This window comes from Etheostoma cragini, chromosome 2 (assembly GCF_013103735.1).
Source record: "Etheostoma cragini isolate CJK2018 chromosome 2, CSU_Ecrag_1.0, whole genome shotgun sequence".
Taxonomy (NCBI): Eukaryota; Metazoa; Chordata; class Actinopteri; order Perciformes; family Percidae; genus Etheostoma; species Etheostoma cragini.
In genome coordinates this window covers 13670862-13741879 of record NC_048408.1, presented here as the reverse complement: position 1 = coordinate 13741879, position 71018 = coordinate 13670862, and the positions used below count along the sequence as shown (strand labels likewise).

The 71018-nt window shown below is 38.3% G+C and overlaps 5 protein-coding genes and 1 long non-coding RNA gene across 14 annotated transcripts in view; 3 read left to right on the top strand and 3 right to left on the bottom strand.

Moving 5' to 3' along the window:
• LOC117955546 (N-acyl-aromatic-L-amino acid amidohydrolase (carboxylate-forming) B-like) overlaps positions 1-4618 on the top strand; it is a 13242-nt gene extending 8624 nt beyond the window's left edge. For all 5 annotated transcript variants that reach the window (XM_034890131.1, XM_034890117.1, XM_034890144.1 and 2 more), the window contains 5 exons: positions 144-336; positions 528-621; positions 710-817; positions 2740-2852; positions 3533-4618. In XM_034890131.1, the coding sequence (XP_034746022.1) occupies positions 144-336; positions 528-621; positions 710-817; positions 2740-2852; positions 3533-3730 (706 nt within the window). In that variant the 3' untranslated portion in view covers positions 3731-4618. The remainder of the gene's footprint in view (positions 1-143; positions 337-527; positions 622-709; positions 818-2739; positions 2853-3532) is intronic.
• An 835-nt stretch (positions 4619-5453) lies between these two features.
• On the bottom strand, positions 5454-10187 carry cldnd1b (claudin domain containing 1b). Of its 2 annotated transcripts, none has more exons than XM_034890336.1 (5): positions 10052-10187; positions 9162-9728; positions 8458-8558; positions 7745-7882; positions 5454-6403 (listed from the first exon to the last, which is right to left on the bottom strand). In XM_034890336.1, exons 2-5 carry the CDS (start codon positions 9452-9454, stop codon positions 6183-6185), a joined length of 753 nt encoding a protein of 250 aa, XP_034746227.1. In that variant the 5' UTR covers positions 9455-9728; positions 10052-10187; the 3' UTR covers positions 5454-6182. The 2 variants fall into 2 exon arrangements, with proteins under 2 accessions (XP_034746227.1, XP_034746235.1); XM_034890344.1 differs by having other exon boundaries at positions 8458-8556; positions 9169-9728.
• Positions 10188-10609: 422 nt separating this feature from the next.
• Positions 10610-20431, bottom strand: glb1 (galactosidase, beta 1). Its single transcript, XM_034889793.1, has 18 exons — positions 20206-20431; positions 19248-19417; positions 18298-18448; positions 17654-17714; positions 15529-15623; positions 15231-15411; positions 14939-14997; positions 14728-14849; positions 14437-14477; positions 14220-14332; positions 13969-14043; positions 13773-13862; positions 13545-13658; positions 13015-13146; positions 12512-12745; positions 11750-12087; positions 11538-11546; positions 10610-11369 (listed from the first exon to the last, which is right to left on the bottom strand). The coding sequence occupies exons 1-16, from the start codon at positions 20257-20259 to the stop codon at positions 11824-11826; spliced, it is 1956 nt and encodes a 651-aa protein (XP_034745684.1). The 5' UTR covers positions 20260-20431; the 3' UTR covers positions 10610-11369; positions 11538-11546; positions 11750-11823.
• A 6696-nt stretch (positions 20432-27127) lies between these two features.
• ccdc86 (coiled-coil domain containing 86) lies at positions 27128-29551 on the top strand. Its single transcript, XM_034890266.1, has 4 exons — positions 27128-27757; positions 28836-28965; positions 29056-29130; positions 29363-29551. Exons 1-4 carry the CDS (start codon positions 27255-27257, stop codon positions 29516-29518), a joined length of 864 nt encoding a protein of 287 aa, XP_034746157.1. The 5' UTR covers positions 27128-27254; the 3' UTR covers positions 29519-29551.
• Positions 29552-33022: 3471 nt separating this feature from the next.
• Positions 33023-35802, top strand: LOC117955863. Its single transcript, XR_004659148.1, has 3 exons — positions 33023-33487; positions 33662-33716; positions 35269-35802. It is a non-coding gene; the product is annotated as an uncharacterized LOC117955863 (long non-coding RNA).
• Positions 35803-42518: 6716 nt separating this feature from the next.
• Positions 42519-65804, bottom strand: rnf24 (ring finger protein 24). 4 transcript variants are annotated; one of them, XM_034890499.1, is made up of 7 exons: positions 55961-56196; positions 53180-53329; positions 51338-51458; positions 50294-50339; positions 49022-49064; positions 48544-48585; positions 45509-45588 (listed from the first exon to the last, which is right to left on the bottom strand). In XM_034890499.1, the coding sequence occupies exons 1-6, from the start codon at positions 56110-56112 to the stop codon at positions 48555-48557; spliced, it is 543 nt and encodes a 180-aa protein (XP_034746390.1). In that variant the 5' UTR covers positions 56113-56196; the 3' UTR covers positions 45509-45588; positions 48544-48554. The 4 variants fall into 4 exon arrangements, with proteins under 4 accessions (XP_034746399.1, XP_034746375.1, XP_034746390.1 ...); XM_034890508.1 differs by lacking the exons at positions 50294-50339; positions 51338-51458; positions 55961-56196 and adding exons at positions 42519-43587; positions 65244-65804; XM_034890484.1 differs by lacking the exons at positions 50294-50339; positions 51338-51458 and adding an exon at positions 42519-43587.
• Between the last annotated feature and the right edge of the window lie 5214 nt (positions 65805-71018).

The following is a 71018-nucleotide window of genomic DNA, read 5'->3' as shown; positions in this document are numbered from 1 at the left end:
CAGACATCTGTGGTCCCCAGATGATGAATCCTAATGATGAACTTTCTTCTATTTATCTAATGTTTGCAAGCTAGAAAACAGCTAGACAAGAGTATGCACTTATGTACAGTATGAGAAAACTAATCACATCATATGGCTTCCAGTGCCCCCATAACAGACTCTACACCCTATGAGCTGAGGCGAGCCAAAGAGCTGAACGCTCAGCTTGGGCCCAAAGGAACCCCGGAGGCTGTGGATCTGCTCTGTGACCTCCACAACACCACTGCCAACATGGGCATGTGCCTCCTCTTTGACTCCTTTGACTGGATCTCCATGCACATTTACAACTACATACAGGTAAGAACTTCATAAAGTCATCCAGACAGGTGTTTTTAGGGATTACAATTTGACTTAACTAGGGCAGTGCATGTTCAAACATGCTTGTTTTGAACAAACCGATTGCTTTGCCTGTGTTATTGCTGTCAAATCTGAAACGGCTGAATTGAAGCACTAAATAGTTGTAAATAGTCGACCTGTCTGGTTTTCAGAGCAAGATGACCTCTACACCTGTGAGAGCAATCCAGATGGATATTCCCATTTCAGAGACTTATTCCCTGGAGTCAGTGGGAAAACATGGCATCGGTAAATGTGTATATCTTTCTGTCTGCATCTAAATAATTGAACAGATTAAAGTGTAGGATGCTAAAAATGTTTCTCTTGTTCTCTGCAGCTATAGAGGTTGGTCCTCAACCCCACGGCGTGACCAGAGCTGATATCTTTAACATGATGAAGGAGGCAGTGGATCTCACAATAGAATGGCTTCAGAAATTGAATTCTGGTAAGAAACACGTTCTGGTATTTTGTGAGGACACAGTCATTCCTAAAAAGCATGTAAAGGCGTGCCCTAATACCAAGCCATGGGTCACTTCTTGTTCAACCCCTTTCCTCTTTGGGGGGCAAAGGTCATTCGTGAACTTCCTCCAGCTGGTTTAGTGTTGGGCAATTTTCTCTGCTTCTCTGGTATTTTGTGAGGACACAGTCATTCCTAAAAAGCATGTTAATGTGTGCTCTAAAAACAAGCCTTGGATCACTAAATCCCAGAAAAATGTAATAAAGGAGAAAAAAGGAGGCAAGGATAGAGGTAATTATCCTTTGATAATTAAGAGGGCCAGATTACAATACAAAAATAAGATAAGAACTTAAGCAGCAACAATTTGAAGACAGCCTGGTTCGGTATGGTAAATGTATCAAATGGTGTGATGAGCCTCTCCATCTTAATGCCACAAGACTAAGGATATGGTCATTGATTTTAGGAAATCATCTCTCCCATCATCTTAAACCTTCATCAAAGGAACTGGCATTGAGTTTGGACAACATTATAAGTATCTAGAAACAGCCATTGATAAAAACTGATGTGGCCTGTAAGACTGCATAAACCACCCCCTTCAATTTGAGTTTCAAACACCCCCCTCAGGCGGTATATTCAGATTACAGTTCAAGAGCAATAGGAGTAAAAACTATTTTGTTCCCTGTGCAATAAGTACATTTTCGATTTTTTAGGCTGCTCCTGTAGTATCGTGTAAAAGTGTGTTCTGTATATTGTATGTACAGGAAACAGTTTATTTTTTGTTGTCTTTTTGTTAATTTGCACGTGTTCTTTATCTTGCGCTCCAGACTGCCGATCTATCTTGGCTAAGAAAGTGACATAACTAAACTAGTAGTTTAAGGGTTAGAGCACCTAAATTATACACCAAAAAAAAACATGTTTTTCCGCTTACAAGAATATTGTTAATGAACAGCAATAAATTCAATGCCAGAATATCTCACTGGGCAAAGTCAAATTGTGCTCTTGCGGGAACTCTGGATTTCCAGAGTACCTCATTATGATATATGAGTGAATGCAGAAGTTCATCCTGTCTTTTTATGTGTCTGTGTGAGTTAGACTTGTGCATTGGTGTTAGATACTGAGAGGCAAAGCACTGGTTGTGAAATACAACAGGCTGCACATTCACACGCTGTTATTGGCTGGGGGTTACACACCCATGTGGGGCCCGAAGGCCCTTTGCTGACACCCATAATGGTCCTGCACTCACAAAAAAGAGAACAAAAGAGAACATACAAGCAGAGGGCTGGGTCTCTGCAAATATAGACACGTGATAAGTGATACTTGAGAGGGATTCCTTTTGTATTAGTCATTACCTTATTTTTTTAGGAACATCCTACATATAGTATATACATGTTCACAACTTGAAAACAAGCGTATACTGTTCTGGCTCCTAGATCAGGGAACAGTCTCCCTCTGTGGGTCAGATCAGCAAACTCTGTTGAGTGTTTTAAAGCTTTGTATTTGCAAAGAAATGTTTTCATTGCATCCCTGTCTTGATTTGTTCATATACTTCAACATTATTTGCGTATCTTTGATTTAAATATTTAGTCTTTGAACTTTGTAACCCTGGTTAGAAAAAAGTTTTCTATTAATTTATTTAATTACTATCACTAGTGGTATCTAGCCATGTCAATAGTTTGGGTTTTATTTGCCCAGGTTTTGACATTTCTGTTTCTAGGCCAAGGCAATGGAGGGAGGTAACACAGTTCTAGGAAGCAGAAGTCTCGAAACCTGGCCAAACCACAACTAGGATGGCTTTTGGGGATAATTGATACATTGTAAAAAAAATGCATAATTTGACTGAAATAACTCATTCAACACAAGCCTCCTTGAATATATCAGTATTTCTACTTATTGCTGTACTTTGCCAACAGGAAGTACTTTTGAAGGAGGTGAAGTGGAAGCATACACTTTGGTGAAGAGTGTAGACTACCCAAGGGATCGTACAACCAATGACATTACTGCTGCCATTCACCCCCAACTGCAGGTACATTACAAGGACAAGATGCATTCCAAGATAAGCCTTCACTTAAAACAACTATAATCTTAATTTTATAATAACAATGCATCAAATGTCAATGTGAAAGGGGTCACGTGTAGTGATGGATGCAGCTCCCCTTTGCTTTATGGAGTTTTAAAACAAATTTTGGCTCATTAATTGACCCATAACTTTACTGTTTTAGTTCACTCTCCTTGTTTTGTCAATGTAGTTTTGTTCATAGAAGTTGGCGATTTTCAGCAAAAAAGTTCTTGAACCTATAGTACATTACTTTAAGACATTTAGCAGCTAAAGCCGTCAAATGAATGCTAATGTTTCTCCATATCAGCTGGAAGTGTAAATACTCAACTCTTTTCTGACAAGTTTATTTACCATATCAACTTAATAAGGTGATGATTTGTCAATGTTCTTTGTACTAACAACTAGTTTCTGGTGCCGCCCAGTGGCCACAAAACCAATTATTGCAAGTGAAAAAAGCCTGTTTCCCCAAATGTCAAACTAGTTCTTTAAACAATGCTACATAAAGTAGTCCCATTTGCACAGTGCATTAACTAATAAAGCCTTGATTTTGTTGAACTATGTACTGTAACAGTTAATACCATATTTGCATTCAAAAGCTGCCCTAAAGCATGATGACTAACCTGTTAGCATTCTCTGTCTTTCTCCAGGATAATGACTTCAAGCTTCTCAAACCAGGAGACCCCATCTTCCTGTCATTTTCTGGGGAGACGGTGAAGCATAAGGGGGAGGAACTCTATCCTTTATTTGTAAATGAATGTGCCTACTATGAGAAGAAGATTGCTTTTCATTTAGCTAAGAAAGTCACCTTGACCTTCCCGTCTGTAAGTGTGAAGAAAGAGGGCTGAGAGTACAGCAGAGACAGAATGAGACCAAGATGTAGACTTAAAATTGTAATCACACAAGAAAATGAATGTTTACACTACATATGTGCTGTATATAATTATATTTTTAATAATCGAAATGCACAAACAAATTTAATGATGATTTAATATTCTACAGGTGCTACACACTATTGATTACCTCTTTATCCTGTTTAGCAATCCACTACAGCAACTCTGCCACAGTGCTACCTCCATGAAGCCTAAACAAGAGACTCATGTGTAATACCAGAGTTGTTATTGTACTTGATTTAATGATATTGCACAGGTACTGAAATTATAATCTTCCATTCCCTGTAAATGAATTAGACTACTTGGACACTGATCTTGTTTGTACTGTGACAATGATGCAAAAACCATGTTTGACTACATGGAAACTTGGATCACTTTGAACTATTCTATAGTGACTTTTGAATTCTATCATGATGAAGTTTAGGAGCTTTAACATTTATGATGTTCACCAACATAGTTTAGCATGATAACATTTGCTAATTATCACTAAACACAAGGAACAGCTGATGCTGATGGACATTAGTTTTGTTAGCATTTGGTCATAAACTAAATTATTGCATTGCTATGCCCAGATCCATGTCGCTAATGTGGCTGAAAATTAGGGCTGTATAATATGTGTTGTTATTTTAATCGCTATTGCGATTTCAACTTGCAAATTACACCCTTGCAACAATCACGAAAGGCTGCAACATATTGCAAAAGACACTTTTTCTAACTTTTAGTTAGTTGAGAGAGTATCAGTAGAAAACTCCACCAAAGTGTAACTATCAACATATTCTTTTTTTCAAATGGTGCCTTTTATTTCCAATTCAGTGTTCAATTTGTTTAATAACATTGTTAATTCAAAAAGCGCCTGTATCTGTAATTTGCTGCATTTTAGCATAATACTGAAAGCAGCATAGTATAACCGAGTACACTTTAATATCTGTTTATTAATCTTGAAAAGTATCATGATAGTCAACCACATGTTGCTTTTTGTATATTTTCCTCATATCCTGCAGCCCTATTTAAAAAAGCAATAGCCATCAAAAAGCATCTCTGTAATTATTTTATATAATTACACTGTAAGGAATAATGTTGTTTTACTAATTGTATTACAAAGGATCACACAAAAACCATACGTCAGCAAATGTCAAATTTATAGATACAGAAACAGGTACAGTGGGCTTCAAATGTATACCTAAACACAGTTCCAAAAGCCAGAGTGGATACACATTGTTACAGAAAAGAAAATCACAATTTCTATTCTGGTGCTGTGAAAATAGTTGTTTTGAACTAACAAAAAGTAACAAATTCATTAACTTTCCAGACTTAATGTCACAGTAAGTGTAAGGACATAGATTCATGAAGATTTTCACTTGCAAATAAAGATTTTGCAAAGACAACTGTCACTCTCTTTGACTCCGGAGTATTACCAACAAACATTTAAAAGCCTTAATTTGTTTCAACACTTGTATTTGGCTGTCATACCAGTCAGTTATGTAACCGATGAAACTGAGCTCTAAAGTACAGAGCCTACCGCCACAATTAGAAAACATTTAAAAAGGAGCTTAACAAATGTAAAATGGCAGTAGGATAATGGGGGCTGAAACATTAGAATTTAATTGTAACAAAGACATCACAGGTTTGCTTGAGTGGTCGTCAAATCAATTTTTTTTTTACCTTCAAATGAACCGTGTTAATAAATATTAGGTCTGTAAATACGAGGGACAGGGAGATTAGTGGTTACATTTAGTCAACACATACCACAGACTGAAATCAACAATTACCACAGATGACAGAAATGTCACCTTAAAAAGGCATGCACAGGAAAGGCTCAATAGTTAAGATTATGCAAAAATAAACCATGACATTTTTTTTTTCTATAATAATAAGCCTATAATAATTAGGCTATTGTAATATTTTCCATGCACTACTTTAGAAAGCTACCCTGACTTACATGACTGCATGTCTGAAACCTTTGTGCAAGTTTATAATCTATAACTGATTTAAGGGCAATGTGGTGAGCAGCTATGGAATCAATGGCAACAGAAAAGAAGGCATTTATTTATGGCACACACACACAAAACAGTTAACACAACAAATGATCCACAATATGTGGGTATTAAAATACATTAAAGAACATGCTTTGGGTAAGATACACGTTAGAGACGCTATAAAATAAATGGTTACCCAAAATAACCCAAAGGTTTTAAACCCCTGATTATGAGCACTAATGATGATTAGCTGGTAAATGGTTTGTGGTTTCATGTCATTGTTTTTTTTTTGTATTTAAAGATTGTTACAGAAGAAGTGGAAAGTTATAACAAATACAGTCCTTAACCAGAAACCTTTTTTTTTTTTTTTGAATTTTTAGATTAGAAAATCCTCAGGCTGTTTTAAGGGAAGTGGTTGTATAAGTCTCTCTCTAGGCTACCCTGTAAGCAGTCATGCGGGTATAGTTTTTGCGGTGACTCCTGGCCGCCCAAAGGAACAAAGCAGCTGCCATCATCTGCAGAGGAAAGGAGATGAGGGCGAGATAGAGGGACCAGCCCAACGAGCCCTCCACCCCTTGTGGTGGTGGCAAATACCGTTGGAGCAAATCCACACCGGCCAGGAAACAGCAGACCGTGCCCAGAGTGCAAAGACCTGATGAGTAAGAGATGTAAAAGATGAACACTACAAAACAGAAACATGTAAGCATCTCATTGTGTTCATAGAGGTGAGAAGGGCAGTAGGAAGAAAAGAAAACAGAATTTATATGTGTCCGCTGAAACTAAACTACAACACCGCCGCAGAATAGTGGCAAAGCCAATACAATCTAAACTGCAGCAGCTGGATCCTGGCTCCAAAGAAACTCCACTAGTATTCAATACACTGAGACAATCCCAATCACGGAAAGTACAATTATATTTTAATATTTGCCACAATTATGATTTTGTTTATACGGCGCAATATGGCAGAGCCATAAATAAAGAAATAAAGGCCACCCCTGCTACCGTCAGAAGAAATTGTTCTTACAGTTTTAGTACATCTAACGTTACCTTTAGGTGAAATGGCACATACTACGCACATGCATTTAATGAGTGAGGCAATGGTTTAGACCCTTACCCAATAACTAAAATGAGAACACAGGACTTAGGATCTGTCTGATTAAGCTCAGATGATGATTGATGACATATGTTTGCTTTATTGCAATCAATCAAAGCAAAAGAAAAGATTTAAAGAGGTTTATGCATCTGAGAAAGTAAAACGGTTAAAGTAGTCACAATCAGGTGGGGATGTACGAGCAAGAACTCACCTAACAAGAAGAAGACCACAGGTCGCACCACCAGAACGATGTAAGCTATTAAGTTTGAGAATCACCAGCTGGACGCGTGTTAGGCACAAAAGGTGCTGGCGGCATATGGCATGCCATACAAATACCCACGACAATTGTTTGTCTTGAAGGTCACACACCAGCGTCATCATTGTCAGTGAGTCAGGACACTCCATTGTATATTTTTTCACATTTGTTCCACCAAACGGCACATCCCAGCTACCGTGCCTTGACTACGTTAGTGTGCGTGCTACTGGCATCGATTCACACATGTCAAATTATGCAACACTTTACGATGTAGTGTGTGATACCATACAAAATACAAAATAATCTGCATTGAGTTGCATTTAGTATTATGTTGGAGAATTATAGGTAGGACATGTATTTTAATGTGAGTAGATTTTTTCAATTACTGTTGAAAGAAGAGCACAGCAGCAGCTCTGTCCTTGTCTGCTCGTCTAAAACAGACTGTGGTAAGTTCACCATGTCAAAAGGATATTATACATTTGTTTGCTGGACTAACAGGAGTCACTTGCTACAGTACTCTCCACCACCACTGACAACCCCCAAACTTAAAAATCCCAATGTCCCTTTTGAAAATCACAGATGGTGCGCCAATTTGTTCCATAATCCACGGCAGGAATTGGGGAACATGCATGCATTTCTCTCACCTGCGAGTAGATGGAGCACCCCCACACCCAAGGTGGGGGTGAAGCTGCGGCACAGGCAGGCACAGACCCCAACAAGGCCACCAAGGAACACCAAAGCCAGAGACACCAAGGGTAGGAGAAACTGGCTCCTCCACAAGTCTGAAAACAGAGAACATTAACAAAAAAACTACATACATAAACATTATCTTATGTTCAAAGATGTCAGGTGCCCGTTAGGACAGTAATCAGAGAGAAAAAGTGCAAATCATCAAAAAGGTAATTGGGACATTGTGATCACATACAAATTACTTATTTATCTTTAGCTAGTAACATCAGGGATTTGCCAAGTTTCTGTTCTTGCGTACAAGCTATAACGCTTGTAAACGCTAAACGCTCTAAACGCTGGTAAAACTCCGCTAGACGTCTCACTAAATGGTTTGAAATTGGCAACGTCTTCCTCTTTAGTATTTAGGTTAGCTTTGCATCATTGCAACCATAACACACTGGCTTGTCATCAACCTCAGCTCCAACCTGTCATCAAAAATCATCACAACCTGTATTGCTAAACTCTAGGCTTCAAAACGGCAGTCCACAAACTAACTCTATGGCTAAACACCACGTCACAATAGTGGTCTGGTGAAATTATGTTAAAATGGAAGGAATGGCAGTATAAACAAAAATCTTAAACACAACCTTATGTAATCTCCAAACACAGGGAGAACAGGGAGACTCACATGTTCTCAGCAGATCCTCTTCGTTGTCACGGTATTTGTACTTTGGACTAAACTGCTGAGCAAGAGTGAAGCTCACACACTGCGTCTCCATCCTCGGATCTAATGTAAGAAGAGAGCAAAAATTCAACAGAGCGGTCATCATTCACCCATACACAGGCCGCTATGTAGGGTTGGGCAGCATGAGGACATACAGTACACCAAGAGACAATAGAAATGTGTAATTCCTCATCATTAATACTGAGCTACATATCCCCTTTATTATCAGGGGTTGTATTGCTGCAAATTGATGAGCTGTGTTTAAGTTTAAGGGTTAATGACAATATTGGACAAAGAGGTAGGTATGAAACGATTACAGGTTTTTTTTAACCATCACCCGCAAGTAGCTTTCAAAGTGAGACAAAACTTTTTTCCTGTACTGTTTTAAATCATCTGCTTAATCTGATGCTCTGGATATAACTTGTTCATTGCTTCCACCTTTGATTAATTAAAACATTCTAATCTAATCATTTTAATCACATTTGCCTATAATTTAGCCAGACATATTTCTCTTAAAAGTTGACTACAATTTAAAGTAAATCAATGCAAGCATACGTATTAGCCTGCCTCTAGAACATGAGCCTATAATGGGAGATCTACAGAACCTATTAGTGTGTGATTGAGGAAGAGTTTTGAAAGCTGTAGCGATGTAATATTCGGAAGAAGGGGCCATACCTGGCTCTTTGAACCAGTGGGACTGGCTGGGCACCAGTATACACCTCCACCACAGTCCCAGGGTGCCGTTCAGGCGGAACATGGTTTCACTGTAAGTCTTCTCATCAAACTCTCCTTTGATGAACTCCTCTCTGAGCTCGGAGGCGTTGCCCCCCTCCCTTTTGACTGGTGGACAGCTGTACTGGTACCAGTGCTGCGTTCCCACAGCAACAGAGAGATAGACTGTCGCCAGCAGGCTCAGCACCGAGCCGATGACCAAAGCTGTGGCATAGCGATTGTCCACCATGGTCTAGATGAAGAAAGCTTGATTTGAGCCTGTGTTTACCAGAAGGAACTGTTCTCTGATGCTAATTTAAAAAAAAAAAGTGAGAATGCAGTTTGGCATACACTGTGTGACGTCTAAAAATTATATTTCTGCTTGGTGTTTAGGCACCACGGCATGTCTGTTAACTATTGTCAGGTAGTATGCCTGTGTCAGAGTATCTCAACATGATACTCTATAGATTCATATTATTGTGCTGCATCTTGAGCAATGTCCCAAACACAGAGGCGTTCACAACCTGCCGAAGAAGCAAAGACACACAGGTTAATGTTTAGCTAGCTAATGTTTGGAGGGTCAAGTGCCGTATTATATCCTGTTTACCTAGCTAGTTGCTTAACCGAACTGTTATCTAATCTACAAATGGCAACAGTAAGGTGTTGTTAGCTTGTTAAGGACGTTGCAGCTAATTAATTGTTTCATACAGCTAATAACAAATGTACAACTAGGTTAGCATCTTACTAACTTTTGCTAGCTTGCTAAGGTACTTATCTAGTTACCGCCGGCTGCTTACGTATCGAGACATTCAACTTAACGTTAAAGATTTAATTGGTCGTTGTTTACCTCATCGATGGACAAAACCAGTCAATATTAACGCTAGCGTTGTTGTTTTTTTGCTCGTTGGATTTTAAGCAGGCCTCCACCCTCTTCTTCTACGTTGATGGGTTTTCTTCTTCATTTTGATTTTTGACGGTGGTTAGGCGCACTAGCGCCACCATGTGCTTTGGAGTGTGGACAAGATGCCATATACTCTTGAACATTGTTGAAAAGAAATTTTGAAAGAAGAAAGACAATCTGCCGGTACTACTTAAGTAGATCATTACTGTGTTTGTGATATAATTTTACAACAGTAAATTGTCCTGTTCAGCTCCTATCTTGATCAGTAATAGGGGTCCTTATCCAAACGCCTTTGTTTATATTTTGTTTTTCGAAAAAAAGTGTGGTCACACAAGGAAGGGGAACATTGGAGTAATATCAAGGTTCAGAATATAATGGGGAATCATTTTAAAGTTAATATAAGCTACATATAAGCAGTCCCACATTGTACATGTAGTTGGATGATAATACATTTAGTATTTCCCAGATGTGTTTTTCACAAATAAAACAAAACACAGGCTGCTGTGATGTTTTGGCAGTGCTTTAATTGGCAGTATTGCCTTTGTGAAGAGACAAAAAAGGCTTTGAATAAAAATCGTATGCAGAATCCCTAGGTAAATATGCCCACAGTTGATATGATGGTTACATACAATATTTGGCTAAAAACACCATTCTTCACTTTTTTATAAAAAGACACATTCAATCAGTGTTGTGTCCCAAATTAACCATCATTCACAGTTTTTAAAATCAAGCATACATCGAGCTCACACAAGTGCTGATTTGAGTTTCTACATCAGCAAATTGAGTAGTGCAAATTGATTGACGTTGTGCAGCATTATTCTCACAATGATGTTGTGCAGCATTATTATCACAACAAATCATCTTTAGTAAAGAGTCTTCTGTGCCATGGGTGGATGACCAAATGGGCCACCAGGCCCAGGAACCCCTAAGCCAGAGCTGCTGTGTGAAGTCACTGTTATGAACTTTGCATTTCCTGTTGTATAGCCGACGGGCACAGTCATTAATGTTAATAACCGAGCCCAAAAAAGTCCTACTGAAAAACTAAAGGAACAGCCTAACACTTACTTTAAAGATGTCATAAGAAATAAGCCATCATAATATATTTTAAGTGAATGTTTATTCCCTTCAGTGTATCTATAGGACTTCATAGGTACTCCAAAAAGCAAGTGCAAAACAACAGCATTAAAAGTTCTGTCTTCTGGTCATAGATTTTATTTTTATTTTGTGCCTTTGGTTTTAAAATGGGGTGAATGTCTTAGTTAATTGGTTAGTTAGTTAGTTAGTTAGTTTTTTGGGGTGGCATTAGCTCAGTCCATAGGGAGTTGGGTTGGGAACCGGAGGGTCACTGGTTCAAGTCCCTGTGTGGACCAAAAAGTAGGGAGTGTGGATTGGTGGCTGGAGAGATGCCACTTCACCTCCTGGGCACTGCCAGGTGCTGTTGAGCAAGGCACCGTACCGCTCAGGGCGCTGGTTTGGCTGGCAGCCCCACTCACTCTCCATTAGTGCATGTATAGATCCTGAGCATGTGTGTGTGTGTAGTTCAGGACTGTGTGTGATTACTAACAAAGTGTGGACACAAAGTGTAAATTGTAATTTCCCCATTGGGGATCAATAAACAGATTTACATTAAAATTAAATTAATGTGCATTAATCGTGTGTATGTGCGCTGTAAATGCTGTTGAGGTACAGGTAAATTTAGTCATTGGCTTTTACTTGTGTCAGTTTACAGGGTCCCACTGTCTCATATCCTGCCTATGCTGGTGCTGTTTGTCGTTTGACTGGACTGTTGCATTCAGGATGGGCGTGGCAGTAAACTCAACACTACATGGCCCTGAGCTGCAGGGAGCCTCTTCCAGCTCCAGAACAGTCACATTGTTGGGTGCGGCTGTGCTGAGGATGTTGGCAGGAACAAAAAGAGTCACCTGCGGGCCTCGGGTTGGCCAGTAACGTCCTAAATTGAAGCCATTAATCCAAACTTGACCCTGAAAAGAAGAAAAAAAAGAACTGATTCATTATTAGTCTCCTTTATTTGCATTGTCTTGAAATACGTCTTTCATAAAATACAAAACCACAACCAACGCTTTAAAACCTTCTCAGATGAGATGCTCTGATTGTGGCCATGGTAGGGAATCTTGAAATGATCCAACAGCATGTATATTATTAGCTCTTTTGTTTTCACCACATTTAGAGTAGGGCTGCAGCTAAATATTATTTCTAATTATTCTTATTTGTTATTATCTAAAAATGGGAATGTAAATCGGGCTGATATTTTCAATTATGATCCATTGTGTTTTTACATCTAGTTAAACTCAAAACATGTGTATATACCTGTAATTTATTTTTTTGTGGTCTAAAATATTGAAAATGGATTTAGTTCTAAGTAAATGTCTTGTATGGGCAACATACCTTCCTCCATTTGGGCAGTTGGATGTAGGTGTCCTGGGGGAGGGCTGGGATGCCACCAGGAATGATGAAGCTTCCCTTGTAGAAGGCTGGAAGGGAGAGAGCAGCAGGCCGAGGTGGGGCTGATGGTTTCGTTTCACCGAGAATGCCCTGGCTTACCGCCTCGTCGATACTGAGGCTGTACATGGTCCAGCCGGTTAGCATATCTTTCCCCAGAGTCAAGTTGGACACTAGGCCCTGTGCAGCAAAGAAACCAGACAGAAAGAGCAGAGAATTTACACTGACATCCCGGCTTGTTGGAAATTGTAAAGTTTTATTTCACAATTTCTATTTAATTGAAATATATTTCTTTGAAATATTATTTGGTTGCAGTTAAATCTAATCTGTAAACTCAACTGTTTTTAGGCTTGTGGAACCTGACATTTGAAACCTAGTTAAGCCTTGGGACACCTGTAGCCTATGTCAAAGCACACAGTAACTTTAAAAGGAAGCTGGAAAAAAATAACCTTTAGGTCGTTGATGTCTTTTCCGTAGTTTATTCGGCCCATATTCTCCACCAGTATGTCCACCTGACTGCCGGCTTTCCCAGTCACTTTGACAGATATGGCTTGGTTCCTTTCAAAAATCCCCACAGCCACCTAGAGGAGAAATCAGCAATGTTGTATCAGAAATAAATCAGTTTGCTAACTTTGTTACCAGAAATATTTTTTATCTAAAAAACAACATTATACTAGTGTGGATACACTTCCAGAGTGGCAGTGCAGAGTAGCCATTCAAACTATCTTAAAATAAAAAAAAATATGAACAAATCTACAAAAAAAAAACGTAAGTTCTCTAATCTCACATGTTGTCTAAACACAGGCGGCTGTACAAGAATTGCTGCTAATCTAAAATTGGTACAATACTGACGGTGTTGAAGACATATTTAGTACCAATAAAAGTTTTTTTTGATTGCCAGCGTTATGTTCAGCTATCTGGGGATAAAGGCAACAAAGTGCATTGTGTGTAATATTTGATAAGAAACAATCAGACTCACCCCGTCCACTGACACATAGGCTCTGTCATGGACCCCGTTCAGAGGAGATGACAGAGGAGTTGGTGTGCTGCAGTTGACAGGCAGTGTAGTCCTGTAGAGCACATAACCAAAGGCCTACAGGACAAATAGGAAAGAGACACCTCATAAAGAAATCAATCATACAATTTTACAAAATATTGCTGATGAACATGAAAAACTTTTATTACATTTAATAGAAAAAAAGGATACCTGGTTCAGTTCAATGAAGGTCTGAGGATACATGCTTTTGACGGGACCAGAGAAAGACAGTGTTTCTAAGGCATCTGATATCGTCTGGAGCTGTGGCGGCAGAGGTTTGCTTTTTAGTACTTCATGATTTAAATCATGTGACAAAAAGACTTTTAATGGTGAGTTCATAGAAACACAGGGTTCACTGAGTACCTACCTTTTTCATTCCAACAGTCCCATATGCATACTTTGGAGTTGTGGGTGGTATTGGTCCCTCTGGTATCTTATGGTACTGTTTTGAAAGGATACACACGTTCTTTCAGATGACATATACTCCACTGTACATAAGTTTAAAAAATATGAATGTAATACTTGTGGTTGTTGCACATTAATAACGCCTTTACATTGGACACAGACAGCTGAAGACATTTAATAGCAAAACTAGAGGGCCAGCACTAGTGTTCTTACCATTTGAATCACCTCTCGAATAGCAAAGTACTTCTCTGTGAGGTCGCCTGCTTCCGTGAGGGGGGCGTCGTAGTCGTAGCTTGTGGGCTGTGAGCTGTATGGCGTGTTGGCACCTGAGATATCAGGAGGCAATCAGAGGGGGAGTTTCTTCTTAAGGCAATCAATTTTGCAACACATAAGAAGTGGTTCTGCTGCAAGTCTGTTGAAGTCCACTCACCATTCCAGTATCCAAAGTTAGTTCCTCCTATGAACATGTACCTGGGAAGAGCAAAATCAAACTAAAATGTAGACAAAATGAAGCACACGTAGATTCTAACAACTTTAAACTAGTTAGAAAGTTATTCCCTCTGTTCAAGAGAGAGTGTATCCTGCAGATGTACATTCTGTGACATACTAACCAACTAATTTGTTGTCACCATCAAACAAGTTGTTTACATTTCCAGCATCAGCTGATCAGCTTTCAGTGCATTACTAAATCTAAAGCTGTCATTGAAATCTGTAGACTCACAGGTTGACGTTTGCGCCCATGGCCAGCATCTCATTGAGGGACTTGGCCACTTTGGCAGATGATACGACAGAGTGACCTGTCCCCCAGTGGTCCAACCAGCCAGTGTAAAATTCAGAGTTCACCTGTTAACACAGGAGAAAACCCTATGAGCGTCTGAGAGAACATGAAGCGAGGTTCAAAAATCACAAACCGTATTGAGGGAAATACTTGCCAAAGGTCCATGAGGTTCAGCGTGTCTCTGTGCAGCAAAGGCAGCAGTTACATTTCCACCTAACAGCATCAAAACACAAAGATAAGCTCACATGCATTTGTGCAACTTCCTCATGACTTCTGACTAAGTCAATGTGAAGAAAAAACAGAAGCTGACTACTTATATTGCAACTACTGTGAAAGGTCATCTTATGTCTGATCACAAGTTGCCTCTACAATACATAACCAAACCTTTAACCAGCAATCAACATTTGCTTATATTACATTGCATTGACTAGACACCTGACACCTACCTGCCCCAAAGTCCACAGTGGCGTAGAGACCTTGTATTGAGCCACACTTGAGGTATTTGATCCCGGCGCCATCTGTGGTGAAAAGCACCACCTCCTTGCCCAGGTGAGACCTGAACAGTTTGCTCAGATGGCGCATGTAGTTGTAGTCACAGGCAAAATAACTTCCATATTCATTCTCCACCTACCATCACAAGCACAGCACAAGGTAGATGTTATTTTACTTACTGAATAAAGTACTGGAATGATATGTAATGCACAACAACAGACAAAGACCTGCAGAAATCAGTCCAGGACTCACCTGTACAGAGATGATAGGACCACCGTTCTGGTAGAGGTAAGGCTTCATCATCGGCAGTACCTTCCCCATCCACTTATCTACTGCTGCAATGTAGTCTGAAATACACAAAGTACAGTGTTGTATGTACTGCGGCATACAATCATGACTATATTTTATTATTACCTGCCCCCAAAGAGGTCATGGGTTTGGCTTGGTTTGTTTTGGGGTTTGTTAGTTTTATAAGTGTCCGCCTTTAATAATTTAATATGATGTGAAAAATACAATAATGTCATAAATAAAAATTCTATAATAATTTAATAGTATATGAATAATAATACTATAATATAAATAATACTATAATATAAATAATAACATGATATGATATAAATAATAACACTGATACTGAGTGTTCAGTTTATGGTGCAAATGTCTTTATAGCGTGCGCGTTGTAGTGTGTTTGTGTTGCAGTGTGTATTTGTGTTGTAGTGTTTGTATTTGTGTTGCAGGGTGTGTAGTTGTGTTGAAGAGTGTGTGTATATGTGTTGTAGTGTGTATGTCTGTTGTAGTGTGTGTATTTCTGTTGCAGGGTGTGTAGTTGTGTTGTGGAGAGTGTGTATTTGAGTTGTAGTGTGTGTATTTGAGTTGTAGTGTGTGTATTTGTGTTGCAGGGTGTGTAGTTGTGTGTGTATTTGTGTTGTAGTGTGTGTATTTGTGTTCCAGGGTGTGTAGTTGTGTTGTAGTGTGTGTTGTAGTGTGTATTTGTGTTGTAGTGTGTGTTGTAGTGTGTATATGTGTTGTAGTGTGTACATAACTCTCTACATACAAATGTATGTAGAGAGTTATGGAAAAAATATACTAGGATCCTTCCCACCCTGGAGGAGTTGGGGGTGTGGGTAAGCTACGTGAAGCGGTCAAAGAGTGTACAGGCGTGACTCCAACCATCCGTGTGGTTCAAATGTTGTTACATAGTAGTTCTGCCGCTATTTTAAACATATGACTCTTTTTTTTATTGCGTCATGCCTTCCCAGCCCTATTTAGAGAATTTAACACTCTGATTAAAGGTCACCTGTCTTTTGGATTTAATAATGTAACACAACATAAGTTATTTTTAAATGGGGTTAGTGTGCTAGATAAGAAATGTGATAATAAACATATTTGTCAGATCTTTTAATTTAGAAAAAGAATAACTCCTAGCGGGAAATTCTACTGGGGATCTTTAATTCCTGGTATTAACTGGAAAAGAGCTTGTTTGTTACCTAGTAAATACTGAATTACAAATAAAGTAAAGTAGGTTCAAATCAAAAATGCTTGATAAAATATACCCTGTAAATGTTATGTAGCCAAATATGCAAACATAAGTAGCGCTTGTTCCTTCTGTGGTGATAAGGATGAAACACTATCACACCTATATTTTGAATGTAAGAAAACTAAAACATTTCTTAGGGACTTAAATAGTCACCTTTTTGATTCACCTTACCTTACTTTGGCATAAAAAGATTCTCTTTTTTATTGTGATATGACTGATGATAGCACTTTAGAAAATATAGTTAATTTTTTATTTTGCAAGCTAATTTTTTATTCATAAACAGAAATGGCAGAAGGGAAAACCTTCCTTCCAGGTATTTACGTTAGAAATAGATTTGCTCCTTAAATCACTTTGATTCATTAAAATAAGCATAATGATCGGCGTATGTGTCTCCTCTACACAGTCTGGAAATCCTAAAAACAGTACCTGTTACCTCTTTGTGTTGTATGTGACTTAAGGCTGATACAGTTATACAGTTTTCATATCATATTAAATTATCAAGAGGTGGACACTTATAATTACATTTGTTTGTCTGTCAGCAGAATCACAGAAAAACAACTGGTCTGATGTTCATGAAATTCGATGGAAGGGTTTTTCATGAGCCAAGGCAGAACCCATTCAATTTTGGAGCAGATCACAATTATGGGGCAAAAACACAAATTATTTTTCTTTGTTTTTGTTAACATTGTGAGATAGGGTATTTTTTCTGCATTCATCTGGTGTCGGAATAATCTGAAAATAAGTTTCCAACTGGAAAAATTCACACTGCATTAACATTGTGAGGTAGGGTATGCCTTGCCGGAGGCTCACCTTTCTAGTTCATGTAGTTTTTCTTCTTACCTGAATCTGAGGACCGCAGCACAATGTCTTTCTTGTTGAGAAGCCAGGCAGGCAGCCCACCCTGAATACACACATAACAATGTAATGCAAGAAGGTTTTTTGGTGCAACTTTAAATGGAAGTTCAAGTTAATTCAAAGTCATACTGCATTACAATTCCATGTTTTGAGTAATCTCCCTTTGCAAACTTCAAAAGGTGGCTTTAAAAACATTTCTATTTGTGGCCTTCACAAACAACAATGATCATGGTTAAAATCCCGTCAGTTACAATAGATTCCAGTTCTCGTACTAGAAAACAAACACCAAGCTGCCATATAAACAGTATACAGTATATCTGGTGGAGATAAATATGACTAGTTTATATACTGCTGGTTGGTTCAGTCATTAAATGTATCACGTTTTATAATTTGATCAGATGGTTGTTGGTATAATCTTTATCTCCAAAGTAACAACTAACTATAGCTGTCAGATAACTGTGGTGTAAAAACAATATTTCCTGAAATGTATTGAAATAAAAAGCATAAAGTAGCATGAGATGAAAATACTCAAGAGTTTAATACGTTCTGCAATTCTTTCTTTGGAAATTCTCTGTGAAACTCTATCAAAAACTCAAAAATGTGTACCTTTACTGACAACCCGCACTCACCATGTCCCACTCTGCACATATGTAGGGTCCAGGCCGAAGGATCACCAGTAAACCAATGTCTTGGGCCAGCTTAAGGAAATATTCCACATCTCTATCTCCACCAAAATTGTACCGGCCTGGAGACTCCTCGTGGTAGTTCCAGGGAATGTACCTTCAACATAAAAAGTGTGAATATAATTCCAACACAAACACTCAAGTTATTTATGTAGGTTGTGGCTAGCTAATATACATATGATATCAGGAGAGTCCTCTCTCTATCAATATGCTTCACCGGAGGTCCTGGGTACATACTGTACATTTTACACAACTGCATTATTTATATAGTACACTATATTAGGGCTGCACGATATGAGGAAATATCTAATTTTTATTTTGACTGATATTGTGATTGCGATATGATTCAGGATAGTGGAGGAAATGATCATTATTGTATTATTATTCTCTTTTTTAATTGAAAATTTTACATTTTAAAAATTAAAATGATTATAGTGTGATTTTTGTGAGGATCTGTAAACAAAGATTTTTTCTTTCTTTAGTCTGTACAATGGGATTTGTAGGCCAGAACGTCTCTGCAGCGCCGCAATATTAAAATTCAAAAAAATCCTCTGTGATTTGGATGTTGCACTAGTCAATATTTTCCAATTTGGGTCAAATTGCAATTTAATTCTCTATACCGTAGACAATAAAGTCTCACTTACTGTATGTGTAGAATATTATACATACATTAAAAACCACTAATGAAACAAAACATATCAAAGATTTGCCATTTGTGAAATCTGAAATATCCAAGGTGACATCTTCAAATGTCTTTTGACTTGCAATAATCTTCCTTGATTAGTTTTTTTGTATTGAAGTCAATGGAAACAAGCACAGTCCCAAAAACAATCTGCAATTTAAACAACAAACCAATGTCGGACTAAAGCTTAAAGAGAGCGTTAAGGTACACCTACGTCTGGATGGCATTCAGGCCTGCCATGTACATCTTGAGCAGTCGATCCTTCCAGTAGACTCTGGGGATCCGGCTGTAATGGATGCTTCCTGATATGTAACGAAACTCTTGCCCATCTTTCCGAAAGCAGTCGTTCTGGTAATCCACGCTGAATGAACGAGGTGCTCCAAGCTGCAGGCCAACACATCATAATATGGCTCAAGAATGTTCATCATAAATGAGTTTATGTTTTTTTTACATGATGAGGTTAAAGTTTCATGTTTTTATAGTACAGTGGTGACTTGAGGAATGTGTCATTTACCCATGGTGACCTGTCCTTGACTGAACACTAAAGGTTGTAAATAACATACATTAAATATGTATTTAAATAGAGCATTTAAATATCTTGACTGCATTTAAAAAATATTTTCGTGTGGAAAGTGTTTTAGTAATATAGTAATATATAAGCCGGACAGACAGACAGACACACATACACACACACACAAACAATACTGACTTTATTTCTGGATTAAAAAACAACCATATTTGTTCTTCCCACAAAACTGATGTCCATGCTTTTTCAATATTATTTATGTGGTGAATATAACTTATATTATGGTTACTTACTTTAGCATTATTACTTTAATTACATAATTCAATTTAATTTTATAGTCACTTGCTTACACTGCAATATTGTTTTTTTTTTGTACTATGGTAACCGCACTTTACTTTACTTTACTTTACTTTACTTTACTTTACGTTACATCTGATCTAATCTATCAAAAAGCATTACTAACTCCCATTAAGATTGTTGTGTAGTGTATGTCTGTAATCAAATTGACAGCAAGTTCCAGTCCTGTTTTGAAAAATCAATCTCTTTTGATCAGTTTTAATGTTACTGGAATGAGGCTGCAGGTATAGATCCTTTAATACCAAGAATCGAGACTATGAAAACCTTTAAAAACTCAGAGGTGACTTACTGTGTGTCCAAACAGCAGCAGCAGCAGTATACTTCCAAATCTGAGCCGAGACATGATTAGTCCTCACACGAAGCGGGCTGTCCGGTTTAAGTGCAACATTAAATGAATGTACCTTTTCATGCAGCGTTTAGGTTACTTCAACCCATCCAGCTACACTTCTTACTTCCCTAATTACGCTGTGCTATTTAAAATGAGTGAGTTAGCACGAGTTGCGGAAGTAAAATCACGTGATGCTGTGATGTTGTGGTGGTGTAAAAACGCGTTGTAATCAGTAGATGGCAGCAGTGACACCTATGAGTTTATGAGGTGAAAGGATGTGATGCGTCCAAATGTGGGAGAACATCCGCATTAGCTCAATTCCCTAGAACATTCCTCATTCCAAATGAAATGAAATATATGAGATATGAAAATATGACATATAGATGCTACTCTTGTAGTAAAGTAGGCTATTACATACATTTTAAAGCAGATATTTCTCCAGTATGTTGTTTTTGTAAAATAAAACTGAATAACTGCTCACAATCTCTGTGAATGTACTTAAAGAGTTCTGGACTGAAGTTGCTCTATTGCTTAATAATCGATAATAATTTATCAATAATAGATTAAGACCAATATAAGAAGATATGGGCTTTATTCTGAATTGTATTACAGGCTCCCACTTTACTGACATGCCTGGCTGGCACATGGGCCTACTTACATACTGTACGGCTAAGGCTAGAGTGCTTCAATTCAACTTTATTTATGCATCAAATCATAACAAGAGTTATCGCAAGACATTTTATAGATAGAGTAGGTCTAGACTACACTTTAGATCACACCTAATGTCCGTATGTTCTGTATTAAACTACAATTTGTCTTTGACTCTGTTTTTAAGATAGTAACAAATAAAAAAATACTAAATAAAAAAACTATCAAAACCTCTCAGGTAATTGGTCAAAACCTTTAAATTGTGTAATGTGTTTCAGTTACATCACCTTGTACATCTTGCTGTTAAATGTATGGATTTTAATTTATTTGTTTTGTTTTTTGTTATATTTGTTTTGTTTTTTTCATGTTGTAATGGTCATTGATATTTTTAGCCTTCCTCTATGCACATTTTTGTTGTAATATTTAAAACATGATCAATTATTCTCATTAAACTACGACTTTGCAAATCTCAGAGAACATAGATGAGAAGAGTTATATTCCAAATTTGCAGAAAGCTTTGAACATGAGAAGAAATCTTCCTGAAAAACGTCTGAGCTATTACAGGTGTTTATTAAGGAATAAAAGTAAGGATAAATGTACAATTGAGGTGAGAAGGTGCCACGTGCACATTTAAAGAGGTAACTTCCACAAACAAAAGACACAAAAAGAAGCAAATCCTGCCTATGTGTGTTAGCTCAGCAGAGATAACGGGAACGGTTGTTCTACAACCAGTGAAAAAATTTCAATTCTATTTCCTTCATTTATTCACATAAATCATAACGAATGGAGTTGTGTCTTCCAAAATTCAATAAAGTTCAGTGCTTTGTTAATACATGTCCTTAAATCACATTTAACTTCACTGATAGTGAAATGAATACACTATGTGTGTTTCAGTTCTTTGGAAACCCTGCAACAGAACAACAGTGGCAGAACTATGAAGAAGTGTGTGGCTTTAGAAACACACACACACACAAAAACACACACAAACACACACAAACACACACACACACACACACACACACAGGTGGCATTGCACCAGTAAAAAAAATTTTAATAAAAATAAATAACAATTTTTTTTTAATTGTAACAATAACACAACAAAAACAGATCCTGTACTATACTCTCTTGTTTTACAAAAAAACATGTTTAAAAGACAGGCATTTTGTGGTTGTGTAGTCGGACACATAACCATTTTTATACATGCACAAACACACACAAAACATTTACAATAATCCCACTGGCGAAAAAAATTAAAGGGCTTTATAAATATATAAGAATTTATGAATGTATCATTGAATTGAACAGGTGCCCCATAAACATTTAAGGAGTAGCCGCTGTCTTCAGCCTCCTGCTGAAGCTCTGACTGCATGTCGAGGGTGGTAGCAGCAAAGTGGATCTAGATATGTCCTGGCAGGCTGCGCTGCCATCTGACATAGAGCCATCAGTATTTCTTTGTTATAGTTCCATAACCAGTTAAAAAAGTCTTGTAGTAAATAGCAGTCCACTTCCATGGTCCAGTTGGTTTTCATTTCTGATGCGAACCAAATGGGTGTATGGTACACATGAACTGTACCCAAGACACTTTTCTAAGTTGACTTGGGCACAGATCCTGTTGACACTAATAAAATAAACTGGACCTGGGTTCAAGTGCACTTGCATACGGGTCCCTGATGTAAAAGCCCCCTTATTGAATTATGTTTTGAATTGTCATCTGTGTTTTACCTCACATAAAAAAAGATGTTTTCACCATAAACTGGTGCATAATAATCTATCAGAATGCAGGAAATGAAGTATTTGACTATCATCATTTCCTGGGTGAGGACACCATGACCCCTACTCTCCTTCAGGCTTAAACTCTGTCACGAGTTAAATTTGCTTTTTTCAGAATCAGCTTTATTTGCCAGGTATGAGGACACATACCTAACAATTTATCCAGTATACATGTTGTGAATAAGTTACATGAAGTAAAAGCAAGACCATAATGAGTAAGCGTTATACCAATAGTTGGGAATTTACCTCACAGAAGGAAATAGCTGGTTTATGTTTAATGATTATCTCATGCTTCCTGTGATTTTACAGTAGCAGAAACTTGATGCATGTCTATTCCATCGCCGGTTGGATAGCTGACCATATACTCCCACAAAACTGTATGTATAAAAAGAGAATCAGTGGTGATTATTTTTAGCAAGAGGGCAGTTCTTGAAAGGAACTTATTGGTCTCATGAACAGGTAAGAGAGATTTTTTATTAAATACAAGTTTTATATCAATTGTTATAATGCCAGGGTAATTGCGATGCCAGTATTTAAAGTAGTTTGTTAAAGGTTTATCTAGTGACAGTGGCTTATCAGTACTATGAAAGGTTATGATGACTCTTTACCCATCAGAATTGTTTTGCTTTCCAGAGTAAAAATGGTGAATTATAAAGTGACCGTTTCAATTGGCAATCTTGCCAATGCCGGCACTTTTAACAGAGCCCGCATTAAGCTTGTGGGAACAGATGGGGAGAGCAGACGCAAGACTTTATCGTATATCACAGGAGGTACAGTAAGTAATAGGCCTCTGAATGTCTAACACGCTGCCTTAACTTTTCCTATATGTACGGAAGAGGATTAAGGCTGCATGAGAAAACTGCATTTGAGTTCTGAGTGTAGAGTCAGAATTCTGACTCTTCTTTTTACACAGAATCTGAGAAAAGTCAGGCTTCTAACATTAAACTTAGCTGACTTTAAACTCAGAATTCAAATACATTTTTAACTGTGGCCCTAATCCTCTTCCGTATATGAGAAGCACATTCTCAATTTATAGAAGCTAATGTGGGATGATACAGCTCAGTTCTAAATACCCTTTATCTTCATTTTAAACCATTTCTTTCATTACTTTAGGCATCTAGTTTTACCGTGTCCTGCCCTGTGTCCATTGGAAAGCTGGTCCTGATAGAGCTGGACAAACCACGCCTCCTTTTTAAAAATCTTTGGTTTCCTGCCAAGATTGAAGTGAAATCTACTAAGGATGACACCTACAATTTCTCCATCTATCGCTGGATCAATGACAGCAAGGTGCATTGTTTCAGAGAGGGAACAGGTACGCTGAAGTTATAATGTGTGACATACTGGGAATGATATTCACAAATCCAATTTTCCTGGATCAATTACTCTTCAGAGAAATGTTATTAAATCACAAACGGCAATGTTTTCTTATGGTAGTAAAGTTGACAACGAGCTACAACATAATTTCCAGCAAAATGAGCTGTCCTCCGACCTGGACAAATAAAATTGATCTCTATGAGCAGCTTACAACTCAAAGAAAGACACAACAAATATATTCAATAACTAGATACGTATCTAGAAGGTTGTCAAAAACTGGTCTACTGCTGGGTAGATTACACTGAATAATTTGGTGGAATATTTATTGCAAAACTATTGAATGTTTTAATTATTACATACTGTAGTGTCTCCAAACTTACTTCAGACATAACTTGTCTTTTGCTGGTTGTACTACAACACTTAAGTTCAAAAAAAAAAAAAAGCATTACAATTTTCAGAAAATCTGTGAATATCTTTCCAACTTTACAAAAGTGTCCAATATCCGGCTGTTTATTGACCATGCTATATAATATACTATATACTGTACATCAATAATTTTAACCCTTGTTTTCATTCTTTCTTCAAGCTCTGACAATCTTTGAAGACAACCATCCTATTGGCATTGACAGTAGGGAGCAGGATCTGATTCAGCAACAGAAAGACTATATGTGAGCGCTCAGAGCTCAAACACATTTCAATTTTATGCACCTCAAAACTAACATGCGTTTAATCCTCCTCCACCTTTTGTTGAAAAAATTAATCATTTACACAGTGAGCAAAATAAGTATTTGAACACTCTGCTATTTTGCAAGTTCTCATACTTAAAAATCATGGAGGGGATCTAAAATTGTCAACGTAGGTTCAGTTCCACTGTGAAAGACATAATCTAAAAAAAATTCCAGAAATCACAATGTATGATTTTTTAAAACTATTTATTTGCATGATAGAGCTGCAAATAAGTATTTGAAAACCTGTCTATCAACTAGATTTCTGACCCTCAAAGACCTTAGTTAGTCTGCCTTCAAAATGTCCACCTCCAATCCATTTATTATCCTAAATTAGATGCACCTGTTGAGGTCTTTAGCTGCATAAAGACACCTGTCCACCCCATACAATCAGTAAGAATCCAACTACTAACATGGCCAAGACCAAAAAGCTGTCCAAAGACACTAAGAGACTAAATTGTACACCTCCACAAAGCTAGAAAGGGCTACTGGGAAATTGCCAAGCAGCTTGGTGAGAAAAAGGTCCGCTGTTGGAGCAATCATTAGAAAATGGAAGAAGCTAAACATGACTGTCCATCTCCCTCGGACTGGGGCCCCATGGAAGATCTGACCTCGTGAGGTCTCAATGATCCTAAGAAAGGTGAAGGCTATGTCAAGGCCCGTCTTAAGTTTCCCAATGACCATTTGGATGATCCAGAGGAGTCGTGGGAGAAAGTCATGTGGTCAGATAAGACCAAAGGTTTGGAGGAAGAAGAAAGATGAGTAAGAACACCATCCCTAATGTGAAGCATGGGGGTGGTAGCATAATGCTTTGGGGGGGATTTTCTGCACATGGGACAGGGCGACTGCACTGTATTAAGGAGAGGATGACCAGGGCCATGTATTGCGAGATTTTGGGGAACAACCTCCTTCCCTCAGTTAGAGCATTGAAGATGGGTCGAGGCTGGGTCTTCCAACATGACAGTGACCCAATGCACACAGCCAGGATAACCAAGGAGGGGCCCTGTTAGAAGCATATCAAGGTTCTGGCGTGGCCTAGCCAGTCTCAAGACCTAAACCCAATAGAGAATCTTTGGAGGGAGCTCAAACTCTGTGTTTCTCAGCGACAGCACAGAAACCTGACTAATCTAGAGAAGATCTGTGTGGAGGAGTGGGCCAAAATCTCTTCTGCAGTGTGTGCAAACCTGGTGAACAACTACAGGAAACGTTTGACCTCTGGAACTGCAAACAAAGGCTACTGTACCAAATATTAACATTGATTTTCTCAGGTGTTCAAATACTTATTTGCAGCTGTATCATACATATAATAATAATATAATAGTCAAAGAATCATGCATTGAGATTTCTGGATTATTTTTTTTAGATAATGTCTCTCACAGTGGACATGCACCTACAATAACAATTTCAGACCCCTCCATGATTTCTAAGTGGGAGAACTTGCAAAATAGCAGGGTGTTCAAATACTTATTTTCCTCACTGTAATACATTAGCTCCTATATGGCATTGTTACATCTGCCAAAGTTTAGTGAAATGTATTGTAGTATAACATACAGTATGTTGCAAAATCTCAACATTGAATATGTGTCAAGTATATTATGCTTATACTCTAACTTAAAATTGCACACAATGGAATGTATATTGTCCAAAGTTCATCACCTGCTTGTCTCTCTTTTTTCCAGCTGGGAAATGTATGCAGAGGGAATCCCTCACTGAGTGAAGGCAGAGTGTTTTTTTTCTCTGCCTTCTAAGGACCTTTTCTCTGTCACCAAGGACATAGAGCTTGTCTCCACTCTAGCGAAAGAGTAAAGTCCTAAATTATGTTCTCTCTGTATCTATTTGCTTTATAGGGGGGGTGGCAGTAGTTCAGTCCGTAGGGAGTTGGGTTTGTCAGGTTCAAGTCCCCGTATGGACCAAAGTACAAAGGTGTGGACTGGTAGCTGGAGAGATGGCACTTTACCTCCTGGGCACTGCCAGGTGCTCTTGAGCAAGGCACCGTACCACTTGTTGAGCTGCAACTGAAGAGACTGTCTAATTCCAAAGAGGACTGGCCAGATATTGATGCTATCAAGCATGTTTTCTGTTGCAAACGAACTAACATATCAGGTACTATCATAGTAATTTATTAGAATACTTACGATAATGATGATGATGATGATGATGATAATAAGAATAACAATTGTTATTATTATTATTATTATTGTAAGTTTTATTTATAGCACTTTAACCATTATACTTTAACTTATATTATACTCCAAGTTTCTTAAAAGTAAGAACACAGATTATGTACAAAAGATACTAGAATTGGAGTTAACTTCGGCGTTGTGTTTGCGTGAACTTGATGGTTCAATAAAGAAAGTGGGTAGTAGGAAGTATGTGCAGCATCGAGTTTGCAGTTCCCACTCCGGACCAAGAGGCGGCGGTAATGCACTCCGACGTTGTTTACCAAGCATCATAGAAGCGGAAGTAAAGCAACGTACACATTAACGCTGGTGGTGATCACACGTGGGTACACAAGTTTATCAGAGTAATGTGGTGTAGTATTAATTAGTAAACATGTCAAAGAGGCAGGCAGCCGTGTTAGAAGAAAAGGCCGTTACTGAAGTAGTACTCGAGGAGGAGGATGTCCAGGATCCACCTCCAGAGACCAGACGGACCCGCAGTGGCCGCAAAGTGCGCACTCCTGCCGCACTGTTGGACTCAGAAGCCCCGGCGAGGACTCCCAGCAGGCGGACCAGGAGGTCTGTCCTCCAGGAGCTGCCGACTGTAGAAGAGAAAAACACGAAGAATGCAAGGCAGAAACTCGAGAGTCTGCCTGCCGAACCGGAGCCGTGGAACCCGTCCGAGCCAGCAAAGCTGCTCGAGGAGGCTGCAGCAGATCCAGACAGAGTGGACGGGGACGCTATCGGGCCTTCAACGGTAGAAACCGCACCCACGAGTTCCGAGGCTGTCCCAAAAAAGAAGCATCGTTCGGGTTCTAGTGGAAAACCTTTAACTCCGGTCATTCCCCTGGGAAAACCCAAATCTGGGAGAGCGTGGAAGGACCGCAACAAGCAGAGGTGTGTGGCAGTGTAGGGAAGTAACTGAGTACATTTAACGTTACTCAAGTACTGGAATTAAGTAACTTACTTATTTATTGTATACTACTACTCCCCTACATTCGAGAGAGAAATGTTCAGATCGCGGACAGAGAATGCTGCATGAATCTGTAACATTAATTGGTGCAGATATTTAAATGAAGTTTGAGTATTAAACCTCAGCACTTTAAGTACTGACTACATTGTGTCCTTATCAGGAAAATCATTTTAATGTCTTTTTAATATATTTATATCATAATTGTGTCACTGTTTAGGTAAAGTGAGAGTTTGGCAGTTAGTGTCACAGCATCATTTTTTTAATTGTTTATTAATCCCCAATGGGGAAAATTACATTTACACTCTGTGTCCACACTTTGTTAGTTATCACACACATGCTCAGGATCTATACATGTACTAATGGAGAGATGTCAGTGAGTGGGCTGCCAGCTGAACCAGCGCCCTGAGGAGGGGATACGGTGCCTTGTTCAACAGCACCTGGCAGTGCCCAGGAGGTGAAGTGGCATCTCTCCAGCCACCAATCCACACTCCATACTTTTTGGTCCATACGGGGATTTGAACCAGTTACCCTCCGGTTCCCAACCCAATTCCCTATGGGCAGAGCTACTGCCAGCTACTGGCTTATGCCAGTGATAACATGTATCATTTAAATTGTATTGTTCCAAAATAGGTTTTTTCAAGCAGATAAAGTGGCCAACAAATAATAAGAGGTCGATACTAGGCGTCTGTGTATCTCAATAGTAAATACCGCAATATTATGCTGTATGGATTCCCCCCCATCCCTAATAATATTACATTTAGTGTATCCGTATGGTGTGTTCCGAGGAACTTTTTGACCTCTGGGAGCAAACTAATCAGTCCAACTGCCTTTTCTGTCAGCCGTCAGGTCGGTGTGTCAGAGCCTTCACATGGAAATAATTGCAGTCATGTTTTGGGATTCTAAGAGTTGGATCGGTGCATCCCTACTTTTATGGGATGCTTTATGAATGAGACAATTTGTCTTGTATCTAAAAACCTGCTTTTATGTCATTTTGTCTTTTAGGTTCTCTGCAATGGTGAGAGATAAACCGCTGTGCTCTTCTTGGGAAAAGAAGATGGAGGCCAAGCGGGAGAAGGAGCTGGTGAAACAGTATACTTTGAAGCTTAAAGAGGACAAAGCCAGAGAGAAAGAGGTAAAGCTGTGTGAGGATTTAACCCCTGTAATGTGTAAGTATTTGCACCTTTTTTTATTTTTATTAATGCTATTTTTCCATGCTTTATAGGAAAAGAGGAAAAGGAGAGAAGACAACCTGAAACGCCGCGCAGAGAACGAGCGCAAATCAGAAATTGTCCAAGTGGTATGTCAACTGTTATTGTCTACACAAAAAGGTCTATAGGCGTCTAGTAGGTCACATTTGAGTCTCATTAAAGTTATGGAAAAGAACATTCTACACTGCTTCAGAATTTCATTTGTGCAGTAAAAAGAGCTTATCAAGTGAGAAGTTATTTATTAGCCATGCAAGCACACACAATCTTTCCACCCGTGATTTTACCTTTTGTTTATATCCTCCCATCTCTTTTGTGTCACAGATTCGGAACACAGCAAAGATCAAGAGGATGAAGAAGAAACAGCTCCGGAAGATTGAGAAGAGAGACACTCTGGCTCTGCTGCAGAAGTCCCAGAAGCATCAAGTAAAAGCCAAAGGGCAAAAAAGAAGTCATAAGGTTGACCAAGATTTGACCTAAACACTGAGATAATAAAAATGCCTCTGTTCAGTACTTTGCCTACATGTCTTATATTTGGAAGTCTGTAATACAACAAACATTTTCCTATGGGAGGACAGTACAGTATTCACACATTAAAAGACAAGGTTATACTTTACTGACATAGTGACATGACGCTGTCTTGGAGCGTTTCATAAAACAAATAAGTCAAACGGTTATGACACTTTTTGTCGTGACAAGTTATGGTTATTGTGTGTTTCATGTGTCATGACTGTTAATAAGTAGAATGTACTTTTCCTTTTAGTGGAGGTACTTTGAGTGTTAAATTCCTTTTCATAAATGGTATGGAATGTAAAACGTAAAAATGCAGAACTCAAAAGATTGATCAAGATGACAGGCCTGGGAAAAAAAGGAATTTAGTTGTCACAATAGCCTCTGTGTTCATATTAAATTTAAGATGGTCATCAAAAATAAGACGCAAATCTGATGAAATGGGTCCCGGTGCTCGACAGAAAATGATTCTGCAACTATTTTGAAAATGTATTTTATTTTCCGCTGATCATTTCAGTCATTCATCCAAATATGACAAATACTCACTGGCACCAGCGTCTCAAATGTGAGGTTTTGGTCCTTTCAATTTTATAGGATAGTGAATATCTGAGTTTTTAAATGTAGGTCCAACGAAACAAGCAATTTGAAGGTGTAGACTTGTGCTTTGGGAAATAATAATTAAATGTTTTTAGACTCTTTCTAGACAAAACTATGTATCTGATCATCTAACCCTGGTTTAGATGATCAAATACATATACAGTCGGATCCATAAAAATTGGGAGATCAACACAATTCTAATCTTTCTGGCTCTATACAACACCACAATGGATTTGAAATGAAAGAAACAAAATGTGCTTTAACTGCAGACTTACAGCTTTAATTTGAGGGTATTTATATTTATATGTTCCTCCCATTTTTTAAGGGACCAAAAGTAATAGGACAGATTAACAATCATAAATCAAACTTTCACTTTTTAATGGTTGCAAATCCTTTGCAGTCAATTACAGCTTGAAGTCTGGAACGCATAGACGTCACCAGACGCTGGCTTTCATCCCTGGTGATGCTCTGCCAAGCCTCTACTGCAACTGTCCTTGGTTCCTGCTTCTTCTTGAGGCCTTTTCCCTTCAGTTTTGTCTTCAGCAAGTGAAATGCATGCAGGTCAGGTGATTGACTTGGTCATTGCATAACATAACATTCCACTTCTTTCCCTAATAAAAAACGCTTTGGTTTTATCAGCATGGATTGGGGTCATTATCCACCTGCACTGTGGAGCGCCGTCCAATGAGTTCTGAAGCATTTGGCTGAATATGAGCAGATATTGACCGAAACACTTCCGAATTCATTCTGCTGCTTTTGTCAGCAGTCTCATCATCAGTAAATACAAGAGAACCAGTTCCATTGGCAGCGATACATGCCCACGCAATGACACCACCACCATGCTTCACTGATGAGGTGGTATGCTTTGGATCATGAGCAGTTCCTTTCCTTCTCCATACTCTTCTTTTCCCATTATGTTGATGTCCCAATATTTATGGACCCAACTGTACACGTCAACCTTTTTTTAGGCCAAGGACCCCTAAGCGGAAATAGAGAAAGAGCAGGACCACCACAAAATTAAGTTGCAAATTTCATTGGGCCTACAATAACAAGTACAGCCCTTACACATACCTTTTTATGGTGCATGTATACAATACTAATTATTATTGACATTCATATATTTACACGTTTTGAGGTTAACATACATCCTAACTGTATCCGTCGATGGCTACCTTACCTACAGACCAATAACCTGTCATCAATGTTCTAAAAATGTAAAAACAAAAACACTAATAGGCCTACTTAACTTTGCTAATATGTTAGACTCATGTTTATGTATATTTTCAGACATTTTAACTAAATAAAAATTTTATGATGAACAATTACTTGGCTTCAGTTGATATAAGTGTGTGGGAGGTTTGGGTGTTTACACTGTCTCCAATGCCAGACACACTGTTAAGCAAGAGGCTGCTGTCATGGGACCAGATGACGGTTCAAAGAATGGCAGACACTCGGCAGTAACCCAGTCTTGATGTTCAGGCTCTGTACTCCTCAGTTGGATTTCAAAGTAAACTATGAGTATGAGAATAAAGTGAGACCATAAACACAAAGTAACACAATCTAACTCCTATACATGGATTTGTTTATAAGAAATTCAATTCAAAAATGAAAAATTAGACTGTGTTATTCCTCTGCGGAGTCGGAGAAGTGCAATTAGTCAGAGTGCCTTTTCAGTCACAGCAGCACGGGAACGGAACTCTGTCCCTCAGAACATCAGAGAACTCAACACTTACACTCTGTTCAAAAAAGATCTAAAAAAAATGGTTCATAACACATCAGACAAGTCAGCATTAATAAGAAAATGTATTTTCACTCAACCCAACTGTGCTGCCACTTGTGTCTCTACTGTGTCTATGTGTAGTATCTTTTTAAAATTTATTTTTATTTTCCCTAATGTCTGTATTACAATTGTACACTGTATTTATCAACGGCATTTAAAGAGTTTTATCTGGTTTACTACTTTTTATATTTGTATTGTTGACTGTAATCTTCTTCTTCTTCTTGTTGTTTTTCAGGGGGACAATTTTAAGATCTGTCCAGGGACAACGGGTGAAAAATAGCCTTTTGGCAAAGTCTGGTGCATTTACAGCAATGTTAATTAATGTACACTGTCCCTGTCAAATTAATTAATTAATAAATAAATAAATTCATAAGCATTAAAACACACCCTTTACCACCTTAAACACCTGTCAGCATAATGCAATTCAATTCAACATCATTATAAACCTAATGAATGTAGGTTATATGCATTAGTTTTAGCTGGGTGTACCTAATTAATTGGCAACTGAGTGTGTACTGCTGTGTAACTGATATTACGCAGTCAGTTCCTTGCCTTTTTACTCTTTCATACTTGTACTACTGATACACAACATTTCAGCATGTCACATAAGATTCCAATGGTTTTATCTCAAACGCACTGTACCTTACTAGAAATAAATTCAATATTCCATTATCCTGTAATAGCCACTTGTTCTTAAAACGACAGGATGAAGGGCCTGGCAGAAAAGGAATTTAGTTGTAGTTGAGCAAATTCTGGGTTGCCCTCTCTCTCCCCTTTCTAGGCCTGGCCTGTTTCTAGTCCTGTCAAAAGTAAAGGCCTTGAAATGCCCAAAAAATATATAAGTTTGACTGAGATTATCACATGCAAACATGAATGTACCAGGGTCATTGGAGTAGTTCATGAAATAATAATGTATTTTTTTTATGTTTGGCAATGGTATGGTTTTATTCTGACCTCTAACAACCTACTAGTATATTGACACGTAAGTTTGAGTGACATCTAGTGACACATAACCTTTGTAATACAGCATCTATTTAAAGAATGCATCACAAGACTGTTTTCAGTCCAAAACAGTGTTCACCTTGAATAGTAGAGTAAATTTGAAGAACCGGTTGCGCACAAAGAGACCCTGCTTCACCCCTAACATTTATTCTCATACTAGTGACTAACTTACATTCAATATAAAAGGTAGACACTATGGTCTTTGTATCACATTGAGAGACAACACCTTCAGTTGTTCCCAACCTGTTTGCTTTCTAAAGCCTTTCAGTTGCAGTAGAATAAACTGCCATCCTTCAAAACGCACGGATAAACAAAGCCATTTCTTACACTGAGGTGACCGATGTGGAAGGAATGATCATCCTTTGAACACTTTAAAAGCTGGGTGTCTTTCAAATCATTTTTCATGTAGGTCATTCATCGTATAAAAAGGCAGTGACAAACTCAGAGCTTGAGTTAGCGTTGTACATCGGAAGGTGAACTAATTAAAGCGCGAGCAGAGAGACAGCAGTATTCACATCACAGCTAAAGGCAGCCACACAAATCAAATCCAGATAAGTTTTGTAAGTACAATCATTTTCTGTCTTAAAATGTGCTGGTTTTATTGCATTGTTCAGATTTATTTTGTCTATTGTTAGTATCATATGTAGTATTTCTTTTTTTTTTAGAAACATCCAATAGACTTAGTCTTAATGCTTAAACTGCTTGGTGATAATTTTTCTTTTTTTTTCTCTCAGATGCAACAGAGATTCAAAATGCTTCTGCTAGTTCTGATACAGCTCCTGCTCATTGGTAAGTCACTCATGTTTTTATTGTTGTTACAGTGTAGGGCTGCATGATAAAAGGAAATGTCTCATTGCAATTATGTGGACTGATATTGCAATTGTGATATGATTTACCATATTGGAGGGAAGGATCATTTTAATTTTCATTGAAAATATTCAAATATTCAAATAAAAAAGGATTACTGTGTGATTTTTGCGAGGAACTAAAACAAGCTAAGAATTTTTCTTTAGTCTGTAGGATACGATTTGTGTGCCGAGGTGCCTCTGCAGCACCACAAAATACCATATTTTTCAAATCTTAACCCTATTTTCCTATATTTTTTGTGTCTAAGTGACTGATAGGAATAGCAATATTCTACATTGGTCCAGTATTAAGCAAGACCGCTGCAGTCAGCACTAGAGATGGTCCAATACCACCTTCTGCTTCTTGATAATGATTCTGACACCTGAACATGCGTATCGGCCGATACTGAGTACTGATCTGATACCAGTGTGTCACATATTTTATTATGTTTTAACAGCTCATTACTACTATCCCTGTATGTATATGGATATGATTTCTATTTTGGTTGTCAGTCTGGCTCCCATCAAACATTTTGTGAAACATGAACAAACACAAACAATGAACGCCACGGCACTTTATTTTGTTATCCAGTTTAACAGTCAGCAGAAAAACAACATAAATAAACTACTTTAACGTAGATTTTCTTGAGGGCTTTATTACGTGGTATCAGATCGGTGCATAAACTCCAGTGCTTCCCAGTACCGATACCAGCATTTTAGGCAGTATCGGAGGTGTTACCAATACCAGTATGGGAACATCTTAAACTAACTACAAGGTTAATAGGACAATTGTGCAGCTTGTATTTAACTTTATAAAAGTGCTTGTTTTGCCACTGCCACTGCTAAGGAGACAGACTTTTCTGTCAAAGAATGAGATCCTTTATTTAAACATAAAAACACCATGTAAATATAAAAGTAATTTTAGCTCAGTAAAATACGCTTCATTCAAAGTCGACAGAAACAAAAAATACATTAATGTGAAAATATGTTCGCTCTTTACACACTAAAACTATTGTTTCTTCAAATGGAGTCTCGTAGGTTTAGCGCTAGCGATCTCAGAGCTGTTTCTTGTCACAGAAAGGTCTCAAAGAGGATTTAAAAAGGCCTCTCTTTTTGTAGAGATCCTTTCTATAATGGCGTCCAACATTTACAATAATCTGAGCATATCAGTGGCAAAATAAAGCACTGTGAGCGGATCAAATTGACAATGCACATTTGCCACATGGGGTTTCAATGTAGCCCAGACTGTGGCTCTTTATGCTGGACCAGTTTCAATTGTTGTTCCTATCAACCACTTACACAGAAAAACAGGTAAATAGGGTGAAACAAACAGTTGTTACCCTTTAATTCAGAATGGTTCAGTCCATTCAGTTCGGCTTAGTCCATTGTTTTGATAAAATTGTGATTAATTGTGCCGCCCATTACAGTGCATTGCCATTTTTGGACAAGGGGCACAGTCTTCTATTATATTAATGTATACAAATTTACATTAATAGCATCAGCAAATGCTCAGACCACCACAGTCGCAGCTACGACCACGACAGTCGCAGCTACGACCACGACACTCGCAGCTACGACCACGACAGTCGCAGCTACGACCACCACAGCCGCAGCTACGACCACGACAGTCGCAGCTACGACCACCACAGCCGCAGCTACGACCACGACAGCCGCAGCTACGACCACGACAGCCGCAGCTACGACCACCACAGCCCCAGCTACGACCACGACAGCCCCAGCTACGACCACCAGAGCCGCAGCCACGACTACCGCAGCCACAACTACAGTAGCAGCAATGACGACAAACAATGTCACTAACTCTGCCGCTGCACATGCTGGGATTACGTACATGAGCGTGGTTGTGTGTCACTTCAGTGTCTTTTTCTACAAGTTCCAATTTGCAGTGTAACTTGGTTGTGTTGCCTTTATCTATTTTTACAGAATACAGTCAGTTATTTTAATATACAGTATATAACCTCATAAACGTGCTGAGAAGCACTCGTGTTGTTAGGCTTAGAAAATCTAGATTATCCAGTGTGTTAAAATGTTAATAATAATAAATGTTTAGTAGAACTCTAAACATCTCGGTTTGTCTTTTTATTATCTTCATTTTTTAAATCATTAAAAAATATTCAACTGTGATCTTTCATAGCTTCTCCTGCGCAGTCCACAGTCACTCTTGTTCCTTAAAATAGATGGAACAATGTTCTTTTTACAAACTTTAATAAAGCCAAACTCATTATCTGAACCCTGAGTCTGTTATAAAAGTATTTACTGAACCAGGGTTCAATACTTTGGGGGGATATTTTTGGGAAACCTTTTAACTATTTTCTGTGTAAAGTTTTAGGCCTAAAGAAGCAAATTATTAAGTTGATATGCCGACTTTTGAAAGAAAGAAATTATATACAGTAGCTCATCCTCTTCATCTGCATAATCTCGCTCAGTATTTGCAAACTAAAAATTTCCACATTATACTTTTCTTCTAAAGTCTGTTTTGACAATCAGGCAGTGAACAGAGATGGCAATAGTACTCACTTCCCGTACTCAAGTAGAAGTACAGATACTTGCGTTAAAAAATATTTAGGTAAAATTAGAAGTACAGATTTAACTTCTTTACTCAAGTAAAAGTAACAAAATACAGAACAGGCTTGGAAATTTAATTAAAGTACAAGAGTAAAAGTAGCCTTGAAAATGTCAAAGCTGCCTGGACCAGACAGATATTACTAGAGAACACGATGAGTAACCACAGTGGACATGGAGAAAAGGCTCTTTATATGCCATTGGCTACATTTTAAATGGATATCTGCCAATAGGCCTAAAACATATAGCTTATTTATTGTGACAGAGACTCCAGGTTAAGATTTTGCTATGGCTGTGTTTGTGTGTGGTAATAAAATAAAGCAAAATAGCATTGTAAAGGCTACCATCCACAATGCATAGGAATCATATACACTTTAGTAGCCTAAATAATAACAATAAACCCACTATTTATAACATTATATTAATGCAGTGTAGCTGTAGCATGTAAATAATGCACCTAAAATACAAACGTGAGCAAAAGCGTTCTCCATTATATCACATCAACAGCCAGGTATAGCCTAGCTAACTGGTGAAGAACACAAACAACAAAATCACTAGCTAGCTAACTTTTAAATGTACCAGAAATACAGACCAATACTACAACAGGCTTAAATCAACTGCCAACATCAGTTATACGACTTACAGTTCTCAAAGACTCACACACAAAATCTCAACTGATTATCCTCCAGACAGATAGTTTCTTTTTCTTCTCTCACAATGACTCACAGTCATTGCTGATAGACGACCTATGGTACAAAACTAAAGTAACGAGCCAATTTTGTAAAATGTAAGGAGTAGAAAGAACCGTGTTAAATGTAAGGAGTAAAAGTAAAAAGTCGCCAAAAAAAATAGATAGTAAAGTAAAATTATCTGAAAAATCTACTTCAGTACAGTAACCAAGTATTTGTACTTCGTTACTTCCCATCTCTGGCAGTGAGAAATGGCTTCTAAAATTAATTACCTCAAAATCTACCCTGGGTGTGTCACCATCCATCACAATGACTTGAGACTGAGACTATTTGCCAAAGTGACAAAGTTTCAAATAACAGGGCTCACCCACATTAAAAAAACACAAATAATGAAAATGTTTCCTTTAACACACACACACACACACACACACACACACACACAAAGCACATGACTGTCTACATTACAAAAGAAGGGAAGGGTGAAATGATCAAGGACAAGTCATGGCGAAGGTCAGATGAACCCATTGAGGGCCTTGAGTCAAAAATGTAATGTGGGCCCCTTTTTTGCAGCTCAATTATATTCTGACTAGACTTCCAGAAACCAGTTAGAAGTTACTCCTGTGCTGAAATGAAAGATTCAATTGGTCGTTTAGTGAAACAACCGCAGGATAAACATGAGACTTGTCATAAACAATGACCGCAAAATGAAAAAATAAATAATTGTACACATAGAGTAGCTAACACGTAGATTAGAACTGACATGTTAGGTAAATCTCAGGGTAACACAGATACAGGAATCGTGGTGTGAAACTACCTGCACAGGTACAGAGGGCTATGTGTAGGGGGTGGACGGTGTCAATAATCTGTGTATGACGTTTATGAACCAACAACAGAAATTAAACAGGCACGTTCGAAAATGGAAAATCTCTGGGGGTGTAGAGTTAGAAAGAAGTGAGTTTACCAGACCTCTGTGGCCCGCTGCTTATCTATGCTTGAGACTCAGCTCCAGGCTACATTAGCCGCCCGCCACTACTAGCACACCTATCGCCGGTAAAGATGCATTGTGGGTAATGTAGGCGCCAGTTTTTATTTGGAATAACAAATGACGACCTCTGGTTTTGCTGATTTGAATTTAATACACTAATACATACATATATATATATTTAGTGTAGTGGTGTGTGTTTGTGTGTGTGTGTGTGTGTGTGTCTGTACATACATATAATACGTGTGTGTGTGTGTTAACTAGGGCAGCAGTTTTCAGTTGCAAAAGAGTTCTCCAATGTGTTGATTTTTTATTTTTATTATTATATCAGATTAGTAAACAGAATGTGCCTTTGGAACATTGGATGAATGGTTCCTGATAATGGGCTATATGCAATAAAGATCAGCCACCAGCTGATCTGCTATAGTGGAGTGGTGTGGAAATTTGTAAGACCCCCCCCCCCAAACTTTTGACCGGTTGTGTGTGTGTGTGTGTGTGTGTGCCTCAGCATTATAAAACACGTGGTAAAACCATTAGGTTAATGTGAATAAGGTCTTCATGCAGGCTGATGCAGATAATAAGGACTAGCACCATTTAACCACAGGGTGGCGGTATGGCACAATCTTAAAGGATGTGTCAGTTTTAACCCTTCAAAATATTTTATTCAATGTTTGCCACTTTTTTGACGTTTTCAACACTACATAACACTAACTTAAGTTATTTTTGGAATTTACGGTCATATATAAACCTCATTTATAGGAAAATTGTACCTAATGTTTAAGTGAGAAAAGCAGAAATGAGGAATTATTTAGACTAAAATTAAAGGAATGGATGTTGATGGATAATCACAGACTGGAATATGTCAACTTTTACTCAATACTATTTCAAAACCACTTCAATTTGTTTTCAAATGCTATAAAATTGAATAAGAAAAATTAATGAGAGTAGAGATGTGTACGTGGCAAAGAGAATTGTGGGGAATCAGTCATGTTATTTTGGGGAATTAAAAATAACATTGATATTGGAAAACAGGTCAATTTGACCAGAGGACAACCTGAGGGTTAAATAAAGTCGAAGATAACTATTGAGCACATTTGTGATAAGGCCATAACTTATTTGGTGCAGCAAATAATTTGTGTAACTTGTATGAGTTAGAAATAGATAAAACAATTTTGCAAATTTTTGGTATTACATAACTGGATCATATTCATTGTAGAATTGTTATTAATGAAAGACATTTTGACTGTGTATGCAAAGGAAACACTCAAGTCTTTCTTAAACTTGGAAATTTTATGTACAGTTCAAGTCAGTCACATGCAACATTTTCTTCAAATGAATAAACATGAAATTAGCAAAAACAAGGAAAGGAAAATAAAAAGCATATTATTTTCTTTTGAAATAGCAATATACAAAAATAGAGCTTACAAAAACTGTACACCAATTGTCTCCAAAAATATTCTGCTGCAGAATTCTTAGTTTAACAAACAATGTCTGTGAGAGTCCACAAACATAATCAGTGTTAACAAAAAGGGGCGTGGGGGTAGAGGAGGAGTGTTTGAAGGGCACTACGAGAGCTCCGGCGGAATAAATAACACACAATATGAACAAGAGGAAAGTTCACTTCAGGGAGGCAGTGATAGAGGTTATAATCATTAATGGTCAGGTCGCTAAAACCAACCATGTAGATATAATGAAACCCCTCCTCTACAGAAGATGTGGGTACCACATTTGTTGTTTTTTTAATAACAGAGTATTGTCATATTCTTCTGAAACACTGTCTGCCATCAAACATTGTGCCCTAAGGGGACAATAGTACAACTGTTTCATCAGTATACTTTTAATGTAAAGCGGTGTTCCTGACTGTCTTATTTCATCTGATTGTGTCTTGTGTATTTTTAATTAATAGTTCACTCAGAAGCAGCACAGACATTAGTAGCAATTTCATTGGCGGGAAGCCATTCATTACTATGGCTGGCTCAGTTTTCATTCTTTTTTGGCCATAATGTGACAGAGTCTCTAACCTATCTCGTTTACATTTACAACATTCTTTCTTAATGGCTGGGACTATAACAGTTCATTTTGGGTTGGCACATTATTTTTAGTGGGATTAGGACGGCACACAGGGAGGAAACGGGGGAGTTTAGGTGGAAAGGCTAAAAGTGTTTACAATCAAACACTTAAGATGGCCAAATGGCAGGAAGTGTTCAGCTGCCATTTAGTTTATATGAAGGGGCCTTTTGTTTTGCACCCTATGTATAAATACACTACTACTGCTACTATAGTCTACATACATTTAACAATGGTGATATCAGTGGCGACAGGACTATGCAAAAAGGCATGCTTTCAAATGACACCTCCTATTCTTGTCTTTCTCTTGTGAAACTTACATTCCAAGAAAAGCTTTAAGACTTGCATTATTAGCACTGAGCTACAAAATATGTTGTCTTTTATGGATAGTGGCAGTCCCACTTTCCCACGTAAAGATTATATAGAGACATTTTGGGAATAATGGTATGAAGGACAACGTCGGTTTTCATATTGTAAAATTTGCAGTGAGCTATAAGTTCAACCAAAAACAAAAATGTACCAAATACTGTACATCACACACCATACTGAAGCCTATGTTACTGATTTTCTTCAACATTAAGCCACAGCCTCTTCATTAACAGGCAATAAAAAAAGGATTTTCTGATCACAAAGTTAATTTTAAATTTACTATAGAGTAAAAATGGTTGGGATAAGGCCATTTAAAAACAGCCCTGGTCTTTTATTTTGAAATTGTGGCAGTTTGTTGTTCAAATAAGGCTAATGTGGATAGTATAAGTTTCTTCAAAGTTGTTCTAAAATAGTTTCTCATCAGTGGTGGCAGAGGACTGGACCATGGAACAAGCGACTAACACGCTACATACAGGATAGAGAAATCTCTGCTGACATTCTTGCCTTGCTTTACGCTCTGACCCAACCAAAACGGTCAGCACTGTGGGGTGTGGGCAGACATTCGGCACAGATGAAACATTCAAACCACAGAGTAACAAAGCTTATCTGCCATAGAAGGTGAAACGCATTGTCACTGTGTGAAACCATCCATGCTTTAGGACCTTGTGCAACTCAGTCCTTTACAGTGTTTGGTGTTAAAGAATAAAGTCTAATTTGGAATTTTGTGTTGTGAAAGACACAATCAATATGTTTAATTTTAAGTATATACACAAAGAAATTTAAGTACGATGAAAATTATGGTTTCTCAACCAATCAAAATTGAAAATGTCAGCCTGTTTTCCATCAGTAATATTTGTAAACATTAAACATGTAAACAAACCTTTTACAGCACCAGAACACATTGTAAAATTCAATCTAAAGGTTGTCTATTGTATCCATTGAGTTTTTTTGTTGTTGTTTTTTACACAGTGGGGCTACTCTTTTGTTTACATTGTGCCTACAATAATACTGTATGATTGGCATTTGGCAAAACATATCACAGGTTTAAAAAAAAAAAACTTCAATTTATCTTAGGTCCATCACTCTGACGCACAGCTTTTTTTTTTGTTAAGCCACCCATCTAGATCAGCACAATTACCCACAATCCATTTACCAGATGAAGCTAACAAGGGATGAGGACAAAAAAAACATAACCACAAAAGCTGGCCAGGCTCAGAGTTACTGTATGTGTGGCACAAAACAAACAGCACTCTGTACCGTACAGAAAGGGAGAGAGGCGAAAGCACCAGAATACTGCAGGCAAAAAGCAGAACTGCCCTTTATGCATGTATGTGTGTGCATGAATGAAAATGCTGCTTCATTACAACTTGCTGACCACTGCCTTTCTGGCAGCCCAGGCAGCATGGCCCCTCCCTGTGTGCATGTGTTTTACAAAGTAGCGTGTATCTTGACCAAAAGGTGGGCTGATGATCAACTGAGGGCAGTCAATCTGATAATCCTGCTAACTCATTCACCTAATGCAACTGTACCAAGAAAGTATAATAAATAAATTAAAAAATAAATACAAACACTCTGTTGGGCCAAAAGCAAAAATAACTGCAACTGTGTATGCAGCACATTTTTAGTTAGGAGCATAACAGTGAAGAAGGCTAAAGTCTGCTTCATCCTGGTCTCTTCCTAAATTGAATAATCGTTTTCTAGCTGGATGTGTAATGCTAGATTAAGATAAATCAACAAGACTGTTTGACTTTTCCTTTTTGTGTCTCCTTAATGTGAAACAAGCCACTGGAACATTCACACAGCTCAGATTCAATACCTTGAAAAGATGCAGCAGCAGAGCAAAATAACACTGGAACAGTTTTGTTACATGTTATAGATTTTTGTTTAATATTGCCTCATTACTGATGTTTGTTCTGTAAAAGGGTTTTAAAGACAAAAGCACCAGGTTGTAAACACTAATACTGGTTTAGATAATCACAGTAGTTGAAGCAGTTACTTTGAAACTTAAACTGAAACTATCAACTGAACTGAAATTATTCGCTGGATAGGTCCTGAATAATTCTGAGTAATGCCTTGCGTGACAGCATATAGTCTACACTCGCATATAGAGGATGTTACCCGGCAAATTTGTTTAACGAAAATATAATTTGTTCATTGTAATACCTTCCTGTATAGACAACATATAACAACATTGCAATGAATGAAAAAACAGGCGATGAGGGAACAAATTCTATAGGCTTAGTGTGAAAAACACATTCAAACCCTTCACATTTAGTCAGACATAAAGTCTCAAGGTTGCTTTGTTGAGTGTGTTTAATTAAAACTAGTCCCAAATTTCCTGACATCTCTCTACCGACATAGGTTTCGTTGTCCCTTTAAGATGTATTTGTGTTTTCTGTCAAATCAAAGTTAACTAATTAAATATGAAAATCCATGTGGCTGGAAAAGTACATAGACATTAGAGTTAATGATAAAATATAAAACATTACCTTGCTACTAGGATCACAAGCAATTAAACTTTGCCTTCTCGTAAAGTGCGTGTTAAAAAGAATAAAAGAAAACTTATATTTTAGTGTATGGTTGTTGTGTAGTGTTGCCTTTTTGTTTTTCACCCCTCCTGGTCTTTAGCTGGTGTCCCCAGAAAAGTGCTTTGGTTGAGAAAAAAAATGTCGTCCACATCTAGGCCAAGAAGGAAACATCTTCTAAATCAACTCAACTTGTCCATGAAAAAAAAACAACAACATGAAAGCAGTTGATTATCAGTTAGAACTGATATCAGGAAACCTTTTTGTGAACCAAAGCAAGAATACGAGAGGGGACGATGGCTGCAGAGTCACAGTTTTTTGGGAGTATCTGCACTAGAACTCCAGTTTATCCACTCTGTCCACAGACTCATACCAAAGGTGTAGCTGTACAGGTGGCAGTATGAGTGATGGGATGTGTGTTTGTGTGTCTGTGATGTACTATAAGAGAGGGGTTGACTCTTCTACACCAGGTTCTCGACGCCGGGTAGAGGCTGCTGTATTGGCGGGGGGGGGTCCATGCTGCCGGCCTGCTGGGCCAGCTGCAAGACGGGCATGTTGCACAGCGGGCAGACTTTCCTCACCTCCAACCACTTAATGAGGCACCTGGAAACAAAGTAAAACCGCTTAACATATGCTTAGGGCCAAGAAGATGGAGATGAATGGGTACAACAGATGTTAACTTGGGTTAGCTCAGGTTAACTTGACACACAAAGGTTATTCAAAGTCACTAGCTCATATATTAAGCCACAGTAAACAATTGTTTTTACACAATTACCGTTTCAACACTTGCATCTGCTTATAAGCCTGGCGGGCTTCTGCTTATTTTGCCATAACATTATGTATAATAGTAATATCTGTTATTTGGGATGAATTTATGAGATCATAAACATATTGTATTGGCACACCAATTTAAGTAAAAAGAAATTATAGTAAAAGAAACGGCGAATGCATGTCGGCAATAATTTAGAAAATGATACAGCAATTACATAGTATTTCCACCAGAGGGCACTGCCAAATGAATTAATCAAATATAAGATGACCAGCACACAGTAAAAGTTTTTTGACAATCTTTTGTTAAACAAATTGAAGAGAACCTTTCATAAGTGTCTGTTTAAGTTACATTTTTTTTTTTTTTACTTCCCAAATGTTGAGGTTCCCAAAAAAATAGATTGCTAGTGGTTTTACTTTCTTTGGCTGTTTTGACTTTCATTCACCATGAAAACTGGCTATTCCAAGAATCCATTGTACATGTCAAGAATATAAGATGGCCACAGCCTCCATTCACTGTGACCAAGCGAACTACAAACTTTTAAAGCCACTATTCCATTACACAAGAGTGTGTCATAAAAAAAGATTAGACTTTTTGTGGCTGGTCAGTGGTATGTAAGCTCCTCTGCGCTGGCAGTTTGAGTACCCTGTAGTCCTCAGTGGCTCAGGATTGCTTTCACTCTCCTCCCCCAAAAGAGTACTAAATCATGGGGTGAAGAATATACACTATGTTGTAGCCATGCACATACAGCAGTTAAATGTTCAACTCACACGTTTTCTTATGAACAAGTGTGACTCTACTTAATTGCATACGGCCAAACATTTTGATTGTTTTGCTCCCCAGCTGCGGTGCTAGTACTGTCAATCAGACAGAGGCAGGCAGTGTGCAGTAGTATTACATTCTCTATTCTGGTGCTACATTTTACGGTTTCACCTAACAGTTTATCTAGGAGTAAGTTAAATGTGGAGCTGAAACAAGCAGTCAATTAACTTATTAAATGAATGCAAAGTGCAAAACATTTGTTCTGTTACAGCTCTACCTATGTGGGAATTTTCAGTTTTATGTCATTGTTAATAACTGTAAATATCTTTGGTTTTTGGACCGTTAACCATAAAAACAGCTTATTAAAGATTGCCTTGGCCTCAGAGAAATTTACTTGTATGTTTCACTTTTAATTTCAGCTTTAGAGTAAACTATTGATCAGGTACTTGCAAAAATGACCGGAAGATTAATCAATGAGAAGATAGCATGCTCTTCACCACTGAATGTTTTTGTTAATGGTCTGCTTGGAAGGTGCGTTTTCTTTGTATAACAGCATGGCTTTACTTGCACACACACATTGAAAGGACTGTTTATACAGTGGATTCAGTGAGTGGTGAAAACTCTTGCTACAATGGGAGGGGGGGATAGGGACTAGGCAAGGGAGGTGTCCTGACAATGTAAACAACTCAGTTGAAATGGTCAGGGCACAGGCGGGGGGGTAATGTTACATCATGCATTATATCATGTCCTGTGTAGCTCCACACTTCACACAACTGGCATTGTGGCATGGTATTAACTTTTTGTTATGGTCATCACCAACATGCTCTCTGTCCATGCAAACCCTTTTTTTTCCTTTACAACTGTTCACTGTGTCATGGTTACAATGCCCAAGAGTGGGTAAAGATGCAGTGAAATCTGTACTGATCCATGTGTGACTCTGTGTGTGCGCGTGTGTGTGTGTGTCAATGAATGTCAACAAAACCTCATACTTACTTCCTATGAAAAGCATGTTTGCACGGACAAATCCCCAGCTCATCTTTCTGTTTGAACTCTTCCAAGCACACCGCACAAATCTGAAAGGGAGAGGGGGGAATGCAATAATTTCAAATGTGTTGGTGTTTCTCTGGTGTTTGGTTCAACATCTGCAAAAAATTGACACAAACCACAGAGCAGCAACTGACCAACTGTGTTCTGTTATACAACTGTGAGTTAACTCACACTGGGGACTTGTTCAGTTAGTGGTCAGATGCTTCCTTTAGTTGCAATGTTTCCAGGGTAAGAGACTTAGAAAGAAGAAAGACTGATTTGAAAGAGACACGGACATAAATGTGGGCCCACCACACAGCCGACAGTCCAATTGATGCATATTTGATTGTAATCTTTTAATTTTTGTAAAGGCTATTTAGCTCATGGCATTCTACCTGAGTCTATGAGTGTTTGATCCCAGTGCTGTTTGCTTTTGTAGGATAGAAGAGGTTAATAGCAGTGATAACAATAGACCTTTATCCATGACTGGTGTCATTGTAAGGGTGACTGAGGTAATCCTGATGGACAAATTGTTTGTCTGTTTGTTTCACACGCTTGCACGCATGCAATAGATGACTGGCAACACCATATATAATGTGGGTAGCACAGGGCCGACTATACCCTCTCCAGACCAACGGAGTTGCAATGAAAAGGACAACAAATCTTAGGGAACTGGACATTTCAAACTGTGAGAAAACTGGCAAAAATCTGCAAAAACAGAGCACAGCATTCCCATCACAAAACTTCATCCAACCAGTGGGTAACATTTCCATAAAAGAGGGTTTTACTTTGGCACATTTGGCTGTCTAACCCTGCAACTGTTATTCCTTTAGACACACAGATTCTCTTTTTCCCAGCTCTACTTTATAGAGGTGGATGGATAAGGACGGATGAAAGGAACAGCATGGTGGCTCTTAGCTTTCTCTTTTGATGATTTTTGGACACAGTGATCCTCTGTTAAGATGTCTGCTTTGCTCTCTTGATTTGTGAATAGATCACCGTTTTTGTTCCTTTCAGTGATTGCCTATGGTGTCTCACTCACAGTTGGAATCTGGCAAAACCTACAACTATATCTGGGCACTGGTAAGATGACGGAAAGTTCAACATGGTTCATTTACACATACTACCAACATTAGCAAAGTTGGTTGAATATATTGGTAACAAAAGGGTTGTAAGTAAACCTTTAACCTAAGTGGGTAATTAGACCAACAGGCCCTCTCTCTCCCTGGATCTCTAGTGATGAGGACATGTTGCCGTTTCTCATCTTTGGTACAACCTCTGCAGATCGGCAAATAAGTTCTTCCATTTTTGTCTTTCCACACACTTGGTAAACATTTTTGCCTCAAAACCATGTATGTTATACAGGTCTGTAGGACAGGTTAATCTAATTAAAAAAATTGGAATTGCATCCATTTGAATCCTATGCACTATTGTCAACATACAACAAAAAGATATCTATATTTTTGCCTCACATATTAAGGGGCCCTCAATTTTAGTTAATGTCCAAAGCACTGTAAACATTATTAAAATGAAAACAATGAACTTTATAATGTCCGATACGACTACTTTAAGATTAGGTATAAAATGTTAGATAATTTCCTCTAGCCCAAATGGACAGAAATATAAAACAACAAGATACCTTTCCTTGCTAAACGTGTGACTTTAAGACAGGAGGGTAAATTGAGTAGTTATTTTAGAATTACAAAGTCAGTCCCGCGGCATAGAAGATTTGAAGCTAATCAGAGAATATTATACCAAGGCCAGTGTTTCCCCTAGGTTTACTGATTTATACTGGCAGATGGGATGGAGAGGTGCTGATACCACTGAACCATACATGTCTTATTTGACTTTTTAGGGTGCTTTCAAACTGGTTTGTTAGCCCCGCTGGTGAGGTTCATTTGGGCAGGTGAGAACGCGGCAATCACACCAAAAGCATGTCACTCGCCGATGTAAGTTGAGTGCAGATCTGAGTCGTGCATGCGTCACTTTGCATACAAGATGCTAACGAGAGACTTCTGTAACGTCAATACAGTAAAGATGTTCGTTCACTGCTGTCACACAAAGCTTGTCAGTTGAATGGCGTTTTGAGCTAACGTAAGCGATCAAAACAAAACAAAAATAGCTAAAAGGTTGTTTAAAGAATTTCCATCTTCGATTATTGTTTGTAATGAGAAATGGTTAATTCATGGATTTCACATATTTGGTATGACACGTTCCTTAAACCGTTGAAATCTGAGCATGAGCATCTCTAATCTGGCTTTAAGTTTGAGCCACCAGTACTGAAATTTCTTTTTGTAAAACGATTTTTGCTGCATTAGCTTCACAAACAGATAATAGAAAGTGTAACCATAGTAGATACTGATATTTTTACATGTTATTATTTAATGTTTTGGGTCATAGTTTTCAGTCTGTCAAGATGGATGCACTGAACGTTAAATAACTTAAAATCTATATGTCATAACTGCGCCAAACCTAGACAAAACTCAGAAAACTCAACAAAAAAAAGAAAAAAGAAATATAAAGCCAAACGTACAGCTGTGCAGTACCAAAAAACAAAAAAACACTTTGTTGTTATATGTTTAGACACGGCATACTTCTGCTCCTTATGCACATTACATAACAGGAGTTTGTACCATTTGAAACCTTTATTGTCCATCTCACTGCTGAGGATGTTTATGTTCATACTGACAGCATGAACAGCCCCTAAGTCCCAGGCCTTTGCCCTTTATTTTAAACCAATGGAGAGCACAGTGCATCATGGCACAACCATCATAACTGCACAACCAAGAGAATCGAAGGACAGAAAGGATAATCTAAGAAAATGAACAAGACTGTGTGTAAATTAAGCAGCACACACCTGGTTAGTCCAAATTTAACTGATATAACAGTACAGTGTTTGTCAGGTCACATTAGAATGTTCTGTATACTAGATAGGCCGAATTGTTAAAGAGAACATTTTTTTTGGTGATATCATCAATGGAACAAAGAAGATAAGTACTTACCTCATGCAAATTTAGCTCTTTGACTTTTTCCTTCTGAATGACCTAAGAGGCATAATAAAACATAGGGAAAGATTAGGAACCAGTTCCTCTAGAAATACAATGAAATACTTTAAAACTAAAAAACAGACAGTCATGCTGAATACTGACACAGAGATTTGATGTACTGTAATATAGTTTCTGTTATAGAGTAAATGCATGTGCACAAATGTGTGTGGGTGTTTGTGTGGGTGTCTATTATATGAGGTTGGTCGGCTTACATAACCCAAAGAGAAGATGGAGAAATTCATGTTTTTTTGCTGGCAGGTAGTTAGGAGGCAAATTACAGAGTAACCATAGCATATACTTTTACATGTTTATTTCCTCCATCTCTCCCTCTTACTAGCTTTGCAGAATATTCTCTGCTGGAATGCTCAAGTGCAATTCCGAACTTGTGAGTGAGTGAGTGAGTGAGTGAGTGAGTGAGTGAGTACGTGCTTACTTGTTTGTATGCATATAGCTCTTTGTGCGCCTGGTGCCGTAACCTGGGGAGACGTAAAGACAAAACATCTTTTTGATTAGTAAGTGACCTTCAACTAACTACTTCATAAAAAAGGGAAAATAATCAGACATCCTGGGAAAAGAGAGAAATGACAAACATGGATGTAATCTCCTTATAAATACTTGCCTGCCAAGTGCCACTTGTCTGTTCTAGTTTATCACTAGAGTACCAAATGGGCATAAAAAGCTATTCTCCATTCACATACAAATTGAGAATATAATAATAATTTGGCATGCATCTAGATTTTATAAATGATATGTATCTCACAAAGTGACAGCCACACAAAGGAAAAGCAGTTTTTCAGAGCAGATTTTTATCTTGGAGGTAAACATGTTTTGGTCGGGCATTTCTGCATAAGTATTAAAGAGATGATAAATATTTGATTTGCTTACCACTACATCAACAGGCCATCAGCAGATGTCATTCTTAAAATACTTGAGGCCTTAGTTACTTGTTAAAACAAACACCGGGCATTAAAGGTGCTCTAAGCAATAACTTCTTGTTGACATTCGAAGTATTTTCAAACAAAACAAGACTAGCTTGCCCCTCCCTCCTCCTCCTTATCCCGTCCCCTCCCCCTCCCTTTTGTGCTTCCACACATTAACCCCCCCCAACCCCCACCCCAAAGTCCTTCTTGTTGGTTACTGACTGGAACGATGGAACACTGTTTGTGTATGCTTTGTGGTGCAGGTGGGCACAGTTTGGTTTTGTTGCCGTTTGTAGACCCTGGGCTGTCTACAGAGTTGCATTTTTTGACAGTGTGTTCTGGGAACAGGCAGCTCGCGGATAGCGAGGAGATGTTTGCTGTATGTGACAGCAAATGTTGTAGCCTAAAACACGCCTGACATCACTTAGAGCACCTTTAAGTAACATATCAACTCACAATAATCAACCAACATACATTGGATCAGACATTAAAAGCATTACTGCATGTTGTTGAGGAACTCTTGCAAAACTCCAGTTTAAAAAAGAGAGCACCCACACATACAACCAATGTTTATGGTTTATATCAAACTCTTGGTGTAACTCTTAATAAACATTGCTTTTGAAAATGAGAAAAAAACATAACAACTCAAAACAAAGAGAGATCAGAAAGAGCACTGGAAAAGGAGGAAATCTAGGTAATGACAATGAGAATTAAATATGTAGGAAAAAGGGAAAGAAAACAAGAGCAAGAGAGATAGTAATAATTCATAGGTTTGTAAGATTTACCTCCATTATAAGTAACCTTAACCTCTCGCAGCAGAGTGAGAGGGATCTGTAAAACAAGCAGCACAGTCTAGGAGAGAAACTGACATTTTGAAAGAGGTCAGCAGCAAAAGGTGCAGAGACTCCCAAGGTTAGGGGACAACTGGTCGTGGGTTGGGAGAGGTCATTCATTTGGGTTGCTCAACGGCCTTTAAGTGCAATGTCAGTGGGCAAGGAAAATGACCTGCTAAAAACTTAAAAAACGTGTCCAAATTGACCTTCCTCTCAAAGCCATAATGATCATTATTTTCCTGCAGTCAACGGGCAACTCAGAATGTAAAATATGTGTGACAGTCTTCGTTATAGTGAATAATGGCTAATTGGTTTGGGCTACCTTGTGGTGTGTCACGTCACTAAACGATCTAGGTGCATTGCACATTCATAAACATGTAGGCCATGCTCTTAAATTCAGCATTCGAGGCCTCCGGTCTCTTTGAGAAACAGCCCACGCTCTAGAAACACTTGTTAATCCTTGTTATGTATGCTATATTGCAGATTTCACGTATGTATTCCTATGAGTGTCTGCCTTGTGTCAAACTATGTGTGAGTGTTTGTCTTTGTTGAAATAATAACCTGTTGCACTTCAACTTTAACATCAATTCCTTTGAGCTATCATTTACCTGTCAATGTAAACAGGAGCATTGAAGCTTAATGCACAGACAGCATAGAATTTCCTAATTAAAGGCAGGATTTGAAGTATAACAAAGCTGTGGCCAATTTGTAAAAGAAGAATTTAATTTTAAAAATTACATTACAAATTACATTTATAATGTAGCCGTTATGCATACATGATGGTCAATCATTTAAGTCATTTTGGAAGGGATCCTTTGGGAGACTGCATCTCTAAATGCCTTTCATGGAGCAAAATCGCTCCTTTTAGTGACTAAACCTGGCAATCTTGACTTTCAGTATTGAATCATGGTACTTCATCAAAGTCAAAAAGTGTATTTTAACAGTTCGATAAGGAATAAGGAATTGTAGGAACACAGTATTAGTTAACCTACTTACCATTTGCCCTGCAAGATAGGATATGGCAGGGTGTCGAGGGGTGAATTTTGTTGGAAACTGCTGCATCGCACTGTCTTGCTGGACATTATTTCTGTTCAGTTTGTTTCTGCCAGGAGAAACCCTTGCAGCAATAGCAGCCAGGACAATTTGATAAGACCAGCTGGGTTAAAGAGCGGGGCAAGGGAAAGACTAGTAACCACTTCCACTTTTCCTTGGGAACAATTACTGGATCACACTCTAGGCTAAATGCTTAAAAAGGGAGCTTTAACAAGATAACATTTAATGGGTTACAAGCAAGAGATTTAAACATCAAATTGCAAATGTATTAATTAACCAAAGGAAATTTAATTAACGTAGGAAAAGTGGCTCTTAAGAAAAATTGTTTAAACTAGTTTCTTTGACGCTAAGTGCCATGATCATAATAATTTAGACAAGCAGCTTTGGAAATCGGCATACTATTACAGTTTTCTTTTTTTTCTTTTTTTTTCTTTTTTTTAAATCAATTCAGATTATAAATGCACCAATTGTAAAATCAAAGCTACCTTCTCCAAACTGTGCTGTTCAGACATTTGCAAGACAACTACAAAAACACATATTTCTAAAAAAGGAAGAAAAGGATTTTAATTTTATTCAACCTAAATTAAAAGCCATAGTAACCAATGCCATACAGTTTGTAGGATAGAAACTACACAAAAATTAAATATTGAATTTAACTGTTGATTTGACTAGGTATAAAACTTCCCATTGTCATCAGTACCTGTTAATGTATCTTGTTTATGCATATACATGGATACAGCTATATTGAAGTAGTACATGAGGACACTTTGGAAAAAAATAATTCAAGTGACCTGAAATGTAACAATGATATGAGTTATGGGGACAGTTATATAGTGAAAGTTTGAGAAAGTTAACATTCAGTTCTCATAATTTTTAAGTCTCACATAAGTGGAGATGCAGACAGTTTGCCAGTCAGAAGAGGTACACTTTGTTTGAATGCATCATAGCCCTCAGTTGCACAAAGTATTTAGTGAACAAAGCTATGTAAATTATAAACAGACATGTAAATTCAAAACCTGATTAATGGGTTGAGTGTGCAAGAATGGAAATATGCAATTGTTAAGTTGGCTCTTTTTATTTTAATGTGTAAAAGAATTTGTAGGACAAGCATATTCCTGCAAAAAAAAAACAGTCAACAGCCAGTAATGCTGTTATATTTGTTGCGGTATCAACTTGTGCGTGTGATTTTGTTTTGGTTGCTCAGGTTGACTGGTTTGAAAATGAGAATCCTTCAAGCCTAAAAACATGTTTGTTTATAGAGATAAGTACATATTTCTGTTTTCCATTCTGGCTTTTTTGAAAGTTGCAATGCATGAGCAAGTAATACAATCCATTAGAACTGCACGATTAATCATTATAAAATCGCAATCTTGATTCACCTTGTTTACAGGCTTGTGGTGATGCAAAATATGCTACAGGTGCCAAAAAACATTTATGTTTGGTACTGCCAATTTGTTTTGTCTTCTCATGGTTCATGTTTGCAATAAACGTTACACTTCGTGAGAAAGAAATCGTGGCAGAAAATTGTGATATCAATTCTAAGCTAAAACATTGTTATTCATATTTTTCCCCAAATCGTGCAGGCCTACAATCCATGCAGTTCATTCAAATCATAAAGAAATGTATAATGCACTACAACTAGATGAATGATTTGTTACACCCAGTAAATAGACAGTGTTGCCTAGCCAAAGAGACCACCGTATGACAAACTTTACACAGCAAAGCAACATCAAACACAATAAAAATTCTAGGCAAGTCCAGAGTTGAAGGGTGCATAGATCTTACCTTATTAAGTAGCAGCAGAAAAGGAGGCTGAGGATGAAGACAAAGATGGCTGTCCCAAACACCACAATGTAGATATTAAGGGGAAGATTCTGGAACCCTATATTTGGCATCCTGAAACTGTAGTGCGGGAAATCGGAGCTCATGGACATTCTGGATGGAGAGAGATAAATAATACAGAACATTAGTATTTCCAAACACATCAACACATTCAGAAAGTAGACAGAAAAAAAACTTGGACCAATAAGGTCACAGCATTACATGTCACAAAGTAAAACTGGAACAAAAAAAAAAGGGAATTTAGTTGCACTTTCAAATTAGTTTTACTTTCAGAATTACAAGAATCTATTCTGGGTTTGGTTTAATTTCAGTTTAGTTGTATTGTAAATGCAGGGTTGTTTCAGCATAGAGGAATTTTTGCCCCCCCCCCCCTCTCCTAAAGTTGAATAGGAGTGCTCATCTCACTTTTACTGTCCAGAGTCAAGTTGTGCTGGACTTTCCCGGTGATTTTAACCCTGGTATTTTAATATTGATTTTTTTTTAAGCAGTTTTGTCCAAAAAAAGAATGCCCAAAATGACATTTAAGGAAGAGTGACGCCTTGCAAAGTAAGTCCACTCTGTGTGTGTGCCCCATAATATGCAACAGAAGACTTTATAAATCACTGCATTTGTGACAGGGATTTAGATGAATACATAAACATTATCTAGATCTGACTACATAATCATTTCCATAAAACTGTCAATATTGAAGCTTCACATGTAATATTTTTTAACATGCAAACAGAGACAACATAGCAACTGACCAACATACCAAAAACGATACGACTGATATAAAGATAAAATACAGTCCTGAATATCCTGTACTCACAGTACATCTAGATTTTAAACTAATATAAATTATTCCAAATACTTATAAACTCTATTTGTAATACATTTGAAGGGTGTACTCTCCTGCTGTGGCAGACTGTACACCTGAATAAACTGGTTCAAAGATCTTTAAAAAAGTGCTTTAGTTTCTAGAACACACACACACACACACACACACACACACACACGCACGCACGCACGCACGCACACGTTATGGATAAATAGGCACTCTCCCCACCCCAACTAATGAGCCAATGACTGTATGGCTAAATTATGACTCTCCTACTCTAGGGTTTGCTTTAATTGGCCAGATGCCAAAACCTCAAAATCTACACTGAAACTAACTAAAGCAGCAGGGCCGTTGTGCAATATTGTACTTACCACACTGTGACAAAATAGGATACATTAAGTTGTCATTTACATATTCTACTGTTAACAGACAGCTAGAGCTTTGATCCTGAAGCATTCTATGGCTCTCTTAATTTTTCATCCACCATCAAGAGAGAAAGACCTCTTTGTTTGGTTTTTATTATATGAAATACAGTTTTTTGATGCAGTTCTAACAGTCTTTTTTGTAACAAAAGAGGCACCAAAAACTACATATTGTATATGTATATTGTATAAGTATACCCAAAACAAATCCCTTCTGAAAATCTGATTATTAAAAACTAGGGCAAACCAATAAGGAACTATTGGTCTAGTGCTTTTACTCAATATACCAAAGTGAAATGAGTAGACATGTCTACGCCTACACAGAGAAGAGGAGGAAGAGAGGACAGGAATAACTTTCTTGGCCCCTTTGGGAACCTGGTGTTGTGCCCCCCCCCCCCCTTCTCTAAACACCAAGAGCTTGATTCCTCTATCACTCTCTGGACTATGGAAAGTTTTGTAGGTTTTGCTGAGGCCAAATTATGATTGCACCACATGTGTATCACAGTGAAACTTGTCCTCTGTTATATAACTAAAGGTGTCTCTGTTTTGGGAAAACTTTCTCAGCATTACTCTCAGAAGCCACTTTATAACATAACCGCAGCCAGTATTGGCAGTCATGATTGGCGCCTCAACACAGAGCCACTTGAATCCCGTATACAAAAAGAGTTGTCAAAGAGTCATTTGCTGTCCAAGATATGCTCACCAGTTTAGCTTTACAGTACAAAACAGTGTTCTTGGTAAGACACCTGGCTCGTGATATCAGAGAACTGGGATAACAGGATTACTATGTTTCTTATTCTTTCCAATAGTTTTCATTCCAACACATGTTTTAATGTATCAATGGCATGCAGAAGAGGTAAATGGATGAGGGTAAATGCCACAAAAATGGTCCATGGGCACAAAGACCTTAGTTAGTTGTTACGTGCAAACATTATGCCAAGGGATGGATGACTTCAGGATGTTCTGGAAATTGATATTATAGGGGATCCCAATGGTTAAATAGACCACTGCCATAAGCATGGGCCATTTAGTTTAGAAATTTCAAAACAGCACAAGTCATTTCAGCTGGTGATTTTGCCACTTATCTATCAATCTGTTGTCAACAAATTAATCAGCTGTAGATAAATAATGCAAAGACGTCGTTTTGATGGTCAGTCTTTGTCCAATTTCAAGGCCAAACTCAAGCCCTGTTAATCTCTCTCTCCTTCTCTCTTTTCCTCCAAACAAAGCCGAGACAACTTCCTTGCTTATCTGAAAACACTGCGCTGCAGAGCTTCTAGATTGCTAGATGAAACCAGTGGGAAAAAAACAATGTATTACTAGCCAAAAACTCTTAAGCACAATATTCCCTTTTATTATAAAGCTTAATGTTCTCTGGCTAGTTTTAAAAAAGGAATGGTGTCAATCTTGCAAGACAACTAACAACAACACAAACCATCTCTTTTGTTTTTCATGTAGACTTACAAATATATAGCACACACATACCCACGTGGCGCCTTCATGCTGAAGAGCAAAAAGTATGCATAGATCTGTAACACAGGCTCCTGAGAAGTGACATAACTTGTCCTTGAGAGTCTTGTCAGTGGGTTGCCTCCTGTTGACTCATCTGGATCATAGCCCTTCTTTGCCCCGTTCATAATGGCTTCATGCCAAACTTAAGCCTTGCTTCACACTCTGACTCTCTCTCCTGACTCTCTCTCTTTACAGTCACAACAACCTCCTGCTTATCTGAACAAACACACACACACGCTGTGGAGGAACATGCTTACGTTTCCACACACACAAACAAACACCACTGGAGACTGTTAGAGCGACACTCTGAAAATCACAACATTTTTAGCCCTTTTTTGTTAGCTGATCAACTTTAAATAGTTGATCACCACCCAAGATGACATGCAACCCCCAGCATTGCGTGGAGTTTTCTCCTACATGTTTACGACGGTGGTAAACATTGTCAAGAGTGAAGACACCATGAAAGGTACAGAAAGGTGCAGTAGTTATCTGCAGACATATTTTGTAATTTAGTAAAGCCATTTCCACGAAAATCCTTGCAACGAAAGAGTGCACACACAAATACTGGCGTTCATTTTGCATGTAAACATTTACAACATTCTGATGTTTTTTTCGTCAGTACACCTCACACAATTATGAGAAATATATTATTCACACCTTTCGGGCTTCTTGACTGACAATCAGCCCAGCATTAACGGTTGTTGTAAGCCAACATAAGGAACAAAATTAACATAAAATCTGATACCACAAAAGAAATCTGCATAACTGTTAGACATTTATGAAAAAAAATCCAATTAACTGCTCCCAGCAAACAATACCTTAGTTTTCATGTAGTCTCAAAAACTGACATTAGCATGGCGGCTATGTCACTGCTAAATGCTACTGTTTAGGTAGAGCAAAAACAACTATTTAACCCCTTGCCAAATAGTGATAGCATAACATGATCTCAGGCTGTATGAAATAAAACAAAATTCCAATTATCAGGCAAAATATAGTATTACAATATAATATAGTATATGCCCACATCTATTGAATGAATAAAGTCTGTTAATTTGGCACCCATCTGTGTGTTCCGTGAATTTTTACAGATCAAACGTCTGCCCTGACATTAAAAACTAGTAGGCTTAGCACTTCCCGGGCTTCCTGTTCCTAAATAGCTTCCTGTGCATCCAAGAATACCTTGTGCCCCTCTCCCTCTTTGAAAGTGAAGGGCAAACTCCGGACCAAAGCCAAACTTGCACACCACACTGCATGAATTTGTGAATTGGAATTTAGAGTGAGGAAGCGCTGAACTGGATTTTCCAATGGGCGTTTCGGCTGCGCCGCGGTTTAGTTCCGTCCTCCGCCACGCGCCATACTACACCAGCTGCATATCAGAAGCGTAGAGTCTTGCCTGCCCGACTCACATATTTTATTGTCTCTACTATATATATATATATATATATATATATATATATATATATATATATATATATATAAAAAAATCCCAACTACAAGCCCAATCTCCATGTCAGAGATAAGATAATGGCATCTTGTGACTCTTGTTTTGAGCTCCTGAGTATTCTGTGTTACTATGTATACATTTGGACAAGAAAAGTAGCCACATTCACATGAATGCAGAAAGAGGCAGCTTTTAAGCATCACCAATAAGCCTACCAATTATTATCAAAAAAAAGCTATTCACTAGGCAGCCAGAACAAATTATTCAGTAAGTGCGGCAAGGCACACAATACACATGCAAATCCCTCGTCCCTCAAATATTTGTGTACACTCAACTCCTCTTTGTGAACTTAATAAAGGCCATTACCCTAACTGAGATTGTGAAACAGTCTAAGATGCAAGGTAGATTCTGTTTTGGTCAGGATTTCAACTGACACAGTATATTGTCATTTCCAGTAGAACTAAATAGAACAATTTAATGAGCTGCAGTTACTCATGTGTGGGTAGTCTTAGTTTTACATGAGGATAACAAGCAAAGATCACCCACCAGTGTTACACTTTTTCCCGTCTGTTGTTGGCTGGTAGGCCTAAATAGTTTCACTATTAGACAGATTCTTCTAGACGTAGCTTTAGACCTAAAAGTAGTTATTAACCCAGTCTACAAGCAGAAAGAATATTCCACAATGCCAATGAGTCATCATCAATGAGATATTATGAACCTTCCATTTGTGTCCTGAATAAAGTTGTTGTTATTACTACTACTTCTTCATATTTAAGTCACAAAATTGTTTCCTTTTGATCTATGCTATGTCAAAACAAGTAAATAGACTTTCTTAAAACGATTACACATTACAGTCCCTGCAGACTTCAGTTTGAGATACCAGTTTCACAGATTGAAATATTTAGATCAAAACATTTAGATCAAAATCTGATTCAATATAATGATGAGTAGTTGAGAATAGGCCTAGTTTGCATAGGTAATTAGAGATCATAGTGTAACTTATGTGCTTTTAAGACCTTCTGAACCAAGCCGTATAAGACAACCATATAGCTCTTTGGTTGTTTTATCTAGACTTGTCTGAAGCTAAGTTCCCACTACAAGACTCAAGTCTGCTGTACTATTCACACTACACAACTGGCGGTCTTCTTTTCACTGACTGGCAGGCAACCGGGGCGCACCATGGATGTATAAAGAGAACTGGATACAGCATTCAAAGCGTGGCCTCTTTCATTACTACGAGAGTTGATCAGTGTCAAACAAAGCCAAAAGCGTTCGTTATGACATAAAAAAAAAATGTATCCATTGATTTACAAACATGTCTTTTGACATGTACCGTAAGACTATGGGAAACAAGTATTTTTGGGCCAAGGGGCATCCCATGAACATCAAGTTTCAATTCCATCATTTGGCCACTATTTCAAATTGGCTTCAAGGGATGGCGTACTTACAGCGGGCCAAGGGCTAACACACTACTAGATTTTTAACCAGGAGAAATCTTAAGACAGGATTTTGCAGCGATGAAACCAAAAAGAAAAAGACAGAAATCGTGCTTTTAGGGGGGAATTTTCTTCGTGCAACAACAACTTTGGTCTGTGTTGCAAATGCATACAGTAAAATATGGGCAACCCCTCCGCCTGGTTTCCTCTCAACCTGTGTCTGGCGCTCTCATTGGCTGTAGAGTCCCTGACAGCTCCAGATATTTAGCCTGCTAGATATCTGGACTGTGTCTGCAAGGCATCATTTCTGAACAGTTCACCCATTAGTGCTTGTGTGTGAGCGCTCGAGCCCTGAACTAATGTCAAATTTGCCACAGATATAAAGCTTTTGTCGATAAAATCCAAAAACTGTTGGCAAGCAGAAAATCAAGGGTCCTGTAGGGGCTCTTGCTGTCACCAAACAAAATCTCTGATCATCAAGATAATTCTTGAACAAATGACCAGAGAACGACCCCTTTGTGCTTGCTCATCTGCTTACATAACTAATTTATCACACAATTGCATGACTGTACGCTTAATCAAACATGCTGAACAAACAAGTTCCACTTCCATCCGTCAACTTCCCCAGCTTTCTTCCATATCTTACTCATAATCAATAGGGGCTGGACCATTAGTTGACACATCACATGGACAAATGATGACCTTTGGACCCATGATACTTCACATTTTTGTCATGTGATGAAATATGTTTTAGGAAGCTAGTGGGTAATACTGCCATTGGGTATTTCCAAAGACAATGTATCCAAATGTTTAACCAAAACAGGTTAATTAAGATAACCTGTCATTTGTATTTTATCAAAATGCCCTTTAATGCCTTAGTAATTTAGTGTAGGTGTCTTTAATACATTTCTTTTTTAATTTCATTGTTTTATCGTATTATTAAATAGAAAATTTCCTTTTAAAAACAACCCCAAAACCTTAGCTCTGTTCAGCAGTTTCTTGTGATAAGCCCACAACATCACATTCATGAGATGCTGTCTGAATGAGAAATGGAAATTTCCACTGGCAGCCACAGCCGGCCATGAGGTTTGCACATCTGAAACTTAATATGCCAAAGGGCAGCAACAAACACCAGGGCCTCAGAGGCAGAGCAAAAGGGCTCTTTAAATGTGCTGGCTGCGTTAAGTGAAATGCCCATACTCAGATGATACTGAACTACCAATCTCTCACCAATTTGAGTGGGGGGGGATGTTGTGGGGCACTGGGTATTCACATATCTGACCATCCATCAAAACAGTAATGCTCCCAGTTGAAATTACTTTCTTTGTCTTTTCGGCAAGAGGAGGAAAAACAGATCAGTTACAAATCATTAGATGCAGGCCAAGGATGCAGCTGTCAGTGAGGGATGTGGAAATCTTTAAAATATATATATATATTTCTCTGTTTAAACGGTCCGAAGATGTTACTTCCTGAGAGGAATGAAGATAATATTGATGAACACGCACAACATTAATAATGGCAGTAGCCAACAGTGTTTCCATTTCGAGCCCGTAAATATGCATTATAAAAAACTTGTTTTTCCAAAGTTGGGCCAAGTTCTACAGTAAGTAGGTCGCTGTAACCACAACTGCAGTTATGGAGATGTGGGAGGCACAGGACTAGAGTGGAGCTGACAAGATCAACCTAATGCCAGCTCCTGAAAATTTCAACTACTGGATTTACATCTAATGCTACTCCAGGTGTGCAGACCTCACTTACTTGTTGAGAAATGTACAAATTTGAGATTTTCCATGGCGTTTTTTTCGCTTTTCGATACCGATTCTGACACCTGAACTTGCGTATCGGCCGATACCGAGTACTGATCCGATACCAATGCGTCACATGTTATAATGTTTCAACACCCTGTATGGTTGTGCTTTCTATCTTTGTTGTCGGTCTGACTCAGGTTAAACCTTTTGTGATTTTTGATAGGGCTTTATTACTTGGTATCGGATTGGTGCATAAACCCCAGCACTTCTTGATACCAGCATTTTAGGCAGTATTTGAGGCGTTACCAGGATCGGAACATCTCTATTAAAAATGTTTTTAGTTCATTATGAAACTGTAGAGGGCCTACCTTAACTGTAAGTAAATAATTGGCAACACTAGATTAGTCATGAAAAAATAAGAGTGTGAGTTTTCATTTTGTATGAAAGAGCAAAAAAGTATTAGCATGACTTGTTTGAGTTCACTTGACATTGCACGCCCCGCGATGTGAATATTTCACATGCTGCAATGTCGATGCTAATACAGTATATCGTGCAAACGTCTGGGAACTAAAACCATTTGAATGGGACCAAAATCAAAAAGTGCGCCATGACCTTTACTATATGCTCTTGCGCTCTTGCTCCCTCCTATTAAAGCCCATCATTCCATAGTGGACTCTGATAGTAACACAAGCTGACACAAACAAGAGGAACTGACACACACAGCTGTCTCATAGCACTCTTGTTGACTTTTGTCGAGTAGCCACATACACACCGCTTTAAGTCAAGAGTGGTAAATGATTTGTTTGGAAATAAGCTATTCAAAAAACATAGTTCTGAACAAGATAATATTCAAATTGTAACACGCATAATCCAATGCTATGCTTTTCATAGCTACCGACTTTAGAGGAACAGGACCCTTGGTCTGTCCCGGGCACTATAAATAAAACCTGTAGTCATGTGAGGGTAAGTAAGTCATGCTGATACGTAAAAACAACCTGAACCCAATAAATCATATCAGTCCTTGGGCTTATTCACTACTGACCTGCAGAAAATAAACAAAGTCTGAGCCCAAATGTAGCATCCAAAACGTGTCAAGTTCATACACTGCGACTAAATCTTAAATCGTGTATGCCTACTTCATGAACTAACTTCTTAATGAAGCATTACTTTAGTCAATCTATTTAAGAAGATTTTGAGTTGTCCAAGTTGCTTGAAGCCAAGAGAAACAACATGGGACTAGGGTTAGTGGATGAAACCCAAAAGTAGCAAAATGAATGGAGACATAATGTCAAAAAGGTAGCCACAAACTGCTCTGCATCAAACAGAACACAGGAAGGGGCCAGTTATTGATCAACAAGTCACACACACACACACACACACACACACACACACACACACACACACACACACACACACACACACACACACACACACACACACACACACACACACACACACACACACACACACACACACACACACACACACACACACACACACACACACACACACACACACACACACACACACACACACACACACACACACACACACACACACACACACACACACCTTACAAATGGACTTTGCATCTGGATTTCGATTTCTTATGTTTAAATAACAATGCAAAATACTTTAATAGTGATTCTTTGCAGGGGCTTATTATCATGGAAATAAACATGGTGGGCCATATCTTATTTACCTTTAAGTTCAGCTCATTACGTGCTATGCAATAGTTAAACACTGAAAGTAAAAGTATGGGCTACTAATCCACCTAAACTAAAGGGTATTTGAGTTTACTATGGTTTGACAACAAATTCAGCGAGCTACATTTAGCCCCCAATTACAGGAGCTAAAGGCATTATTGTGTTATGTAGAATAAAATCCCCTTATGTTCTTTCCCACTAATTCTGCATATTGCACCTTCTTTACATGTAAGTGCTGCTGCTACTGGTGAATACTGAGGGAGTCTGAAGGAGGCCTCGTGATCACCCACTTCTCAAATGCTGCATCAATGTGTCTTTGGGACGTGTTAGACCAGCTTTAAGTGTTTAATGAGACACCAGTCTGACTACAACGTGTTACGTGATATTTGACTATTTATCTTTTAACTCAATGTGAGGCCCCAGCGCCCTCAAGTAAGTTCCCTAAACATAAAGTAACACTCATTTCCTCTTAACTGGAAAATGGCATAACATAAACAGTATGAAATGACATTCCTTATACTGCCAATGACACAAGTGTATTTTTATTTGGCAATATGTATTTTTATTTGGTAATATTGTGTGTCAACACACACATAGCTGACCACCACTTTTCTCAGAGTGTCTAAAGACCCTTTATAGAAGCCTAATCTAAACACCTAAAATGTTAACACCAACATCTGTTGACTTCAAAAATGAAGTCAGAGGAAGACCAGCATCTTGCTGTTACAGAAGCCCAGTGCTGCACTTACATAATCCATTGTAAAAGAAACTCACTCTATACGTAAATATACCTATAGTTATATAAATAGTCATTACTATTAATAGTAATAGTAAATATATAAACCTATATAACTAGTTATCTTACAATAAATCTCTTCAGGATTGGGTTACACTAGCTATTCATATATAATTTAGCATTTGTATTAAATACGTCATTTCAGTTTGCCCTTAACTGTCTTATTGAAAAATTAAAATGTTATCTGGCTCAACCTCTGGGTTAGGAACATGCTAAATGATTTAGGCATGCTGATATTGCCATGTAATACTAATAAAATCCAAGGATCCAAGAGCAGACACTACTAGAGGGGCATTTCCACTTGTGCACCGTTTCGTGCAGTGCAACGTTTAACCACTGCAACTCAAGATTAAAAGAGTGCAAATACTCACCTAAGCAAGCATGTCTGATCTCTACCAATACTCAAAACACAGATTTAGCCTTTAGGATACGGAGGTTACATCTAAATTATGAATTCAAATATAATCTTTTCATCTGTGGTGCGTGAGGGCTTTTAAGACTTGTTTTGCTTGAAATTAAGAGAGACTACAAATCTATTTTTACTCTGTTTTGGACATGAGGTACAGTCATGTGTACAGGGTTGTCAACGGTATCACTCTCAGAGGTCAGTAGACAGAAGGTTCAACTAACTTGAACTTTCCAGTTTCAAGTCCACTGCATTGGTGCAGGGATGTTGCCAGCCAAATTCAACACAATGCAGAGTAAGGCTAAAAAACAAATAGTTGTAATCTATATTCTTTTCCTAGATGCTGGAAAGACTTAAGAATGTTGTAGGACATTGTACCATTGTTGTAAAGCTGCTTCCACAGTAAGAAGTCACTTCACAGAAAGGTATGAACACATTTTCTTTGCACTATCAGGGCTGCACTGTCCAGTGACAGTTGATGGTTCACTAACTCGACACATCAACTTTGCCACTGTTGGAGAATATGTGCAGTTATGCGTTAATCATTTACATCATTCAGTACATAGAAAGTTGAACAAAGTGATAATGTTTGTGTAGTGCACTATCCACAACATACTTAAGTTCAATACTCTATAGCCAGTCAACATGCTATACCTCCTTTCAACAAAATTTGCCTTTCGAGGTCTTTAAAGTCTGTGCAATATACAGGTATGACACCCTGAATGCTTAGACCATTGAACGGCAGAAGAAGGCTAAAAGTTATGGTGTTCAAAATTGTGATGTATTTTCAGTCATCGGATTGCTATTACCATGACTGATTCTGGGGAGGACAACGTATCTCTGGTTACCTGACAGCTGCTTCCGCAGTAAGCAGTCCTGCAATCAATATTTTCTGCCACGCTCAGGTCTGCTCTCATCTCATACAGAATATATTCCTTTTTATTTGGCTACTCCATATAACTTTTTCTTTGCAACGATAAAAAGTGAACGATAGCATACACATAATTAAACAGTGTCATACTTGCACTACTGCCAGCTACACCCACCAAGGAGAAGCGTGCAATAGCTCATGCGGGTTATATACAGCAGCATGAGCCCACACAACAATGCAGTCAGTGTTGACGGAAACAGAGAACAATCTACTGTGTCCCTGCCATGCGTTTTCACACGGGTTATCACTGTTTAACTAAAATCGAGTTTAGGTTTAAACCTTGGCATTATTATAATGCGAAAACAAAAGTGCTATCGTCCCGGGTGATAGGACATAATTAAGCTGAGCTGACTTTTACATTGGGCTATATGAGAGCTAAATGTTTCCCCCTGACAATACATACATCAACACATCTGTATGTTGCGGCTTAGTGTGGTTATTGTTTAGTAGAACAGGGGACAGCTGGGGCGTGGGCTCGCTAGCTAGCAGCGTTAACCTTAGCTACAAATGACATCGCGTTATCTTCGAGTAGCATACAGTCCAAAATATCTAGCTAAACAATTGTTACGTTAAATAGCGTTGATGTTTTGTCAATAAAAAAAACATTCGCACATCCCTCTGCAAAGTCTATGATATAAAATATATTAATTAGTTCACATTAATAAACCACACGTTTGACTGGTCTTGAACGCACATTAGACAGCATTAATGCATCTAGCCAAGAGCAATACATTCAATATAACAGTAACGTTAAGCAGTTAGCAGCTAATGATAAGAGGACCATCCACTCACCAGCGGTTCCCACAGCCCCAGTAGTAGCGTATGTTATGTATTTCTTCACACACCCGGGGTGCTAGGAGGCTTTAAAAGCCGACAAGCTGACCTGAACTGAAAGCGAAGAGTAGTGTCCTATCAACAAAATCTTAGCGTAACCAAACCCCTGCTGCAGGGCGACCTCATCACACAGCCCCCGCCTGTGATGTGGACGATGGTGGCGGCTGTGGTTAACGAGAACCTCGCTGGGTCTGAGTGGGAAGCAGAGGCAAAAGAAAAATGACGATAAATAAACGAAAGTGGTGGATGAATGCGTGCCGCTGGCAGGGAGGGGAGGTTATCCCGCGAGGGGCTTTCGTGTAGTGATTTCCCCAAAAGAATCCGTCGTTGGCAGCAGTGATAATCGTGGTTTGCAATCTGCACGATTCGCACGTAACGTTACGTTAAACCCACTTCCACCAGTAGCTAAATCCCACCTCCTCCCAGTCAGCTCAGCATATAGAGACCCATACAGACCGATGAGGGTAATACACGGGTATATTATTGCTACTGGAGGTTTTGAGGACTGCATGTACGACGAGGGGAGTGATGCGAGCATGGGAGGGAGGGGAGGGAGGGAGGGGATGCCGCAAATGGACACGTAGCTAGATTGCAAGGGATTTTAAAATAATGGTTAAAATAAGAACCATCAAGCCTGTTGGTTCTGTAATGGTGATGCCATAAGATGCGGGGGAACAGTTTATCCGTCATGTATAAAAAGTGATGAACAGCACTGTGATGAACAACAATGAACAGCACTGCAGCTAGTTATTCAGATACATAAAAATGGCAATATAAAAGTAGCCTATAGGTAATAGAATATAACAATAACATTTGTCAAAATACTGTACAAATACAATATACAATTACATTTTTTTTTTTTAAGAAGGAAACAAATCAACTCATAGTGGGCCCTTTTAAAGTTTAAAATTTCTGCAATTGTTTAATTAAGACTGGTGAAGTACTGTGGTAGCTGGATGACGTGGAGATTTTAAGTGCTTAAATGTTTCTTAGTGTAATATACACATATCATATTTAAAAATTGAACATACATTAACAACTTGAAGTAGTAACCCTCTAAAGGGAGCCTCACTAAAAAGTAAAATGGTATTAAGGTTTGTAATTGTTCTGATTTTGGTATATTGCTTTGTTTTCTGTTCCTTCTCGTTTTTTTGGGGTCTTTTCTCCTTGTGTTTTTGTCCTAGTTTCCTCTCTGGTCTTGAGTTGTAGTTTCTGTCTTGTGTTCTCTTGTGAATGTCTGAATGTTCTGTTTCCGGTTTTATTTTGATAGTCTGGTTTTCTGTGCTGTCTTTTCTCTAGTTTTACTATCTGCCTTGTGCTTCCCGCCTTTGTGATTGCTGTCCCCACCCTGATGTGTTTCACCTGTTGTATCACCTGTTCCTCGTTTGCTCCTTACGGCTTGTATTGAACCTCTGTGTTCCCTTTGTCTCTTGTCAGATCGTTTTGTGTGTTTGTGTCCCTGTTTGGTGTCTGTGTTTAATTAAACAATTACAGAAGTAATTTGGCTGTGCATTTTGTCTCTTCCTTCCCTAAGGTCTGTTTCCCTGTGAGTTTAATTTTCTCGTTTTTTGGACTTTTGGGTTTTGGACTGATTCTTTGTATTTTTGTATTCCTTGTTGTGTGCCTTGTTTTTTTGTGGAATAAATCCTCAACTAAACTCTCCTGCCTGCCTGCCTCTTCTCTACGTTTAGGTCCTCACCACCTTGAAGTGTAACAGTAATGAGATGATGATCAAAACTGCTTGAATACCAAACATTGCAAAAGGGACAGTCCCCCCCGGGTTGATGAATTCCGGAATGAGACATCGCTGATTAGTTCGTGAATTGAGTTTTATTTTATGGTGCAATGAGCATCACAAGCTGAGTGTCTTCTAGTATCATTATATTTCAGAGAAGGCATCACTTTATTAACAACTTAATCACAAATGATTTTCATCTCTGTATATTTATATTACTTCCCATTATGCATATATATTAACATTCATGTTTACATTCAGCCTATCCATTTGCAATTACTGTCTTCCACAAATTCATATCACCTTTTAATACACCTTTTGTTGAATACATTTATGTATCTATATTTTAACTTGCACTTTGTGTCTTATGTCTTCAATTTTTCAGTTTATTTTTTACTTGTTGACAACTATTTCTTCTGTAATGGTTGTGAATCTAAGAATAAATAACTTCAATAACTACAGTAAATGTTTACTGTAGCCTAGCACTAACATTTAAAGTATTTTTTCATAGTAAAATCTGAACAGTCATCCTTTACATTGTTAGCAAGACTACTGGTGTTTAACATTTATAACACACAGAACATTTTCTCATGGTTTTGTACAAGTTTCCTGGGACCCATTTGCTGGAACTCATCGCCAATTCCCAACACACACACACACACACAACTGTGTCAGCACTTCCTCCTGTGTCTTAAGAAATATGAATACCGTATCCAGGAAGCCACACTTTGGCCACACAGCCCGGCACTTCATTTCCTTTAAAAGTAAAGGAGGAGCATGACCAGTCCCCAGTGCACATCACTATGAGCGCATGTCAATGAGGTGCGAATGACAGGGCTGCATTGTGAGATGGGTGCAAAGTGGGAGTGCCATGTGACACCCCTGAATGGGCTGCCGGGGGTTGGCCGGGGGAAGGATGGCAGCAACCACAAAGGCCCATTGAGGGATGGCAGACTAGGTACAAGACTGGCACTAGTCCTCCTTCCCTTCCATGGGATGGCAGGAGGAGGCTGCTGCTTGGTACTGACTGAATGGGGGAATTATTATAGAAAAATAGGAGGGAGGAGGTTTATTATCACCATGTTACACTTCCTTTAGTCTGTTGATGGCCTTTATGTCCAGTTCTGCACATACACCATGGCTTGTGTGATTTACCACTGTGTCTTGTTCATACAGCCAACAATAGGCTGTTGTGTTTTTAGCACCACAGAAGCATCATCAAATTACATCAAATGAGAGTAATGAAATCCTCTCATTTGGTAAAAGGTTCTCATAGCGGGTATATGGGTGAAACCTGTCGATGCTCTTCTTATTGCTGTGAAAGTTTGAGGGGGTGGAGTCACTGAACTGAGTGGGAATTACTAGAATTGTTGGGCCTTTGTAAATTATAGAGTGTGTTCTAGACCTAGTTTATCTGTAAAGTGTCTCAATGTAACTTTTGTTATGATTTGATACTATAAATAAATTGAATTGAAAATTTGAATGAAATGAAATAAAAGTTCCCCTCTCTCGCTGGCATCAAAATAACTGTACAGTCCAGTCTTTTGAAGAATAAGTGATTGTCAAAAACATTATCAAAAGTTTCAATCCATAAGAGAGCATGGTATGACTCTGTAAATGCTACAAGAATGGCACATGTCACGTGTCTTACAAAACAACCCACAATTCTGCCAGAAATAGAACTAACGCAATGTGTATCTAGTCATGGAGATAGTGGTAGGGTAGGTTTAATGGCAATGAAATAACTTTCTGGAGAGTGGTCAACTATGTTTTGTCTAGTTGGTATACTGTTTGTAAAATGAAAGCCTGACTACAGACAGAATGGTTAAGCATAGTAAGACTGTGATTAAGGTGCACTCAATCTCAAAAGCAAAACGACTGTGTTCAGTATATTCCTCCGGAACACTTACTGAAACAACACTATAACACAATCATATAGGCATAGCGCAGAATACAAACCAAAAGAAAAGAGTACACAGTAATTACCTTAAATAAACTGAAATGCATGACATATTGTGTTGCTTGTTAGTTTTCATTTTATTACTAACACTATAAATGTAAAATTCAGTGAGATCCTCTTGTTTCTTAGGCTTTTCAAGGTTTTTGCATTGCAAGCAGCTGTTGTTCAGCTATCTTTGGCTTGACTGAACAAGCTATCAACATTGTTTCTTTTCCTGAAGTTAGAGCTATTTTTCAGACCTATACTGTACTTTATGTCAACGTTACATTTGCACTTTTCCAGCAAGAGAAAACTGCAATTAAGTGACACTGTGTAATGCTTAAGTGGTGCATTCTTACAAAGACACATTATTGCACTATTTGCTGCCCTCTAGTGGTGATCATTTTACATTACATTTAAATCTGTGCTTTGAATTTCAAAGTAGGACATTGTGAGGTCGCACTATGAAACATACACAATATAGTTAATTAATGTGAAACAGATGAGGCTTGAGCCCTGAAATGGAATAGTCAGTAATGCTACATAAGGCCTGATTACTGCAAGTGTCTCTATCTCAAATGTGGGCTGATAGTTTTAATGTGTGTTGTTATAAAAACACTTGCACTCAAGTTAGTGTTGCATGGTGTATTTCCCACCATGTCGTTTAAAGAGTCGGAAGAAAGTAATGCATAAAAAATGTACTAAAAACTTTAGTTTTCTGCATGCAAACAATGTATTAGGTATTTCACCGTTGGCTTCACAAAATGAGTTCCATATGTTTGGTTTGACTGTTTTTATGTTTGTTACGCATTTTTTACAGTTTTTATTTAATGAAAGTAAGCTGTAGAAGGTGATTCGTATGGATAATTTCTTGTGGGCCTAAATTTAGCTGGCCTGTAGAGGGCATTTAAAGCAACTGGGAGTCTCCTGAAAATGATCTACTCCTTAACATTTACTCAATTACAAACATCATGATCATGTTACAAGTACATTTGTGTCCTCCAAAAAAGCATTGACACAGCGTAGCTCAGTCAGAACATTGCTGCTAGAGTTATTACAAACAGTTCATTACTTTAGGCCGGCTGAGTGATAAAGAGTTAGATTTTGAAATGTCAAAAGCTCCAAATGTTTCAAGTTTTTAGTCTTCTTTTGTGTGCTGAACCCACCACAATTCTTCCTGAAATCCACAAGCATCTCCACTGTCTTTATGGCGTTTGGCTCCAAGTTATAATAACTGCACTAGGTCATGAGATGTTCAATCTCCCACCAGTAGGCTCAATGAGGGTGATGTCGTTAGCCAACTTCAGGAGTTTGACGGACTGGTGGCTGGAGGTGTAGCTGTTGGTTTACAGTGAGAGGAGCACTTGAGGGGAACTAGTGCTTACAGATTTTGAGTCAGAGACATGTTTCCACAACTTCACATACTGCTTCTTGTAAGGCAGGAAGTCTGTTATCCACCTGCAGGTGGAGGCAGGCACACGCAGCTGGGAGAGCTTAGGGGCCTCTCAATTGCCCTAAATTGCATCCCCGCAACTCCTCCACCTGCCTCCCTTACTCGCGTCGTCTATCCCACTGAGGCAGCATTGGGGAGATGGAGGACATCACGGGAGGAAAGAGGAAATGAGGAAATGTGTTTTTAGATGGATGACATGTCCATTCTTCTGAAGTGTCACATGATTAGTTAGCTGTATGGGCAACAGCTTTCAGAAGCCCTGCTCCCGGGAAGGCAGCTCTTGTGTGTCCTCGCTCATAGCTCCTCAGCCATCTCTCCTTGACCTCACATTGAGCAAAGTATGAAGGAGTGTTTCTGCATGCAAAACATGCAAATTTATCTCAGAAGCAACAATTTGCATTGTGTCATACTACATTCATTTGTGATTGAGAGTGTATTACAATTAACTGCACAAAGCGATTTCTCTAAAACAATAGATAAGATGGCGTAATAAAATCGTAGTGATAGAGGGTTATTTTTATTGTCTTTCAGCCCATTGTTTTAGGTTTGCTTTACAGTTTTGGTTTATCAGCATTGTTTTTAGTAGAAGCAGGCAGTTATTTTCAG

Excerpts from the sequence above, each read along its gene's own strand:
- cldnd1b (XM_034890336.1), bottom strand. The coding sequence starts at position 9,454 with ATGGTGGACAATCGCTATGCCACAGCTTTGGTCATCGGCTCGGTGCTG. Across the intron at positions 7,883-8,457 it reads AGAGGATCTGCTGAGAACAT|ACTTGTGGAGGAGCCAGTTT; the intron begins GTGAGTCTCCCT and ends CTCTGTTTTCAG. Across the intron at positions 6,404-7,744 it reads GGTGCTCCATCTACTCGCAG|GTCTTTGCACTCTGGGCACG; the intron begins GTGAGAGAAATG and ends CTTACTCATCAG.
- glb1 (XM_034889793.1), bottom strand. The coding sequence starts at position 20,259 with ATGTCTCGGCTCAGATTTGGAAGTATACTGCTGCTGCTGCTGTTTGGA. Across the intron at positions 14,998-15,230 it reads CACTGTGGACTTTGGGGCAG|GTGGAAATGTAACTGCTGCC; the intron begins GTAGGTGTCAGG and ends TGATGCTGTTAG. Across the intron at positions 13,147-13,544 it reads CCTATGTGTCAGTGGACGGG|GTGGCTGTGGGGATTTTTGA; the intron begins GTGAGTCTGATT and ends TTTCTCCTCTAG.
- ccdc86 (XM_034890266.1), top strand. The coding sequence starts at position 27,255 with ATGTCAAAGAGGCAGGCAGCCGTGTTAGAAGAAAAGGCCGTTACTGAA. Across the intron at positions 28,966-29,055 it reads ACAAAGCCAGAGAGAAAGAG|GAAAAGAGGAAAAGGAGAGA; the intron begins GTAAAGCTGTGT and ends CATGCTTTATAG. Across the intron at positions 29,131-29,362 it reads AATCAGAAATTGTCCAAGTG|ATTCGGAACACAGCAAAGAT; the intron begins GTATGTCAACTG and ends TTTGTGTCACAG.
- rnf24 (XM_034890484.1), bottom strand. The coding sequence starts at position 56,112 with ATGAACGGGGCAAAGAAGGGCTATGATCCAGATGAGTCAACAGGAGGC. Across the intron at positions 53,330-55,960 it reads AGCATGAAGGCGCCACGTGG|AATGTCCATGAGCTCCGATT; the intron begins GTATGTGTGTGC and ends CTCTCCATCCAG. Across the intron at positions 45,589-48,543 it reads AAGAGCTAAATTTGCATGAG|ATTTGTGCGGTGTGCTTGGA; the intron begins GTAAGTACTTAT and ends TCTCCCTTTCAG.